Raw genomic sequence first — 72,089 nt, forward strand, 5'->3', positions numbered from 1 at the left:
TCTCGGGAGCTCTGAGGAGAGGAGAAAGTAGACTTTATGACACTCAGAAGCATCCGTCATCGGCAGGCTGGAGAAAACTCAAACACACGTAGTTTGCAGTATCGGTTTCATTAAATTCATAAAGAAACGTCCTCTGACCTTTTTTTTTTTCACTTGGGGAAAAGTCAGGTGGTAGAGCTAGTATTTGAACACGTCTACTGTGATCTAGTGGTGATGAGCCCTACTAAAACCCATCCACCTCCCAAAATAAATGGCTCCGTTATATAGGAGGTTGCCAAGGAGCTTCTACTTATATGAATTTTCCACTCCATGGATAATTTTGTATATCTGCCTATATTTAAATTTTACACTCATTACTTTCTTACCAGTTCTTGAAAAACTCTCTGTTCCAGTATTTCCCCTTCTGCCTCTGTTGCTGTGTTTGTGTTGAATTCTAATAGTTCTCTGCAGAGATGCATGGGACGAACGGCTGCTAAACAAATGACACTGGGCCATATTTGGTCACATTTGCTCATGGTGACTCATACCTTAATCTGCAAGTAGCTTTATTGATTTTAGTACCCACTATTTCTCCAAGAGCTGTCACTGCTTTGGTGGTGGTTCGTCACCACTTTTCATCTCTTATGGTTATGATACTGTAAAATGTCTGATCTCCTTCGAATATGTCTTCATCCTGCAAAGTTTTGACGTGGCAGTGTGTCTTGCTCCTTTTTTTAGTTTTCCTTGTATTTTACCTGATACCATGAGTGTTGCCTTCAGTGGTTTGGTGGCTGTCAGATGTCTGTGTCCAGCACAAGATGTTTTTTTAATGTGGTATTTGACGTAGGAATAGTCTCTCTCCAAGTTTGTCATTCTCAGCACCTCTCTGTTTGGATAACCATTTGATTTTCAGTACCATTCAATAATTTCCTACTTCAAATGGTCTGATGGTCCTCGCTATTTATTTTTAGTGGCCACTATCCACAGGCGTGTATGCTGGAGGATTATGTCTAGCATTTCATTAAGGTGAGGTGGCTGGATGCACACATTTGCCTTTGAACAGCAAGTCCTTTATTTATTTTCTTTATCACACCAATATTGTTGGGCTCTCAGAAATGCCCAAAGAAAATGCAGACAGGCTGCCATTTAGTAACCATACGTTGCTTCCTAAATACAGTGATGCACGATTGCCCTGCCATGAGAAGTTCTGGAAAGGTGGATGAATCCCGGGGGACTAATTTCCCTCAGAGCTCCAAGTCTTACTATGAATCGCTATAGTAAATCACCACTGAGCACTGTAAGATGTAGCTGCTAGACTTTTTTTTTAATCAGATACGCAAACAAAGAGAGCATCCATAAGATTCTGGGAGATCTAGTTCATTCCTCTAGCAAAAAATAGTCATGTCAAGTGCTGTAAACAGCATTTGTAAGAAACAGTACCTCTCAAAGTTGTTGAAAATCAGTAGGTTCCCTAGACCTGGGAAAGAGCACAAGGCAAAATACATATAGATAGACACTTTCACAGCTCCCTCCCCTTTGAGCTAACTTTAGATTGGGGCTAAGAAACTGGGCCTAGCAAAACCAGGCTTGTCAAAGTGGTCCTTAAAATGGAGATGATGGCTTTTGGGGCATGAAGAACTAGAAAGAACTGGGAAACACAGGACTGGCTTTGTAATCCTCATTGCCATTTGTGGTTGGTGAGTCCAGCTAGTGAGCGGGACCATAAAATACATGAAGATATGGGGGGGGAAAAAAAAAAAAAGAAGGTAATACTTGTATTCCTGGAAGTAAGAGTTTGAAACAAGTGTGGGTATTCCATGTTTCCTTCGTGTCTGGGTTCCCGAACATTTTTACACCTCGTTTCTGCGTCTCTCCCACCACATTGTTAGGAATACTAAAATGCCCTGGCAGGGAGATGTCAGGGGGCGTCCCACAGCGCCCGGGGCACGTGATGAGCAGTTTTGCGTGCAAACCGCTCGCCGGCTCCAGTGAATCCCTCCACCCACACGCCACCAAGGTGTCGTGCAGGGCAGGGCACCGACTGCTCCCATTGACTGGAAATATCTCTGAGACACAGTCTTGCAAAATTATAGCCAAGAAAACATAGCAACTGACATGGAGTTCATATAACAACTGCCCACCCATTTCATTATTTCACAAATGTGTGATTCGTGCTTGTGAGCTGTCACCGTTAACATTTCCATCTGTCTCAATATTGCTTCTATTCTTAGTCGGTATGTGATAGATGTAGGTGTTTGAAAAGGATTTTTCCCCCCTCCTCCCTGTGTCATGAAACAAAATAAATGGAAGCCACATACGTGTATCCACGCATTTCATGCAGGCTGCAAGAATACAGGCGCTTTCGTGGTGCTCCCATTACTAGAAGTAGAGGTGGAGTAAGAAGCATGTGCCTGTGGCCTCTCGGTGCTGCTAGAACATGTACTCAATGGGGAAAAACATAAATAAGTTAAAATCTAACCGCAAAAAGACAATATTGCTTTAATCTCCTTTTGAATGTGCAGTTTGAGAGACCTATTTTGCTAGTCATGTAAGTATGGGAGTAATGTTACTTATCACGTAATCCTAATTGGTCTTTTCCTGAGGCAATCTCAAAAGGCAAATAGCCGTGACGTGCTTCGGTGTTCAAAGGATCGGGTCCTCAGCTGTGGAGATATTTCCAAAGCTGGAGCTTTCAAGGTACTCATCACTTGGACAAATAGGAAAATCCTTGCATAACATAGGCAAAACCTGCATTTCTCAATACCTGAATGCCAAAACCGAATTCGATGGGATACCTGTAGATGTGAACAGACATTTCACAATAGCCTCCAGCAAAAGTGAAATCTGGCTCCAGTCGCTTTATTCCTGTTGTCATTTGAACTTCTTGGCAGAGCACAAACTCTTGTAGTCTCCTGATGAAAAATGTCTTTCAAAGTTGCTGATGGATGTGGCTGACTCTCACGCCTGGCACAGCTTGGTGCTTCCCAGGGAGGCCAGGATTAGCCAGGCCCGGTCTATGGCGTAAGCGGGGCTGCGGGGGTTGGCCCCTGCTCCTCCAGGCTAGCGGGAGCCTCCTGGACGGGCCATTTGCCACGGAGCCAACTCTGCTCTCGGTAAGTGGTTTCCCCACAGTCCCAGGCTGTTGTACGGTCTCCCACAGGGAATATTAGTGGTGGGACCGTAATGGACCAAGGTCTTGCCAGAAGTGGCCAAGTATATACTTTCTCTTCCCCCTACCTTTTTGTGGTCTGGTCTGTTTGTCTTTTTTTTTTTTTTTCTTTCCCAAAATAGCACACAAACCCCCAATTTAACAAGCGTAAACCGTACACTCTGGCCTCCAATTTATTTTGACATTTGGCAAGAATGATTACGCAACATGTTCATTAAGTCATAACATTTTCGCTACTTTCCCATTTCAGATCCTTATTGACTGTAGCACATGTGAAAATAATGAACTTATTTATTCTCCAAATGGACAGTAGACCTCAAATCTCCCAAGGAAACACATTGTTTATGGATGCAATGTATTCAGAGACTTTTAAAGCCCTGGGTCTCACCTGGCTGTAAAAAAAAAATATTCATTCCTGAAAGAGGTGAGGGGAGGTTTATAATCCACTAAAATGTTTATAGAGTTCTGCAGCTAAGGAGGTCTCATCAGACAAGTTGTTTCCTTTTTCTTGAACAGAGCCCCTTCCTCCTGACAAGCCTTAGTGGGACTTGGGAATAATACACTGAACAGTCACGGTAATAGATAATTAGATGGACGAGCTAAAAGCAATATGAAAGGGGGCTGGTAGCACCAGGATTACAGAAGGTGTGTGGGCATTTTGACATCCAGAAAACATTATAGATCTGGTCTCAGCTACCTCAGTCTCATGATGATAATTAAGAAATGTGGGTGTAGAAAAGCTCTTCGCATGGTGTGGTTGGATTATTGCTGCAGCTCAAAACACAATTGGCACAGACACCCACATTGGACATGATTGCCCTTTGATGAGGCAGATACTGACTTTTTAAAGCTGACATACTTAAAATTATGTCTAAAGTTTATGGGGCCACAAGCTTCTGACTAGACTCCATTATTATAACAAATGGTAAAATACAAGATGAAACAGTTTAAAAAAAAAAACCAACCAACTTGAGGCATGTTGAGGAGGAGGGGACCCTGGCAGTGGGAAGGCTTCAGGGTTAACCCTTCTTGCATCTATTTGGCAAGATTAGAAGCGCATGGGCAGCATCCACGGGGTTTGCTTTGTCTTCATGGCCATGCAGCCTCTTTAAAGACAGAGTGGAGGGAAGACCAGCGAGGTTGGTTCCTCGCCTGCTTCTATTAATAACCCACAGACTGTTGAGTCTAGTTCCTATACAGCTTTTGTGTTGTATGGCAGATCTTCCCAGTTCTTTTGCCTCTGTTTGTTCATCAGCAATACAGAGGTGTTACCAAACTTCCCTCTGAGCACTGAGTAAAGTGAAAAATAACATAGATTTTATATATACATTCAAGCTTCTTTATAAGTAGAATTTTTTTAAGAAACACTTGTGAATGGTAAGGGAAGGATAGACGCTGTCTAGCTGGAGACTGCTCATGCCTAAGACATAACAATACAGCTTAATGTACTCTTGCAGTGTGTTATTCTAATATTAGAGACACTAAACCTGTAGACATACGGAAGTGTCAAAGTACCGACTTCAGGCTTGATCCTGCATTCAAGTTTATTTATTCTTTTACATGTTTGACTCCTTAAAACAACAGCAGTGGCAGAAGGTTGTGTGGTGGCCCAGTGGTCATTCTATATTTATCACAGCTCATGTTCTCATTTTCCCTGAGTAACCAGAAGTGGCCACGTATTGATGAGGTAGACAGACTTGCAAAAGTATTTGACATTTCAACATCATCTTTTTTCCCAATATTTTCAACACAAACTCAGTTCTCTATTGTTTCACAGTGTTCAAAGAGGCTTTCGGTATTTCCCTCTAAAGCTATTGTCGAAAGTCTGACAATGACATTTGATGAAATATTCAGATTCAAAACAAAATATATCATGAAAAGACAATGGATTTCAGGGAAACAGGTGGTTACCAAAAGAAAAAGAGGAGGAAAAAAAAAAGGCAGATGATTTCTGATAGCAAATACCTTTTGAAACCTGACTAACTCTACCGAGAATGGGAGGCAGTGAGAGTCATGAGGGGTCAAGAGACTGGAGCTGCTTAGGCGCTTAATTGGGTCTGTCAAATACATGTTCATTCACATCTGCCAAAAGTTTATAAAACCATCTGAGAGGATATTTGGCTGAATTTTGTAAACAGATATCTGATAAAATATATTTGCCAGGAAAACAGAAAGCCCTAGGAAATTTTGAGTTCGGAATTTTCCAGTGGATGATGATGCATCTCAAATGTATTTTGCTTCCGTATATGTCACTTGCTGTAGCATGGAGTGTGATACCCCTTGTTCTATTGCTGAAAATGTATTGCATCAGAATAAAAAAAAATCTGTTGGTTATAGAAAGAGCCATCCATGCAAGGAGTGGATCTCACAGTATTTCCCATATGAATGTCTTTTTGCGTCCCAAATTTGGTTTATTGGCTAAGTTATTCTAAGTTCTTATGCCACAGTCATCATTCATCATGGTATTTGAACACCTTTCTAAGTGACATGACTAATATCTGTCACATGTTTTGCTCTCATCCTCTTCCGAGGGAACAAGCACTTGAAGTCTTGGGTTTTTCTTTTCTTTTTTTTCCTTTTTTTTTTTTTTCTTTTATTGTGAATAAGTCTTTCACAAAGGCCTTGGTGGTGCAAGCGATAAGAGTTTAATCATAGATTCACCTGATTCTTCTCTTTCTTTGTGGTATTCGCTCCTACATCAGCAGTCGGTCACTCTATCCACCATCTATTCCCCAGGCAGATCTGATTCTCCTGCTTTTTCCGCCCACCACCTGTTGTTTTCCTCTTCCCAAATCCTTCACCTAGACTCAGTCATCAGCTGCCCAAGTATGGTCATAGCCCAGGATACCCACTGCTTTTCTTGCTTCTTTTTTTTTGAGCTCATCAGAAACCCAAATGTGTCCAACTTCAAAGGGGCTTTTAATCCCCAGTCTACCACCTTTGTCACCAAGTAGTTATTTTTATCATCTACTTTCCCATCAAAGATTTCCTTCAGCATTCCTTAAAGAAAATTCTGCTGGCTCCCAAATTTTAAGCAAACCAAAATATCTGACAAGAAGGCTAAGCCCTTTTTAAGACAAAGCTAGCAAGTTCATTTGAAATGGCCGGAATTTCATATTTATTTATTGGTAAGGATTTTCCAGACAAAGCAGGGAGGAAACTCAGACTAACGCGAGGCATACACTTCAGGGCAGGAGGAAAGCCAAAGATGATGGACCTTTCGAAACTGTTCTTTTGGGTCTGTACCACCCCCTGGCACGTCAACTGGTCCAAGAGCAATAGGTGAAGACCAAAGCAATGTGCTGACTCGCCTCCTTGAGCACCAGAGGCCATTTCACCAGCTGCTGCTTGTGTGTGACAGCTGCCTGGGGCTTCTGCAGCAGCAGAACTTCCCGGCTCGCCTCTGCCAGGGCTGTAAACACAATGATGATGAGGATGATGATGATGATGATGATGGGCGTTATGCCAGTTCCCTCTCAGAAATGGAGACTCGGGCAGACTTCAGTGCCTCGACCCCCAGGACGTACTGGGGATGATGCAGCCACAGAGCCAAGTCTGATTTGGATCGGTTTGTCTTTTTATCTCTCTCAGTTTGGGTTTCCAATATGACTTTTTCAGCCTGGGGTAATCCCCAAGATCCCATGCATGGGATCGGCCATCCCCACAAAGCCAAGAATTGCCTTCAGCTCGTGGAGCTAATTACAGGTGGACATTAATACCTCCCTGGACAGCAATAACCTCCCGCTCGCCCTCGCTGCCGACCTGTACTGGTAATGAACCTCGTGCTGTTCCCACAGCCGGAGAAATGGAGATAAGAGAACTGGGGGACTGTGCAAGAAGGTGGTTTGGAAGGTGCAGAGCCCCTGATCTGAGCAACCATGCAGAAAAAGTGGGGAAGACATCGAGAGACCCTGGAAGAGGAGGTGGGTTGTGTGGTGTGAGGGAAGTAGCCCAAAGGAGGGGTCTCTGGTGGGGGAGATGAACGGGTAGATGTCCCATCCCTGGAGACATTCAAGGTCAGGCTGGACAGGGCTCTGAGCAACCTGATTCAGTTGAAGATGTCCCTGCTCATGGCAGGGGGGTTGGACTAGATGAGCTTTGAAGGTCCCTTCCAACCCAAACTATTCTGTGATTCTATTCCCTGCACCCCCAAGTACGGCTTCCACAGTGACAGCCCAGTTGTACCCTTGGAAGGGAGGCCCCTGGGCTGTGGCTGAGTTAATTTTCCTTTGTCCATTCTCATAGGCAGTGGCACTGCTTGCCAAGACAGAGACCAGATGGAGATGTGGTAACATAGGTAGGCAAGTGACAGGGAAGGGGAATTATAGGATTATATGGTTCTACCATGTACAGAAGGGATGTGCGTTAGGTGCCTGAGAATACTCCTAAAGCCCTATTTATTATACCAATGCAGAAAAATGTGATGGAAGGCCGTTAGCATTTATCTGAGGTTATTTTTAAAGGTTTATTTTTAAAGATTAATTTTAACATACTTCTCTCTTTGGGAAATGGGGAGAGACAGAAAGCAGTAGACCAGAAAGCAGCCCAGCTCAGGACCCTACGATGTGCTTATACAGACACTTTAAACCAGCGTAAACACCCATCCCTGACCCTGCGGGGTTAGCCCTGACCTGGAGCACCGAGCTCACCAGTTGCGTGGCTGGAGTGGACCCCGCAGAGCTCCAGGGATCCACAACAGACCCTCTGCCAGCGAGGAGGTGTGGGATCCCCGGGAGATGATGGGCGATCAAGAAATGATGGATGGCATTGGAGCCCCAGGCTGGCCCACGCCGGGGGAGCAAACAGATAGCAGTGCCTGTCACCTGGCGTGGGGGAACACGGGATGAAAGGTCCATCTTCCCGGCAAGCAATCTCTCGTCCGTCTGCGTGCGTGTCCCGCCTGGCTGTGTCCGAAAGCTTGATGGGGGAAGCTGTCCGCCTCCTTCTGAGTCCGTGCTTTTTGTGGGATGTTAGTAAAGATCAATGGTTAGCTAAGAATCAATCGGCTAAATTCAGACAGAGGTCTGGGACTAGTTTGTCAAACAGACAGCGAGAATGTGTTTTTTGGGCTCTTGTCTTTCGTTTGTTAGTGCTCGGACTCAGGCTTTTTTTTCCTGAGTCTCTCTAAGCCCATCAGTACATGGAATTAACACAGTGTTAATTTACAGGGGGATGAGGGCCTGACAAAAGCACAGCAAACCTCAAACTGCAAAATAAATTATGTTATCAGTTACTGGTAACTGGTACAATTTTCTGGCAGTTAACAGGGCCTAAATTAAGAAAGTAATCAGAAATAAGCCTCTAAATTATACCGGTTCTTATTTACTTTCTTTTATCTTGAAACAACTTCTTAAAAGAATATTTTTAACAGATCTTTTAAACATTTCTAGTAAGAGGCAATAGACAAAATGTCATAATTTCCATATGAAGGAGTTTCTCTCAGTGCAATTCCTATTTAAAAAGCCACTTTACCCTAATATGGTCCCAGAGTCTAAGTAACGTATGCTGTCGCAATGACTTTTGCATCAAAACAATTTTTCTGTTTCATATCTGAGAAAAAATGTTGAATATTTAAATTCCATATCCTTTTTGATCTTAATTCCCATCACAGAAGAGCTCTTCAGGCCTCATCAATGTGCTCTAGGTGCAATATCAGAGTGTATTTTTTCACATTATGGGATCTAACCCAAATTAAGAAACCAAAGGAGAAGAAACTATACATGCCTGGAAGGGAAAGAGATTCTGCTTGGAGCACATAGCAGGGTAAAGCATCAAACAGAAACGTAATGGAAGTCTAAAATAATGGTTTAAACACTTAGCAGCAGAGTCCTTGCTGAAAATCTAGCACTCAACTCTCTTCTGATTTAAATACTTTGCATTCCTGTTGACTTCAGTGGTGTTTATATTCAAATTAAGTAAAGGCACTACTAGGCCATATGGTACAACTGTGGGCCGCAATAAATTGTAGCAGATTAAACAGGGCAACTAATGAAATACAAAGAGGTGTTTAAGCCACCACTCCCTTGCAAGCATTTATGTTTCAGCTGTGTAAACTACATGAAAAATAAACAGTGTCCAGGAAATTAATGTAGATAATGTTGTTTATGAACTTATACTCCAATGGCACGAGTCCTGAACCACCAAGACCTCACTGAATGTCTCACAAAAGCCAGGGGTGGATTTTACTTTAGTAGTATTTGAGTCGCATCCAACCCTAAAAATAGAGGGACTTTGGGCACATTGGGTAGAAGGAAAAGAGGGGAGCCAGCACCCCATTCCTTGCACAGGATGGCTTCTTCCTACGACAGAGAAATCAATATGTTTTCCCATTTGAGAAATGGTGTAGGACTTGAGGAAAGTTATTTTAAAATATCTTAAAATTTGTATTGATTTTCTGAATCAATATTTCAGGATTTTTGAATTCCAGAGTAGCCATACATCCTCCTTATGTTTCGTTCCCGTCTCTCCGCATCTATAAATGATAGTCCGAGCAGGTCACGTGCTGCAGAGAGAGAACTGGCTGGACAGCCAATTACTCCCCTACTGTACTTGCAAGGAGGAAGATAATATTTTAATAGGAGTACCACAAATAGATACACTGGTACCAGTTACTATTTAAAGCAATTCTGCACTGCAGGTCAATTAAATCATTTCATCTGGCCAATGCAGAGAAAGAAAGGTCCCTGTGCAAATCTCGCTCCCTGGAGCTGGGCTGGGTGTTACGGTGGAAGGAAAGAAGGAGCAGGGACAGCACCCTCTTTGTTGGGGTTTCTTGTGGTGCATTAATGCACCACTGGGACTGGGTGAGCACATAACATGATGGTGGCCCAAATCTTGACACTTTTGCTCGCACACTGCCCGGGCGCTACTCTGCTGTGGATAAACAGACCATCCCTTTTATCCGGACAAGTGAAAACTGCCGGACTGACACATGGCTGCCTATTAATCTCCAAAGTGGAATGTAGTAACGTTTATACACAACGTGGTTCCAGTCGTTAAATTAGCGGAAGATTAACAATCCCAAGACTTCAATAAACAGAAAAGACAGCAAACAAATGAAATGTGTTAGTCAAGGGGAATTTTTGCTTTAATGCGACTAATCCAGTACTTGTTTCTTGAGCCACAAGTCACAGTAACTGTGGGAGGAGAATATAAAGTGGTCTGGGTTTCATTTTGAGGACTCTATTTAATTTTTATTGCCGCACTGATAACTTTACTTTGCAATTAACAAAAATATCTACTGTTCCTCAGATACTTCTCTTTTTAACACTTTAGGTGGTTAAGATGGAAAATGTTTTGAACTCTAGAGTTGCTTCTTAGGTAGAATAGCTCGATACCCTATTAAAAAAGATATATTGAATTTGTCTTTAAACACATCAGTCTGTTAAAAGTATTGACGTGGCTGTACTTTAAAGAGGGACGAAGCCAAAGCACTTCAGCCTCTTTGGGATGATGAAGATAGCTATCGAAGTGCAGCGAAAGATGCCTTAATATGAAAGTAGTGCAGGGCAAGAGAGCTAGAAGAACTATTTCATGTTTACACATGCTTTTCATTCCCAAGGATCTCCACGTACCCGGGGAGGATCCCTCCTGCCAGCTCCAGGCCAGAGCGATGGGCACCACAGCACCGAGCACCCGTCCTCCATCTCCCCTCCCCGACTGTTTGCTTTAGATCTCTTATCACCCATCACTCTCTGGGCAATATCTGAGCAGCCCACACCTGGCGAATGGAGTGCTTGAGCTTGATGTCAGAGGAGGTTTTAATTGCTTAAATGGAAATAAACTACAAAGGAGCATTCGCAGGGCTGCAAACCTGGGGGTTTAGGGGCTTGCTTATTTTTAGGACATGCCCAGAATAAACTCTCCATGGTTATGCACTGAGGAGGATTTGGTTAGGCACCTACCTACCGTCAGCTTGGACAAGATGCCTGGCTAAGTTTATTAAACCCCTGTAATCTGATCCCTTTAAATATTAAAAATAATCCACTGTATTGCATCTAATTGAAACCCACTGAATACTTAGAGGAAAGGAGAGATGAGTCAATCCCAACACCTTTCACCCACAAGTGCACCAACAGTTTTCTGATCTTCTTTAATCATAGAGCTCCAATGGCTGGATTCATCACAGGAGTGCATCTCCAGCCATCTAATCTCTCCGCACTAGGCTCGGGTTTCCCCCATCCCGAGGAATCACACACAACCTCTCTGGGGGAGAGGGGATTTTCTTTTCCCTTCCCACGTCTGCGACTCACTTGGAACCTGCTTTTTTTGTTGTTGTTTCATGCTCTCCTTTGTCGGCTGCGATGGCTGTGCCTTTGTTAGGGGGGAGGTCGGGGACAAGCGGGGAAGGGCTTGGGCACCGCACACCAGACACCCGGTACACTGGATACTCTCAGGCACAACCCAGATACTTTGCTCTTTGCCCAGGCGCCGGGTGTTTAATGCCTCCAAAACGACAGCAGTAATGCAGAGACACTTGTGAGATGAATTCCCAGGTTTAGTGAGTGTCAGAGCATCAGGGAATGATAAACCCGACTTTTAATTTTGCTGCTGGGTCAGACTTATTCTTTCTTTTTTGTGGTTCTTGCCCTTTCAGCTGTGCTGCCGTCCTCGGTAGCTGCCCTCCACCCCACAGTGGGTGAATTATCTCCTGGCTACTCCCAGCCCTTCCACACAGGAATTCCATGCCTGGTTTGGGAGTTGTCCTGTCCAAGCAGCATGTGAGATTCCTGCAAAACCTTAGAAAGGGAACCCTAGATATTTGGGGGAAGGCTGTCAAACCCTGCCTTGCACCAGCCAGGGCCAAAACCCATAACTGCTGTTCCCTAGAGCGTTCGGTCCCTTCTCAGCAGCCCTTGCAGGGCTCACACATACATCCCAGCATCATCTGCAGCTACTTTGCGCCTGTACCTGTCTCCTTGCTCATCACCTGTGTTCTCCACCAGCACATGCATGGTGTTGGTTAGCTGTCACATGTGGTGACATAGCCTGGGTAAGTGCTCACACGCATTTGGATGGGCAGCAGTGTGTGTGTTCATCACTTGATGTATGTGGTAATTGTCACGTATGACTCATTTTCCATTTCTATGACAGTTGATGCCAGTAGAGACAACTACATGAGCGGTGGCAAGGAACAAACACAGAAGGGACATGCTCACTAAACAAGTACGTTCATGAGCAGCTTAATAAATTTACATGTAATAGACACATGCATTTCCTCGTTTGCAAAAGGCTAATTGCACCTACCACAGAGCTCTGTTATAGAAGCGGTTTCATGCACGTAAATTGCGCTGAAATCCCTGACTAGAAGCCATGGGACAAGGTCCAGGGTACAGATCCCCCCATGTGATGGAAAGCTGGCATACCCCTAGCAGACATGAGAAGAGACCAATTATTGTAATTGTTTGTTGGAGTTTAAAATTCATTTTTGCTGTAGCTGCAGGGTGACGATTCTGGGCTATCAGGTGAGATTTTCTTCAGCAAAATCATTGTGGTTTTGGTGCCTGTGATTGGAAGGGTAGGTTTCGCTGTTTTATCCTGTATGCATGCACCCTAGAGACTATGTCTACCGGAAAGATCTCTGGGTTTGTATTCCCATCTTCGCTGTTTCATATAATACTGTCCCTGCTAAAATGAGGCTGAAAGGCCTCTCGGCAGACATTGTTCACTGAAGGTGAGATCATGCTGGATATTAAGAGCAAGTACTGTGCTATTTAAGGCACGGGGTATAGTCTGGCCACCCAGCAAGCTCCTTGCAGAGCAGAACCACAGCAACTCCGTGCGCTGGACACAAGTTAAACCTCGATGCTGTGAGATCCAAGTGGTACCAACCCCAGGGCATTAACACACAATGCAGACGCCCAGGAGAGATTTGGGTTTGCTCCTTGAAGATGCTGAGGGCTTTCTAGTCCCGTTGATGTTAGTGTGGAGCACCAATGGCTCTGCTGTGTGTGCTGCCATCGCTGAATCATTGGAGAGTGGCGTCACAGCCCAGTCATCTTCTTACAAATGTGATGTGCCGCTGCAATCTCCAGTTGTGTTTATAATCCATTGCAATTTTTAGCATTACTTGAGTTGGAAAAGTTTATTTCCATGAACTTTCCAGCCCTTTAATGTGAAAAAATAGCAGAGATAGGTAACTAGGAAACACGAATAAACATAATTAAACATAAAATGCTTGTAGCGATATAAGAACTGACCTCAGCCAATTAAAATTATTAATAGAAAAAATACTCTAGTGTCAAAACCTGAGTACATCAACAGCATTCTCATTTGTGTAATCAGGATTAGTTTATATTTCCTGACAACCAAGTGAGAGGCAGTCCAAATTATAGCTTCTTGACCTTTTTCTCATTCAAAACCAGGTTGAGATACTATGTGAATAAAATGTGGAGTGTAACGATACATTTGTGGGGGGAGACTGGATCACCAGTTCTGTATTGACTAACTATGGACCTTTTAAGAATGTTACTCTTTTCAAATATTGACTTTTTATTGCTTCTCTTACAATAGCAATGGGGGAATTTAAGAGCCCTACAAACTACTTTATCATATAATTAGTTTATCAGTAAATTTGGACCTCGCACATCAATCACTATAATGCATAACCTCCACTGAGACAGAAACCAGATGTGCGTGCTTCTGCTTTGTTCTTTGTAGTATCTACAGCATCGTTAGTGCCTATGCTACAGTTTAAATTGAATTCAGCAAAAAGCAATGGTCTTACCCCCCTGCAAGCAATCTGATATTACTGCAGGGATGAATCAACATTATGTTGATTGACAACTTATGCTCGAACTCTTTCGTACTCCTTCCCTGCCACTGTATGGAAAAGGGTGAAGCATGATTTGCATATGCAAAAAAAAGAGTTTTAACTAGCTAAGTACCAGAAAAAGATACTCGGTTTCAAGGTGAATGCTGTGAGGCGGGCATCTGCCTGGGAATCTGATGGGATCATTGTGTCCTACCTATCTCACAAATTTCGAAGGCGAGGGTACTTGTGTCCCTCCAAACTTACAGTACGTCTTGCGGACAAAGGAGTAGAACTCTGACCAGGACAGGGTCCCCATGTGATTTCTGTCAGTTGCTTCACAAACTAATACTTTGTGGGTCCAATTGTTTGGTGCTCATTCATACAAAATTCTCCTTGAAGTCAGGGTCTGATTGAAAAATAAGGAGCTCAGCTTGTATGTGCATTAAAAATCAAAACGGATCATTATTTACACTACTTTTTCATTTTCCCAGTAATCAAGCACTGGTTGGTAATAATCCCCAAAAGGCTGATTATACTGGCAAGATAGAGCAGCTTTCTGACCATACATCTTCTCCGGGAAAATCTCTACACCGGGGCAAAAGGCAGTGTGTCTGCAGCACAGCAAAATAGGAATTTCCGCACATGCTTGTCTGGAATTGATGGTTCTCACATTCTTAGCAGAGCTGAGCTGAAAGTGCGTACCACAGACTGAGGACTTGTCAGGCAGTCCGTAACATGCTTCCTTTCCAAAATTAAAAAACTTGCTCTGATTGCAAGCAGCTTTTTTTTCAGAATATCTGCCTTCTCCTTCACTCCTGAGAACAAGCCGGCAGATGCTTAGGTGTCTCTAAAGCACGATACTTCCTGCTGCTCATCTGCATGTCTAGAGTACCAGGAGAAGAGTCCTTCCTCCAGGAATAACATGTGTGTAATGTATCACGTTACAGCTAATTAAAGTAGCCTCTGCTGCTGCTGTTAAACTTGACTGATAGATCATCCAAATATTTGCAGGCATCGTCTTATGGACACAGAATATTAAAAATGTGCTCTCTTATCACTATGCAAAAGAGCTGCTGAAGACATGCTGCTGGAATCAGGCACCCACACTAATGCAGTCATACCTGGAAAGCTGAGTGGTATCGTGGAGAGAAGTCCAAAATGGCAAAATAAAATGCACACATTAACTTAGCAAGTTCCAGTTACAATCCCTGTGTTTGAAATCACACTCAAACATGCACCTGGCAGTATCGCTGAGCGACATAAGGTTATGCCAGTATATTAGAGTGGGAAAAGAAATGGCTGATGCATTCCTAATGGCGGAATTTGAATAATACAGAAATAGCCAAACAGGAGCTGGCCTGAAGAGCTACCTTTGTTAGCGACTATATCAGCCAGCAAGACCTGGGCAGGATTCCTCAGGCCTAGGCTATTAACAAGGACTTTGAAAAACTGCCTCCTTTCTTGTTAATTGAGTAGACTTAGATTGGAAATCACTGGGACAAAAGAGGTGGAACTGTCTTCACAGCTCAGTGATACTTTTCATTCAGACACACAAAACCAAACCCCCAAGTGCAAGAAGGATGGTAATGTGGTACTTGAACATGGTTTTTAAAGAAGTTCTTAAAGCTGCAAAGGATATTAACCACCAGGATTGTTTCCCTTAATATATATTAAAAGCTGTTTTATATGGAAGGCCTTAGGTGTACTCAAATTTCAAACGCCTGGGATATTTTATTACTTTACTGATCTAATAAATGCAGGTGTTTCATAGCAAAAGCACACAGGCAATCAGACTGTCTGAAGGCAGCAATGAGTTGCACACATTTCTTCTAGTATAAATAAATGGCCACGAGCGCACCGAAGCGGATGGGCCTTTGGCGTTAATTGTAATTAGATGGCAGTCGGGTTTTAAGGTGTAGAAAAGATACTTGTTTTAACTGATTCATAAAAGAGATGGGGTACCTTCTGAAAGTCGACTGCCTCCAACTTTACCAGGGAGGGGACGGGCAGGGTGGAGGTGAGATCGTGACAGCCCATGCCGGGTTGGGGACAAAGCGAGTGCCTCTCCCACGCTGGGTCTTGCCGTGGGACATGGTTCAAAGCACCATCACCCACAGGCACACGCGTGAGCTCCCACTCGGCGCAGCCAGCCCGGCCGAGGACCGTGCCACGCCATCTCTCTGTCTTTACCAAGATCAAATGGAGCCACTCAATCAGGAGATGCCATTATTGCCTCCACCATGCAATTTCCACTATCAATAATTTACTGTATTTGCTGCGCAAACAGAAGGGGAAAAGGCAAGACAGATTTTTGACAGGGGGGAAGGAAAAACCAAGCCGGCGGGCAGGCGGGCAGAGCCGAGCGGGGCGTTTCGCCCGGGATCCCGTGGGCACCGCGGCCGCCCCTGAGTTCGCCGGCGGGCGCTGGCACGACGGGCGGCTCCGGCGGTCGGTCCCGGTCCCCTTCCCGGTCCCCGGCCGGGCGGAGCCGCCTCCGGGCCGCCGGGTCTGAGCAGCCGCGGCCGCTGCGCGCCTCCAGAAAGTCACCGGTGTAACGTTACCTGGGGCGCTCATTAATAAGCAATGCCTGTTATTATCTTGATTGCATTCTCAATAGGCAAACTACGGAGAGGTCAACGCGGGAGCGATATTTAAATGGATCGGGCTTGCTTAATACCCGCCGGAGTAAACCAATATCCCGCGGCGGGCGGGCGGACCGAGCCCCCCCGCCCTGCTCCGCTCCCCGCCCGGCCCGGCCCCTCCGCGCCCTGCCCGCCGCTCGGGGGGCGCCGGGGGAGCGGGGGCCGGGCCGGGCGGGCGGGGCGGGGGCGGTGGCGGGGCCGGGGAGGCGGCGCGGAGGCTTTAAGCGGGGCAGCGCGGGGCGGCGCGGTGCCTGCGGCCGCGGCAGCCGCTGGCCGGAGGCGCACGGGAGGAGGACGAAGCCGCTCCACGGGGAGGCGGCGGGGCCGGGCCGGGAGGCTCCCGTTGGGCGGCGGGGGTGGGGGATCCGGCTCCGCTGCCCTCCCGCCCCTCATAAAGCTTTGATGAGACACTTGAGCCGCCGCCTGTGTTGCCGGGGCGGCGGGAGGCGGCCGGTGGGACTGGGCGCCCGGGAGAGGATGTGACTTCCCGGAGGGGACCCGGACAGGCTTTGTGTGGACGACGAGGTACGCGGCGCCCCGCCGGGAAACTTGAGGGGCCGGGGGAAGGGGTGGGCGGGCGGTCGCGGGCCGGTACGAAGCGTCCGGTGAGCGGGAAGGGCGGCGGCGGCGGGGCAGGGAGGGCCGGGGCAGCCCCGCTCCCCTTTGTTCCCGCACCTGTCGGTCCGGCCGGTGCCCGGCGGGGGTTTTGTTGGGGCCGGTCCCGGCGGGGGCGCTCCCCGCTCGGCGGGAGGGGGAGCGCGGGGCCGTTGGGCACCGGCGGCCGTTGGGCGACCGGCGGCCGCTTCTCCGACGGCGGCGCGGGACGAGGCGGGGCCGGGCGCGGGCCGCGCCGTCCGCGCGGGGGCGCTCTGCGCGGGGCGCGGCGGGCGGAGCCCGTGGGCAGCGGGCGGCGCCCCCTGGCGGCGGGCGCGCGGCGGGGCGGCGGCCCCGGCCCCTTCCCGCGGCGCCGGGGGCTCCGGGGCGGGCGGCAGCGCAGAGCGCCGGGCTGCGGCGGCTGCGAGGGGAGCGGTGGGCGGGGAGGGAGGTGTCCGGCCGGGCGGCCGAGGCGCCGTCAGGGAGGGGAGCGGCGCACTTGTTGAAGCGCGGCCGTCGCTGGAACGCGCAGCACGCCGGGCACCCTCAGCGGATTCCCGGTGCCGTGGGGGCTTTGGCCGCCGCCTCTCCTGATTTCCACCGTGCGCGGGGAGTCCTGCGTGGGGCGACATGAGCGGCTCCAGGCGTGTGCGTGCGGTCGCGGGGAGAGGCCGGTTACTCCAAACCCATTTGTTGATGTCATATTGGTGTGGAAAGCGCTGATCCTCCAGCCAGAAATGAATTGGTGTTAGACAGTGAACTTGGTTGGCAAGGGTTTAATTAATACTTTGGAAACCTTGCACTGTCCCACTTGATTTTTTTTTTTTTTTCCTTTTGTAGGATTAAAAGCATAAGGTATTACAACTGTGAGCCACACTTTGCTTGTTTATGTCTGCGAGGTACTATTGGTATTTTGGTTTGTACATTACGGTTAAAATATGTACTTTTCCTTTCAGTTTATTGCAGTTTGCTGTTCTGAGGTTATGACTATTGCGAGATCAATAGTCATTACTTATTTATGTTTCTAGTAACACAGTTCTAATGAATGCAAAGAATCTATCCTGGCGTTGCATTTTTCTTCAGCAAGTATTTCTGTAATCTTTAATTCATGGTGTGATAAGTACATAAAATGAATTTCCTTGATTGCCTTTAGATAGGAGCAAAGGGCCACGCAATGAGCCGCTTGCTCAGGGACAGGAGCAGCTCTCGCGTCACAAAGTTTGGCCGAGTGGCTGTTGGCAGGAGCGAAGGGGTCGCTCTGTTTGCTCACGGTCGGCTGTCCCAAGCGAGAAGGTCGTCATATCGTCATGCTTGCTTGTGTCAGGTAGTACCTTGGTGCAAATCAATGATTCCTCTAGCACGGCAGGAGTGCTGCCTGTGAGCGCTTGAGTGAAAACTGGACCCCAGTGATGGCCCGTAGTTACTCTTCGTGTGGAAGAACATCAGCAAAAGGGGATGCTCTTGGCTCTGTCCAGGTTGCGAATCCTGCTGTTGGGCACACGAGAGAAGGCAGCGGCTGTCAGGGATGCTACAGCTCCCTTTGGGCAATGGCTGTGTAAACAAACCCAGAGCGAAGGAAAAGGAGAAGGCAAACTGTGACATTCCCTTGCAGCAGGATGGAGTCATCCCTCACCTGCATCTCCAGTCAAAGCAATGGCTACATTTCAATTCTAAAACACCTTGACAGAGCTGGTAGATATTGCAGCTCTTTACGAGATATGGGAGCCTTACTACAAGGTTCTGTAACTCGCAACAATTTTCTGCTGTAGTACTATCACTTAATGTTCAGCTTCACTGAACCTCGGCTGGGAAAACCCATTTGTAAGTAGCACGCCTTCTGTTCACACTGCCAGTGCTCTCTGCTTGCCGGAGCTGCAGGGTAGATCCTGTTGTTATGTGGCTGTGAAATCAGGGTAAATCGGGTCAGAAGGATAAGAACTATTTATCTCAATAATCCAGATGCAACAGGGGAGGAAAATGGGGTAGGACTTTTATCTTGGAGTGAGTTAAGGCTAGACTGAAAAAAAGTTTAATTTCAAGCGGCGTGCTTTTAAACACAAAGGCGTTAGGTTGTAGTGTAGTGCTATGGGAGTACTACAATATGCTGGAATACTATGAAACGTAGTGCACAGATGCGAAGGATTTTAAAGACTCATTAAAATGTGAAAGAACATAGTGGAAAATAAGGATCCGTGCTTTTGCTTAAAAGCTTTGCATATAGTGACAATGCTGAGCTGAAAATAGCTGCAGTTAAAAGTCCTTGCAGTACCTGTAGCACTTTCTGGAACTGTTACTCTGCTGTTACAGTGAGGAAAACACAAGAAGCCGCAAGAAGCTGCATGTCTAGCTCAGATAATAGTTCTCTGCCTGGGTGCAGGTATAAAAAACAGGTTACAAGAAGCTTTGCAAGTAGGAGACCCTCTCATCTCTTCAATGGGTAAGCCTGCATGAAGATGAGAATCAACTCGAAGTAAATTGTGTAATGTGTGGTCCTATTAAACAAACAAACAAAAAACATACTTCCCCTGTCTGCCTTCCTGGTTTGTGTAAAAGGCTGAAATGTCATTCTAAGAATGTGCCCTATGCCTATGTCTTGGTTTTGGTTTTTTTTTTTTTTACACTAGAAATCTCACATTAGGCATTGTGTGAATTGGTGGAGGCTCCACCAGAAGAGGATATATGCTTATAATAGGTTAATTGCCAACTTGTCTTGACCTGTTTTCAAGCATATGTTGTGAGCGCTTGGTTCCTCCTAAATAGCTAAAACGCTGCTTAATTAGGAAACTCTCAATCATTTCTCAGATCAGTTCATATACTGGTGTTCTTGGTAATGCTTAGCTGTGAACACCCTTTAAGAGGAAGCTTTTAAAAGCACCAAAGCTCAGCTATTTTGGTGTATTGCCGAAATGAAGTGTGGTAACTCAATAACCTACTGCCTGAAGTTCCCACTGGGAAGGCGCTGGGTGTAACAACTCCCTCATTCCCTGTGATGCACCATTAGGAAGATGTACAGGTGTGTGCTGAGCAAGCTGCCTGATGCACAAGCCAGGACGGGGCTGTGCCCCCTGGCTGTCAGCTCACAAACCTGTTTCCCTTCCTTATCCATAACTATTACTCAGTCTTAGCTTTGACTGTAAGTTGTTTGGGGCAGAGATCATCTTGCCTGTTTTTCTGTTCCTGATACCTGACAAGGACTCCTCAGTGCCTTTGTGATACCAACAATAAATAACAGATTTTGCTATGCAGTGTGCACTGGCAACTTTGCTACAGTGCCTTAAACTTAAGTTTTTTTCAACATAAATCCTTATGCTACTTGATTTGGAAACACTAGAATATACACAACCAGAAGAGTAAAATACTTTAATTTTGGAGATAACATGTTTGAGTTAATTGGGTAGCCATTACACTGTGGCCTGTGTCCTCTGATGTAATCTTTTGTTGGCTGTGTTGCTTACAAGTTCTAGGCTCTGAGCAGTCCAATAAGGAGCACTGCTTGCAGGAGTTGTCCACGCAGAAGAGGACAAACAGTCACATTTATAAAATGCAGGTGATCTGCAGGGTCAGACTCATATTTTTCTCCTTTTCAACATCCAAGACCTAATTATCAGGCAGCTATATAGACTGGTGGAGTTCAACTACTAAACCCAAAAGTAACAGTCAACATGGAACAGTCTGAAATATTGAAGATGCTGTGGACTTGACTGAATAGGGAACAGTCTTACCAAAAAAAAACAACCTCATCTCAGGTGCAATTTCTACCCTTTATAAATTGTGAACAGAGGGTTGGCTGGGATGATGCTGATTTGACGTGATTGTAATCCTTTAGTAACACTGATACTGGTGGTAGCAGAACGTCCCATTACTGCATAATTTAGGCATCACGAATGGATCCAGCTGTCTGAAGACGAGTACCATGGACAACTGGAGAAAGCAAAAGGAAACTTCATTTAGTGAATTTTCATGCCCCGGTGACAGCTGCCATAAGGCTGTAGCAGTTGTATACTTTCCTCGGTAAGAATATTGTATCTTTCAGAGAAGTCATTTTTTGAAACCAGTTAATTAGGACAGTTATTTCTGGCCGTGGCATTTGTACAGAACAGAAGGCATGATTGTTCTTATGTTTGTTTCTCTGAGTCCTTTGATCGACTAGAAGCTCTCAGTGCTTTACGCTATAAATTACCTCAATACTTTGGCAGTTCATTTCTTTTTCTTGTGTACTTGGTTAGGAAAACGCAGAAATCCTTGTGACTCAGCTTCAGACTACTATAAATTATGAAGAAATGGGGGAGGGGGTCACATTTCAAATTAGGAAAGGCAATTCTAGGAGGATGGGAGGAATACTGGTCGCTAAATTTGAGATAAGCGTCTACTAGTATCTCAAAATCTGAGCAGCTACTGCCACCTAGAGATGTACGACCCAAACACGCTGCTGTGCCTGGCTCTGGCAAGTGGGGCCGGACAATTAAACTAAGCAAGGCTGCTAATCCAGATCGTTCTTACTCAACAGCATTAAGTTTAGTGTATGCATGTGGGCTTTATTTAACCCTGTAACTGAGGTGGTACCTGTGAATCCTTTTCTAGCCATGCAGGTAACTAATCTTTATCGAGTTGTCCTTGTGAGGCTCAAATAGTTGAACAAGAAGGATTGCTTTCAGGAAATTGTGTGCTGACTGAACTTTAGACGACACCCAAAGAAGTATTTGCAAGTCAAATTTATCCTGGCTTGTTACAGCTGTAGGTGAGACTTGGTAAGTGTGTCCAAAAGCTTGCACCAAAACAATGCAATGTAGAACTGGTCCCTCAAGGATTTCGATTGGGTTGGGGGCTGGTGTTCTCCCACCCTAGTATTGAAGACTGCTGGGTAGGGAATGTCCTTTAGTAGATATTTGGTGGATTAGAAAATAAATTTTGATTTTCATAATGTATCAACTCAGCTTGGCTTCACTAAATCCAGGATTTTTCCCAATTTCAAAATCAAGTATCAAAGTTAAAGTGGATATGTGGGTATTTGTTACCTCAAAGCTAACAACATGGGATATGCTTTTTATATCACCCCTTCATTCTTAGGACATAGTTTCCTGTTTTGTTTTGAGCTCACAGCTTCAGATTTGTATGTTTTGTATGTTAGTCTTTGGCTGTAGCAGGTTCTTCCTCTTCATTTAAGAGAGGAGAATAAGCACAGTTCCCTATTTAATTTGTGAGGAACTGTGTATAAAGAGAAACAATGTGCTTTTTTTACCCACTGGACTCAATCTCATGGGCAATTATTTCTGTTTGACTCTTACAGACACAGTAAGTATCAGGGGGTTTTATGATAACTTCTAGCTTATGGCTATCAAATGCACAGTGGAATAAAAAAAACCCAACACATATAAACTTCAGTTGGAGCTGAGAACCTCATTCTTGCAGAACCTTGAAAATGCAAGCCACTAATTGATGGCATGTAGTGCATATCTGTCCAGGTTATGGTTTTGATAATTTATTAAAATACTATAAATCTGCCGGTGTAACGTATACTGGGATAAGTGCTTAACGTGTAGGTTCTGAGGGAACAGAGTTTTCCTGGGGGAAACTGAGGAGCTGTGATAGAGACATTTGCTGTTCAAGTCAGGAGGCAACTGCAGACATTCTGTACCATGTGCAGGTGTATGAGGAGAGAGCCATTGGACCAAATTAGTGTTTGGAAAACTACCCTTGGCCCCACTGGAGTTCCACATCCAACTTCTGCCTCTCCAGTACATGCACTGGGTGACAGGTAGGCTTGTAGTCCCTTGCATGCATGTAGCTTAGCAGGAGGAGCCTGGAAAAACATTGAACTAGGTGAAGTCTTGAGCAAAATGCTGTTATATGTTCTTTATTAACTCAGCAGGCAAAAGACTTAGAGCATGTTGCAGCAGTTAAGGCTGTAACGATAAGAACAGGACTAGAGTATTTTTTTCAGAATCCTGTAGTATGTATCTTATAAAAGAGAGTTAAGCATAATCTTGTGCCAATTCTAGCACGTTATGCCTTATCTAACATGATCAAAACACTGCTTTCTTTAAATGTAACAGTTCCTGGAGAAATGGGGTTTTGTCTAGATCAAGGAATTAAAGGTTATGATCTCTGGATTCCTTAGTCTGTTATGCCATTTACTTTCTGAGCTTGGTGCAATATCTAGTATCCATATGGTTTGGTTTACCCTTCTTTACAGTGGCCATGGCTCTCAGTGAGTGTTCAGCACTTGATATATTGAGATGAAAAAGAAATGAAATCTAAACTTTATTCAAGGGCTGGATTAGTAAACCAGCCTCCCTTTAGTCATTACTGTCGCCACACTACAGAAGCATATGGGCACTCTTGAGATGAGCGACAGGACTTGTTTTGCGGTATTTCTAGATAATTGTGCCTGCTGGCTGCCTGCATTAAGACTTGGATCTTCACTTGCTATTTACATTCCTTTTGAGTTGATAATCCGGTTTGACTGAGCCATAAATGCCAAGAGAGAAATGCTATTTGATAGAATTTGCACTGAAAGCCAGTGAGTCCAAGGGAGAAGCAAAGCCACTAACAAGTTCAAGCTGGCAAGGGTAACTTAACCGGAACCCATGCCAGGAAACTGTGGTGAAGTATGAATTTGCTGCTGAACATCATGACCGGCCTTTATCTTTATAATAGGTCAAACCAAAACTGGAAATAAACACATCTGAAGTTCTCCATTTTTGCTTTTCCAGATTAAACATTACAGTTTATGTCAATGTCAGGATTAATTTTTTTTTGTTGGCAGCTGATGTCCTGCAGACTGGTGAAGAAGGATTGGTTTTATTTTACGGGAGGCAAGGAAGGATGTTTCACATCTCGTTATGACAACAGGGTACTCACTCGTATGGCATTGGCAAGTTGCTGCCGATGGAGTGGTGGAAAGGGTTCTTCTTTACATCTTCTCACAGAAATACAAATGTTGTGTAATGACTAGCAAATGAATGTCTGAAAATGAGTTTTCACCTTAAAAAGCTAATGATTGGCATCTGAACTTAAAGAACAAAGCTGCCTTCCTTGGAAGACTTACTTTCAAGTCCTTTTCTCTCTCTGTTTTGCACTAATGATTCATATCTGCTGCCCCCAGTGCAAAACTTTTCTGCAATTGTAACTGCAAAAGTAGCAGGAATGTTAATGACGAGCAAGGATGTTGCAAAAGGATAAGTGAGTCAATGTCACATGCTTCCATTAAAAGAAAAAGGAGGGGGGGCAGAAATAAGACTTAAGAAGAAACTACTTAGAGGTCTAAACCTTCAAAGAAGTTTACCTCTGAGTTTGAAAAACTTGGATGGGACATCTTGAATTCCACAATCCTCAAGATTGAAGTCATATCACCTGGTTCTTAATCAGTTTTGTTCAACATATGATATTGTTGTATATTTTTTTGCTTGCTCTGACTCCTATACCTGTTATGAAAACTACAGAATCTTATGCTTGGAAATACCTGAAATAATTTCCTCTGCCTCTAGCTAACAGAAGGACAGCTATGTGATGAGAACTAGAAAACACAATAAATAAGTTCCAGGTCTGCTCTAAATCAAACACTTTGGAGCAAGTCTTCAGTTGCAAAGCAGCACCAGACCTGTTAGTATTCCAGTTGTACTCACTAGAAAATGACTGCAGGGGAACTGCAGATACTCTGCATATCTTGTAATTCAAGTTCAGACGTACTTCAGAATGTGACCTGTAGTTTTGCTGAGGACAGTCCTGAGTGATTTTTATTTTTCACAAAAAGATGCATCTGTGGAGATGTACTGGGGAAAAAAAAAAACAATGACTGGAACCCAGTCATCTTCTTTCCTTTCGTGGTTTTGATGGGGATGGTGCTGCTACACTGGCTTCATCTCCTATAAGGGCTCAGCGTCTGTATTATGAGTAGGCATAGCCTTGCTCATCTTTGTTTTATACAAAGTAAAGCTGACCTTTGGCCGGCTGCTTGGTCTGTTTGTAGGGCTGGTAAATAACTATTTGTGCAGTAGTAGTTCACTGTGGGAATAGGTCTTTCTTGAATTTCATAGCAAATTTGCTGTGTAGAATTTGCTGGGTAAAAGCATTCTCTGGATGAGATGGGAAGTGGTTTTGCATTTCAAATCAAACCTCTTAGAGCTTTTAATGGTGAAGAATGTTTCTATTTTAACACTGATTTTGCCTTTCTTGTTGTTCTTTGTTATATAATGGTGGAGCCCACAAATTAGAAGCATGAAGCTAAAAGCTGAAGAATGAAGGAAGAAACAAAAAGCCATATGGCAATAGCAGGAGGTCCTGCCACCCCACCTTAGGCTGGTGACAACATGCCCTACATTTAACCTACAGTCAGGAACTAATTAACGACACAGATGGAAGTGAGCTAGCATATGTATTCAAAATAATACCCCTAAGGTTTTAATCAGCTGCCCTGCCTCTTTTCTGGGTTAGACATCTAAGTTACCACAGAGAGATCTGCAAAATACGTGAATGATACATATGGTTCAGGCAGGTTTGGATTGGGAGCAGGGGCTCCCCTCTGCTCCTGGGGTTCAGCAGCGACTTGCTGTGCCGTCTGGGTAAGTTGTTCATACACGTCCTTGTGGGCTTCAGCCTACCCAGAAGGAAAATAGGATTTCTGATGTGGTTCCGCCTCACCTAAGGATGTTGAGATTAAGTGTTTGCAAAGCGCGTTGGAAGCTTTAATAGTGTGTTCTCCAAGAAATGTTGCACAGGTGGGGAGTCACAGCAGCATAAGTACCAGGTCTCTCTGCTCTTGCAACTTCTCAGTGTTTTTTCCTCTCTAGAACTACTAATTATCTCTGATAAGACAGCTCTGCTTTTGATTTTGAATAGGATAATCTACAGTGTTGTGTCGAGATTTGAGAGAGGGAGAACACTTGGCTGTTTTCAACAGGCTAATTGGGTAATTTAATGTTTCTCGCTTTAACTTTCTCTTTCCCACCCCCAGCTCTCTGAAGAGAGGCTCTCCTTCCCTGCGGGGCAGGAGGATCTGCTTATGTAAAGGGACAGGTATTGAAGTTTTTCTAGAGAAGTGTTTATTTAATGACTGAAATCCCGTATACAAATGTACCCTTTGGAGCTCAAGGGCTCTTACAGGGAGAACAGTACACTGGCAGCAAAGCCACTTATATTCAGCTGGGGGGTGTGTGCCTGAAACAAGACACCCAAGCGTGGAAAGGAGGAAATTTAGGTGGTGTTGGGCTGGATTTTGCATACTTCTGTTTATAGGCACGTCTGGGCTATTTATGTGCTTATGTTGGTGGGGGAAGGGAGGAGCTAGTCTGCACACCTAGAAAGCTTTTTTTTCTTCCTCTTTAAAGTGTAATTATTACCAAATACGCATGTATCCCTCCAGAGTCCTGAGTGTCAGGAAGCTGCTTTGCTGCAGCAGGTCACATTTTGTGCTGATACAGCTATTGGCTATAGTTAAGGTGTTGGCCCCATGGGATTTTATGACTACTTAAGTACTGGGCCGCCTTCATGGCTGGGATAAATCTGTGAATAGACCACTGTGGATTTATACCAGGTAGTGACTGTGTCTACACAAATTGGGTCCACTGGAACCTACTGCTTCAATGAACCCCAACAGTTTTTAGGAAAATGGTTTTCCATTATGCCACAATCTATTGTTACGTTGGCAGACAAGTATAGAAAGTTATGAGGCAGGTAAACTATTTTGGAGTAGAGGAAGGACCCAGTGTCCATGTAATTCACAGGAATCACAGTGTAATACTCCTCTGAAGGAAATTACATCATTATACAACTGGGAGAAGGCAGGAGCTTGATAAATTACTTTTTTTCCTGCAAGGCTGTAGGTTTTTCTTTATGTTCCACTAAACATTTGTACCTTGAGCAGCACAGCTAATGAAGCTTGTTTTCAGACACTTGCATCTTGCGAGATGTACCTCCTCACCCCTTCTAGTAATTCCAAACCTTCTTTGTCAGTGGAGCTTGTGAAATGAAAGCAACGATACACAGTGTTGTAAGTCTGTAAGTAGGTAAGCACATACGCTGGTGTTTGCCTGACTAAGGATGGAGGAGGGGGTGAGCTTATTTGGGTGGGTCGCGGCTACTTGCGTGCTAGTTACAGCATGTGACTGGGGAAAGACTGTTGTCTGTAAAACTTTTATCCCTCTATTGAATCCAGTCAAAGTCGACCCCCGAATTTTTAAGATAGATCAGGGATAGAGAAGCAGGCATAGCAATTGCAAAAGTCTTGTTGCAACATGAAGCCACTTAGAAAGGTGGAAAACAAAGCTGAAAACTATAATGCTTTAAAATATATGGTGCGCTGCATTGTCATAGTAAAATATCAATGGTGAAAGAGCACTTCTTGCCCGAGTGTTTTCAAGATAGTTAATATATTAACATAGTTTTCCAACAGTGTTATTTCCAAAGATAAAGCCACTGTCAGAACAGGGCACATGCAGGGCTGCCCGCCCAGTGAGATGGGTTAGATTCCTGTAGAGTACATCCTTGTTAAATACAAATTCCTCATTATTCTAGTAAGGTGGATTGAGGTGGCTTTGCAAACTTAAAAATTTCTGCTCCTGGTCTGGTTGTTCCCATGTAACTTTGGACTTGAATACTCCCAGAAGCTGGTCTGGTACCTCAGTGTAAGCTTTTATCCCTTGCCCCATCTATGGAAAGTATTTCCATGGAGATGCCATGCTAACAACTGGACTGAGCATGTGTTGAGAGAAATCTGCACTCAGGGGCGGGCAGCCAAAAGATGACTGATAACACCACTAGCAAATGCAGGCATATTGTTAATACCTGTCAGGTATTCTGACAACAGGCATTTCCAGTTTCTGGTTCATGCACATCACAACGTACAGATTTGCTTCATTTCAAGGGACCGACGATGGCTAAAAGCAAGGCATTCACGTACAGCAATGCCACACACAGTCAGGGTCTCAGCAAAGGTAAGAGTTTTGCAATAAATGGGTACAGCCTTTGCTCTCCTCCCTTCCTCTAGAGAAAGCACTGCCTACCCAAACCATGGGTGACTGCTCCATCTGATGCTTGTGCTTTTTAACCGTTGATTTGCCTTGGCTAAGCTTCACTTACGTTCCTATCGAGTGCATAATGTTCTATAGGTCCTAGGAAGCTTGCCACTTGCAGCAGAACCGATGGGCGCGTGGGATGTTTTACATGCCGTTCAATAGTTTACAGGCACTCGTAAGATCCAGGCTCAACAGGTACAGCAGCTTCTGGGTTGTTGCAGGGCTGCTGGACACATGTCACAGCACAAGGGATCCAAGTCACGCTAGTTTGCACACAACATGCTCCGTTCTGTTCCTGCTCTCGGGTGCCAATTATCCTTGACTTCAGTGGGATCTTCATGTGTGTACTTGGCAGAATCGCTTAGTCCTGTGACGATTCAGCACAGTATTTCATATCAAAGAGCCCTAGTGAAGTGGAAGACAAACCACAGATGCTGCTCAAAGGTCTGAGGTTCTGACCTGACATTCTTCCACGCACAGGTTGAATTAGCATTACATAAAGCTCTCGTGGCTAACAAAGCAGATTATTTCAGAGAACTGTAATTATCTGCTCCCATGGAGGAACCAGATAGTGTCTTGGCATGGAGTAGTTGTTTCATGAAATGGTTTTGTGGTTGTTTTTCTTGTTTTGTGGGGAGTTTTAGGTAGCCGATTCTACAGGTGAACTTTCCTTTTGCAGAGGTTGCATAATATTAGTTCTGAATGAACACAGCAATTGCATGAATGTATCTTGACAAGTACTCTAAACCAGATTAATGATGTTTTCTAAGCTTGAAGTCAATTTTCAAATTGGAATTTGCCAATACTTGGAAGTCGTGTCACTAATGTACAGTATTGCTGGCGTGGCAAGAGGTGGATGGCCTATTACCCTACCCACGATACTCCTGATGAGCAAAAATACACTTGCTAGTAGTGCTTTTATTCGAGGAGGACTTTCGTTGCATACCTAGGTATTTCAATGTGAAATTTTGGCAAAAATGATGTTTTGCTAAAGCATATTGTCCTTGAAATATGTAGTGGCATGCACACAAGCACCCTTTTGGAGCCAAGTTTGTTTACAGGAGGGATTGCAACCCCCTGCGTGCGGGATGCTGCACAAACAGCTGGAAAGGCAGGTTGTGTGCCACTGGCTCAACAATCGGTTCCCAAGGGTAAAGTGTAAAAATAGTGCACATCTGTTCTCTTCTGTGGGTGTTGTCTCCCTGAAAGCTCCGATACCATCTGTGAGACTGGCCCACGATTCCTTCAGTGCGCGTACTGCCAAAATTCATCCTGCCCGTTCCCTGGTATGGGCAGAATGGGTCTGAGATCCATCCCACAGAAATCCTACTGGGAACTCCTTGCAGCCCTGCGCTTGGCCAATTTAAGTAAAAGCATGCTTGTAATGAGGAGACTGTCTGGTCTGCGCCCATTAGAGCGGCTGAATTCTCTTTCTTGGAGCTTTGAAGCCAGTGTGCCCTTTGCATGGCTGTTTGAGTGTCCAGAAAGGTATGATGAAAGTTTGTAGGAAACTCTGATACATAACTCTGTGAAAGATCAGGGGGTGTAATGTCATGGCATTATTATTTCACTGTTGTTTTCTTTGGGTTCTTTCCCTCCTCTGGTTGACAGGAGTTGTGTTTTGTTGGGTTTTTTGGTTTGTTTGGGTTTTTTTTTTTTTTGCATGCCTTGGGGAGAGAGTCCAATAAAACCTTGGAACCCCTAAAAACCCCGTGTAGTGCTTTAAACAGATGCATACTTCTCCAGAGCCAATATAGGCATTCCTGGAGTTTCTTAGCTCTCAGAAGCTGTACCATAGGCAATATTTAGTAACATAAGATGAAAGCAAATTTCTCGTGTTAGAAGTTGTAGTTTACAAACTACCTATTTATCTTAGTCTTCAAAATGGTTCTTAGTCTCTGCCATCTCTGGCATTATGGCTAAACAGATTTTATTACCTCAGGGAAAACTAACATGAGAATAAAAATAAAATGGCTTTTTTCTTCCTGACATGAAGGACCAGCTTATAAGAATACAAATTGGGTGTGGGTGTGCATGTGTGTGTATTGGGGGGAGGGCGCTTTATTTTCAGTAATAACAAGTAATTATATAGTTTGCTGCATAAATAGCCGCAAGGGTAACCAGAGTGCGTCAGACATCCAGTTATGCATGTGTTAAAGGTTAATACTATTTGTTCTCAGTACATTTAGTCTTTGCAAATCATGTGCTGACATGCATCCTATTTTGGTGTCTGTTCACACACACTCCGGTAATGATGTGTAGAGCAGGAACTCATGCCTGTGCCATTCAGTAGTATTTAGTAAATTGAACTTTTGTATAAAGGTCCTAGAAAATGGCAAGGCAGAAAATGAATGTCTTCTTGCTGCTAATTTTATCTTCCACCTCACATTCCTTTCTGGAGATTAAAGCATTATGAATCTATTCACTGCTGAAAGTTATTTCAACTTTCATGGCACATATCAGGATGCAGAAAAGCAAGTATGTGGTCACAGCTGTTCCTCGGGTCTCTCTGCTGGAAACACGACCTGTTAAGTTGCTAGATTTCTGCTTAAAATAACAAAATAATGAAATAAAATAATTAACTGGTGAATCCTCATTAAATACAAATACTGAAATAAATAGTAGAGCTAGGTAATTGACTGCATATGTAAACTAGCTGTTGATAATTGACATGACCTTCATTTAATGAGCCTCCTTCCCATTAGTGGAGACGACTGCCACAATTATGTGCCCTTATTCTAGCTGTAATTGTATGGACTTCAATAAAGTACAAACTAGGTCACGTCTTCCTGAGATCTGGTCCATGGTGGGTGACCTCTTTTCATTGCTTCAGCTTTGCTGTGCTGCATGAGAGAAGGAAGGATGTTCTTGCAGCCCTGAGAATGGATGACATTCGGGAAGCTGGTCTCAAATGTAATTTCTGATAGACGTCTCGTGTGAGCAGAGGGAGTAGTTTAAGGCCAGGTCTCAAGGAGGCTGGGCCAGGTCTGAAGGAGACTAGCGTATATCTACGTTATACAAGTTAATGGGTGTATACAACAGCCTATGGGACAGCATTTGAACCGAGATTCCCGTTTCTAGAGAAGTCTTTGCTCTTTTATGCCCAGTGTTGTAGCTGAACGGGAGGAGTGGGAAAGGACTGTGGCTTTTAGTTCTTGTTTCTAGAAGGTGTGGAGCAGTGACCTGAGCAGTTTGAGGCTGTATCATGAGGGGTTTTTTTATTTTGTATTTTTCTAGCTGCATGTCTGACTAAAAGTGACCGTTGCTACTCTGCTTTTTCTGGCACTCTTGTCCTGATGCTCTCAGAACACACAGTATCAGCTGGGTTGTTCCACTTAAGAAATACTCAGCACAGATGAGCATCAATGAGAAACAGTTGTTTAGTCTACCAGGGGTAGCATCAGGCATGGGTGTTCACAGAAATGCTGGGGCATCTCCATGCAAGGCCTCATAGTGGTGGATGTGCCCAGCATGGAAAGGGTCAGGACCTTGCTTGGTAATCGGATGCTGGCAAAACAGCAAAATGCAACTTTTTTCCCTGCGTTCCCACCCCGGTTCTGCTTCCACGTGGGGTGACATGGTCACTGCTGTGTAATCGGAAGGGTGTTCGTAATCTGTTAGTGTTTGGGGTTTACAAGGCACGTATTGTAACAGGACAGGCAGTATCTTTAATCTTTGCAGCATAATGAAGGTTTGATATTTGGGGAGCAGAGGAAAAGGGCTGGAAGCTGCCATCCAAAGTGTTTCCAATGACCTTTTTGGTGCTACATTGGGATATTAGTCCCACTTCACTAAGTAAGAGATGAACTGTGCATTCATGAGTCAGTTCGACAGTAGCAGAAAGGTTGCGTGTTTCTACCCGTGGAATGAGATTTAAATCTTATGTTGCTATAGCATGTTAAACTAGTAGATTTTGAGCAGCTGCTACTAGAAATTGCTATGGCCTCTAAAATGAAGACATTTCCTAGGTGTTAAAATATTACTTCCTCATATTAAATCACTTGATATCATTTTGCTGCCAAAGACAAGGACTGTGTATATTGCTCAAGTCACTGTCAAGATAGAAGAATCTTTTCACATCCTGCTTGCAGAGCTCGGCTCAGTGTGGGGCTCATTTACAAACAAGTAGATGTTTGGTCTGTATCTGCTTGCTAACGATATTTCATGGGTCTACACTGCTAAAGCTTACTGTGACATACTCTTCTACTGTTATAAATGGGAAGAGGAGGGGTGGCTTTTAGGCAGACACATTTTCTTGTGTATTATCGGTCTGTTATGTGGATAATGGCTGTCTTAAAGTTGTTGGTTTTCAGAGTCTGCTTGTACATTGTTTCTTGCTACCCCAGATAATAGCAGTGGTTGTATGTCATTGGATGGGATGTAAATTGATCAAGCCTGACAGTAGTTTCCTTCCTAAATGGAAAGCAAAATTGATTAAGGAAGGATTAATTGCACGAGAGATATACAGTACTGTTAGATCTGGTGGCCAACCAGCCGTTGGTGGATGCTGAGGGCTTATGGAAGTCAAGTGGTGAGGTTTCTCTACACCTCTGTCCTCTGTCTTCTTCCTTGTAAGAAAAATGTCCATGTGAATGAAGTTGCGCAGCACCATTCTGTTCATTTCACATCTCTCCAAGTTCATTGCTACTGTGAGAGGTAAACAGCCCCAATGACATAGGGGAGGATGTGGCCTGGCCCAGGAATCCTCCTATCCCTCTGTTCACCTGTATAACCTGAAAATAAATGTTCGGCCTCCACCTGGTGCACTTAGCTGATGGGTGCAACCTTCTCTTTGTGTTGTGTCCTCCCTCTCTGACCCTGGAAGGCCCTTTGGGGTACTGTGTGCTCAGAGTCTGTCCCCCAGAGCTGAGCTTTTGGCTGGGACCTCTGGGTACTGCTCTAATAAGAATAACAGGAACTTGATTAGAAGCCAGAAGATCTGTGTTCTGTTCACTGTTCTGGTGGTCACAAAGTGTGATGTGGGTGTTTGGGATTTTGGTTTTTTCCTTTTAAGTTTTATATAAAACAACTCTCAGAAGAGAGGGAGTGTATGAGCATTATTTTTTCTGTTGCTTGTTCCACTAGCTCTGTGTTTGTATGCTAGCTGAACCACCTCTTCTCCCTCTTGTCTCCTTGTTTGATAGAGGAAGACTGATAACCTCCTTGTGTTGTAAATCATCTCTGTAGTGTCTCTCTTCCTCCCCTTTGAGGAAGAAATCTGATATTACTCCCTCTAGAATGTTTTTAAAATCTTAGGATGAAAAAATCTGCAAAATATTAATGTCCTGCATGGTTAGAGCAAACACTATGTTCCTGTGAGTCACGGATGTCAGGTTTGTTTAATCTTAATAAATCTATGCCACAATAACACTTCTAAACAGGAAGAGAGATGGAGGGTTGAAGGAAGAGTTGTGATGGGTTAGAGAGGATTCTTAGCCAAAATTTTATTTAGCAGGGGACCGGGAGTGAGGAGAGCGTGGACATAAACCCAAACACTTCCCACCCCCCCACTTCATTAAGTAAACTTTGAGACCTGCAGTTTGGGCACTGCCTTTCCAGTACATATTTCATTTTCTTTGTATGTTTTATGATAGATTGTCTTTCCATGTTCAAGTCTTAAGAGTACTAGTTTCCCACAGCGTATTTGCAGGAGATGAAGTAAGGCTTTTTGCATAGCACCCTGTTGGCAAACAGAAATAACATTTACTCCAATGAGAGCTGCCAAGTATGAGGTACTTCCGAATGAACTTCAAAAGCTCTGAAACAAGCATTAGCTGCTTCTTCAAAAATGTGAACAATGCCATTGCTTTCTAGCAAGCAGAGCTGGTGAGAGCAGGGATCGGAAGGAGGAAAAAATAACAACGGGACGTGATGGATGTTGTAGTAGCACTTGGGATCAGACAGAAAGTATAGCTCTCTGTCACTGCGGGATTTGGGGGGTCTTGTTGTAATAGTACCTAAAGTGTGTACTCTGTGCTTGAGGGGGAAACAATCATAAAATCACAGAATGGTTTGGGTTGGAAGGACCTTCAAAGCTCATCCAGTGCCCCCCCTGCCATTGGCAGGGACATCTTCACCTGCTCAGGTTGCTCAGAGCCCCGTCCAGCCTGGCCTGGGATGTCTCCAGGGATGGGGCATCCACCACCTCTCTGGCCAACCTGGGCCACTATTTTACCACCCTCATGGCAAAAAATTTCTTCCTCACGTCCAGCTTGAATCTCCTCTCCTTTAGTTTAAAACCATGAGCCCTTGTCGTACTGCAATAGGTCCTGCTAAAAAGTCTGTCCTGATCTTTCTTACAGGCCCCTTTTAAGAACTGAAAGGCCGCAATGAAGTCTCCCTGGAGCCCTCTCTTCTCCAGGCTGAACAACCCCAACTCTTTCAGCTTGTCCTCAGAGCAGAGCTGTTCCAGCCCTCTGATCATATTGGTGGCCTCCTGTGGTCCATGTCTGTCCTGTACTGAGGGCTCTAGAGTTGGATGCAGGACTCCAGGTGGGGTCTCACCAGAGCAGAGGGGCAGAATCACCTCCCTCAACCTGCCCTGAGGAACGTACTATCTACGGAGACTTAGCAAAGTGCTTTGGAAGGAGCAGTCCAGGCTGTTGGGAGTGCTGGTGGGAATGGGATGTGCTGGTTACAAGCCAGTTGAGAAGTTTTCTTACTGGCACGTGTTCCTGGTGCTACCCCTTCTCACTCCATCAAGACAGAGCCAAGCATACACATAAACCTCAAAACCTGGGACAGAACTTGAGGCAGAATGTGGGAAACAGGCAGTTTCAGTATGTCCACAGGGCTGGTTGCTCTCATGGTTTTCATGCTGGGCTCTGGGCTTTAACGTTGTTTAAATAGATGCTTTGTGTGCTGGAGAACAGGCGATATGGGGCTCTGGGAAAATACAGTACAGTGGTTCTGGTACTGTCATGTCAGTACAGCTCTTACCAGCTCTGTAATCCATCAGGTCCCTTCCATCACACTCACATGATGCAAGCAATATGTCCAGCTCAAATTTAGTGTGGCAGCAAGCATACTGTCCTGGGCCATTTTCTTGTTCTGTATTTATACATACATGCCTTCTACTTTTAGATGAGGAATTGGCCTGCCGAGACCTCAGAATTTGTATAGCCTTTTCCTGTGTTTTGAAGGTTGCTTTCAAAATATGAATGCAATTTATCCTGGTGCTGTTCAGTTTCTTGGGGATAGAAAGATGAAATATTTTTGGCATAGAGAGATCTTAAAAATTAAATATTTGCATTTGCACTTGAAATGGAAGTCTTGCCTTTCACACTTGTGAAGCAGCCTTTTACTGCTGAAATGTTGCATCGCTAAACAGCAGTTTTGCTTTTGCTGTTACTTGAAATGGGTGTAATCTGTCAATAAAGAGTCTGCATAGTATCTAATACTTGCTACAGAAAGATTTGGGCATGTAAGAACTCTGGCTTGCTGATATCAACGTTGCCTAAGCTTTGGCATCTGCTGCATCTGAAATTCTAAATCAAAGGACACCTTTGTGTGCTGTATCACCAGTAATGAGTTGCGGCTGCATGCAGCAGATCTCTGCACAAAATGCATAATGTCTCAAGACAACTCAGATGAATTTTTATTACTCCATCCCTTGTAAGTTAATTTTTTTTTTCTTGTTCTCATCCTTAACAGTTCCACCAAGTGAGAAGAGTGATGACCATCCTTTTCCTTACTATGGTTATCTCATACTTCAGTTGCATGAAAGCTGCCCCGATGAAGGAAGCTAGTGTAAGAGGACAAGGCAGCTTGGCTTACCCAGGTCTGCGGACCCACGGGACTCTTGAGAGCCTAAATGGGCCCAATGCTGGTTCAAGAGGATTGACATCGCTGGCGGACACTTTTGAACATGTCATAGAGGAGCTTCTGGACGAGGACCAGGACATCCAGCCCAGCGAGGAAAACAAGGATGCAGACTTGTACACATCCCGCGTCATGCTAAGCAGTCAAGTGCCTTTGGAACCCCCGCTGCTCTTTCTGCTCGAGGAATACAAAAACTACTTGGATGCTGCAAACATGTCCATGAGGGTCCGGCGCCACTCCGACCCAGCTCGCCGCGGGGAACTGAGCGTATGTGACAGCACGAGCGAGTGGGTGACAGCGGCAGAGAAAAAGACTGCAGTGGACATGTCCGGGGCCACCGTCACCGTCCTGGAAAAAGTCCCGGTACCCAAAGGCCAACTGAAGCAATACTTCTACGAGACCAAATGCAACCCCAAGGGGTACACGAAGGAGGGCTGCAGGGGCATAGACAAGAGGCACTGGAACTCCCAGTGCCGAACTACCCAGTCTTACGTGAGAGCTCTCACCATGGATAATAAAAAGAGAGTCGGCTGGCGCTTTATAAGGATAGACACTTCCTGTGTATGTACATTAACCATTAAAAGGGGAAGATAGTGGATTTGTGTTGTATAGATTATATTGAGACAAAATTATCTATTTGTATATATACATAACAGGGTAAATTATTCAGTAAAAAAAAATAATTTTATGGACTGCATGTATAACTGAAGTTTATACAGTACAGTGGTTCCACAATCTATTTATTGAACATATCCATGACCCGAAAGGGAATGAAAGTCATTTGCGCACAAGTCTAAAAAAAAAAAAAAAAAATTGAAAAAAAAAAAAAGGAAAAACAAGCAAACAAAAAAGTCTGCATTACATTCCTCGATAACATTGTGGTTTGTCGCCGTTGCCAAGAATTGAAAATATAAAAAGTTTTAAAAAAAAAAAGAATAGAATTGCATGCTGCTTCAATTGTGAATTGATGATAAAATGTCCTCTTTCAGAAAAATAAATTGAACCAAAACATTCTGTTTACATTTTAGACAGTAAGTATCTTTATTCCTGTTAGTATTATATCTGTTTACTGCTTTTAACTTCTGATAGCGTTGGAATTAAAACAATGTCAAGGTGCTGTTGTCATAGTTTTACTGTTTCTCTTTTACTTTTGAACTCCCATCAGATTGAAAAAGAAAAAAAAAATCATTACCTTATTCTGGATTAAAAACAAATTTGTTTTTTTGTATGTTGTGAAGGTGTTTGCAATAGCAGTCCAACTACTGACTAAAAAAAAAATAAAAAAAAAGAGGCAACTGAAAAAGAATGGTGATGTTCCACTTCACATTGTTGAACTTCAGGCTTAAAGACAGCACTTATTTAACTGTATGGCAACGTGCCATGGGTTATTTTCTTCTTTTTTTTTTTTTTAATTTGCTGTCTTTTGAGACCTGCATTTGCTTATACCATGTTTGTTTGTGTTTAGATTTTTTTTTTTTTTTTTTTGCCTTTCCTCCCTCTGGAAAAATGTTGGTTGTGATCTCTAAAGCTTCTCACCATACAACTGGAGCTTGTCATAGAGAAAATGTTCTATAGCGTGTTGAGAGCAATGATTTTCATGTAATAAAAGACTCTGCGCTTGGCTCAAACGTCTTGGTGAAGCACAAGAATGTCACTAGAAAAGGGGCTAGAGAGAGATGATGGTGGATCTGAAATCAGGTTGGTCATGGGACTGAATAGCTCAGCCAGTTCAGGGAGGAATAGCGGTGTTTTGGGTTGATGGAGCCTCTCCAGGTCGCAGTCAGTGCTGGCTGCGCTGGTCCTGCGCCCCCTTGGAGTTGCCTTGGCCAGGGATGCAGGGAGCACAGCCTCATCCTCCAGGTCACGCTGTGCAAACCGCGCTGGCATCCCTGCCCGAAGGGAGTGATGCAGAGAGAGGCCCTGCCTCTGCCTGAGAGCAATTCACGTTGATTTGTGTGTGGCTCTACCTCTGCTGTCAGCCTTATTTTATGAAACAAATATTGTCATTAAAAAAAAAATACTCTTAAAGGAAGTGACGAGTGAGTGCTGGAGGAGTTGGCTTAACATTGCTTATGTTCTGATAGCTGTGCTACCCCTCTAACTCTCCCGACAGAAGTTCTAACAAGGCAGGTTGTAAGCCCAAGAGCACTGACTCCAGCAGGCAGAGAGGCAGAAATAGCTCATTAGCGAGCTCACTGAAGGCAGCCGCTGTATTTGTAATTCCCGTAGATGAAGAAAAGTAGCTGAACAAAAAGGAAAATACTGCAGAAACTGCATTAGTCTGCCTTGTTGTTGAAGTTAATTAAAAACCTCGACTGGGCCAAGCTTATTTGAAATATGATCCCCACAATAATTCTCTTTGCAGAGTATATTTAATGCCGAGTTTGTCGTAACTAGTAGAAACCCATGCTGAAAGCTAACAGAGAAACCTTCAAAATCAGTGATTTCTTCTACTTGGGGTAGAAGGGCTTCCCTTTCTGTGAAATAACTGTCTGGCAAAGGAGAACAATCCCAACCGTAAAATGAAAACCTGTTGGCATTGGCCATGTGTGCGCTGGACCGTCAATGAGAGGAGAGGGTTGTGTGACCCACTTGAACTTCAGACTTCAGCCTTCCCCATCAGTTGCAGATATTCAGACTCCTGAAATCAGAGATGTAAATCAAACCTACTGAAGTATCTCAAAATTTCAAATTAAGTATTCTTCATGCAAATTGAGCATCAGTGTAACGGAGAATTGCATTTCACTTTGGCCAGTACCTATATGTATATTATAATTCTTTGCATTTAATAACCCAAATGTGACTCAGGACCTATTCTCAGCAGTATTCCTAAACTACAGCAGAAAGATGGTGTAATGGTGGCTCCCGTCAGAACCAGGGTTGGTTGCTTAGCAAGGGGAAAGTATGATGCTAATGACTGAATAACAAACAGATCACTTGTCTAGAATGGGGGAAAAAAAAAAATAAAAGATAGCTAGGACATGACAGTAATCTAATTCAGAAACAGGAATAAAATAATACCCAGTTCAAATAAATTGAATTTCCAAAAGAGAAGTGTTAATGCATAAATCATGCTTGAAATAAAGTTCCTCATTTCCCAAAGTCATTTATGGCAATATCCTTAAGTCAGAAGTCCTCACCTGGCACAGGGAAGGGTGGCACTGGTGTGGCAGAATAAAAGCAGTGGGGTGGCAGGTTCAGAGGGTTGAAGGGCAGCCCGTGCAGGTGGGGGACTGAGGATGGAGCTGAGAACCATGTCCTGGAGCTACATCTAGAGCGATATTCCCCATAAAACACCAATTCTACGCCAATTGATGTAACACGCAACTGGCAGTTAAACTGCAGTCCCATTGCTCTCACCTGCCTGACCTGATACATCCCTCATCACAGGCTTGGCAGTTTTAATTAAAACAGAGATGGGGGGGGAGCGGTTGTTTTTTTTTAATGTCACTTAATTAAACTCTTGCTGTGGTCTGTTTGTGACAAAGGTATATCATGCATGTCAGCAGGCCTAGTGCTGTGTTAAAGTAAAGACTCTTGCAACTGTAAGTTAATGTCTGTGGCCTTGTTCTCTATTATTCACCTTGTGTAACATAAATATTTATTGTATATTTATATAATTTTATGGTTTTTTGGGACAAACTGAAATTGGCATTAAAATTTAAAAGCAACTGCGTCATATTGTAAATATAATTAAGCTATATTTAAGTGTACTGATTAACATAATATATGTTTAACTATAGAGTTTTTTATGTTTTTAAATATATTTTCAATATATATATATATAAAAAACTTGGGGTTTTTTGGGGGACCATGTGACTCTTTTCTCTAATTGTAAAACAAACTTGAGTTTTACTATAAAGATGTGTGTTCTTTGTTTTAAAACAATTTTTACTTTATTTTAGCAATAAAATCTCACTCAGAGGGCAGATAGCCCTGTTTCATAGCTGGACAGTTAGCATTGGGAGGGGAGGGGTGGTAAGAATTTACTTTCCATAAAAGTTTGGGATACTTGCAGAATGATGCATTTCCATTTAATTCTAGCTCATAAGACCTCCTGAGACTACAAACCCATGAATTACACATATATATGATTTTATTCAGCTGTAAAATAATGAGCGTAATGGACGTTAGAGGGAGGGGTTACTAACCTTAGTAACTAAGGGATAAGTGAAACATAAACTCAATAGCTATAGTCCAGTCATGTACCTGATTTTTAAATGGTGTCATGTATATTTATATCCCCTGTGCTGAACTTATTTATGACCCCACAGAGTACTAGGAGTGGAATTCCTTGGATTTAACATATTGTTAGCATTTCTAAAAGAATATGCTCCCCTATAACTGCCAAGCCTTTGTATATTTAATTATCCCATATCCCTAGAACAATCAGTAAAACCTTATGATGAACAGAAAACTTTCATATAACTTAAGGGGAAAAAAAAAAAAAAAGCACAACCCCAAACTCTTAAAAAATTCCATTGCTGCTGATTTCCCAAGAGCCCGGTGCCAGCAACGTCACCACAAGAACTGAGGAAATGGTGTTTCTGCAGATTATCATTTATATTAAACACACATGCTTGCACATTGCTCGCTTTATTGTTGTCTTAAAATGTAATAAGCCAACAGCAGCAGTGACAGGCACCCAGACCTTTGGTGGATGGAAGGACTGTGCCATGTGCCTGCTCCTGGCTGCGGGAGCCGGCTCCCCTCGGACCTGCCTCTTCCCCAAGAGAGGACAGAGGTGGGTGAGGCTGTTCTAGCTTATTTTACTGTTAAATACACGGCATAGGTACCTAGGGAATAAAATGGGCACCCTCAAAATATGTGAGCTGCAGAGGATGATACAGGAGCTGAGCATCCATCCACATGGTCTCCTGAATCCTAACTCTGTAGGGGGGGAAAAAAGTAAAGATTTTTTCCATAGCTTTTATCACTCGGAGGAGAAATAAAGGCATATAGCTAGACTTTTAAATTACTCAGCCAGAAAACAATAGCAAGCAGTAAAAGAAGGTTTTTGAAGAGAATTTCAAGGCTACACTGAAGTGCAATGAGAGGGGGAGGACGTTTATTTCAATTTGTCCCAGGTGGATCCAATACATTGCTTCCACAGGCTACTTCTCCTAATTAAGATCTCATTGAAAAGATGCCTTCTGGCAGGGCAGTTAAAGTGGAAAAGGAATAGATGTACTTGTTTGGAGTAAATATAAAGAGCATCAAGTCTTCACCTTTAAAGCATTTTTAAAGTTAGGAAGTTTCTGTAGGGGGGTGTTTTAGAAGAGGGTGTTTTTCTGAACCATTTTGAGGGGGTGTGGGGTTGGTTTTTTTTGTTGTTTTTGTTTCAGTTTTTTTAGCCACTTGCTACCATTTTGGGTAGTCAAAGACTGTGGTGGTGTAATAAATCGATAGAGTGAAACTGAAGAGCATTTTTGATGCCTGTGGGAGAAGAAGGCCTGGAGATAGCATAGGTGAGTCCAACTTTTCCAGCCAAGATTTGTATTCACCTGTGGAATTTGAGATGCTCCTGGAAATCGAGCCTTTTAAATCTTATCATGTTGGATGGTGGCAGCACTCGGAGGTAAGCTGCTCTTTGCTACACCAACCCTCTGTTGAGGGAAACAGCTGCTGGTTTTTGCTTTGCTATGCGAGGGTGAGTCTCTAAAACATGCCTGCAACCTGCTCAGTTCTCTCGGGGGTCCATACTGAAGTCACAAACACGTATATGTATTTATCTGGGTGTAAGATAGCTACTGGTACTGCTGGTTTGTTGATCGGGCCGGGGCTGCGTTGTTGACTCTAGATAGAATTGCAGCCGCCTCACCTGTCGCTGCGGATTCCAGCTCCATGGGAATAACCTGCAGAGGGAATGCAAGGGTGGAAATTCCCAGTAATTCCCGGTTCCTGGGATGCCCAGGCAGGCAGCAAGGGTTTCCCTGCTGCCAGGAGCCCTCGGCTTGCAGCACACATCGCTGATCTCATCAGTGCCAGTTTGCTCACGCAGGGACTTCAGGAGATGAGGAGGAGGATTTGGCACAGAGCTGCAAGGCTTCTTGTCTAAATCCCGCCTTTCTGCCTTTATCAGATGAGCAAAGCGCCCGTGTGGCAGCGGGAAGAGGCAGGGAGCTGCCTCTGCCCGTGATGATGTAGCAAGGGGATGCGGTGGTGGGATGTCCTGCCTGTCACCCTGGGAGTGGTACCACCACACAACTGTCGAAGGCTGGGACTGGGCTTGGAGGCCCTTTGAACAGGGCCAGGCAGACAGCTAGAGTAAAATGGGCTTGGGAAAACTGGGCTAAAATGTTTGGAGAAGGAAGTTGTTTGTATGTGCAGGGACCAGCGAGCAGAAACCTAAGTTCCCAGTATAGGTGTTGTTCTTACGCATTGGCAAAAGGTGAAATAATGTCGTCTTTATCTTCCTCTGAACCTGAATAAGCTCCCTTCCCATCACAGTAAAGCATGCCAGAGGTGGAACTTCAAAAGCATTGATTTATTTAATAGGAGTAATCTCTCAGGTGATATGCAAAGGAATGGGTTACTAGGAGGAAATACACCCTGCTAGGAGTTTTGTACTCTCAGAATGGCATCTCATGCATCTGCACTCCGAAAATGTTTCCCCTTGCTGAAGTAATCCTTTGCTTATAACATCCCCTCCTCCTCTTTATTAAAAAAAAGACCATGAGCAAACAATCTGGTCTAGTTTAAGCCTATAAAGTACTGCAACTTCCAAGTTAAAGCTGTAGCTCCTGTACGTAAACCAAACTATTTTCTCCTACTGTGTTATGTTGGTTGTAATAGCCCTTTAAACTACTCAGGCTTTAAGAAAGAGCGTAGGTACATACTGCACTAAATATTCCTTCAACTGGCATCTGCACTGAGGATTTTAAATTATCCTAATAAGGTTTCCAATTATAATTTTTTCTGACCTTTAACTAAAGACCACTCTGCTGGGAGACTCATTTTTGCTCCAACCGCAGCGTGGTCCTTCATGGAAGTCTCACTATATTTGGACTCCAGTCTTGAGAATCTGTTATTTAAAGACAATATAAAGTATGTGTGGCCATGTTTGTGTTACAAAAATAGTCAGTGCTGCCAACTTCATCATTTACATCCACGAAACAGCCCAATGAGGCCATTTCACTCCCGGTTCTATGCTTCCTCTTACTCAAACACACATAATATGTGCGTAGATTGGTACAGCTGTAGAATTGAATGGAAGGATGTAAGCAAAAAAGCTTTGGGAAAAAATAAAAAGAACAAATCTAGTAAGCTTTGTTGAAAGTGAAGTACAGATGATGTGTTGTGGGACAGTGGCATCTTATGTGCTGCTGCTGCCCCTTTTCGTAGCAGGATGGATATCTTCACCTTTGTCAGTCAACTCTCTTGTGGAGCAGGGATAAGAAACAACAAATGCATACCGAAAGACTTGTTCAGTTACAAGAAGGACATTTATTTGAACAAACAGCACACAGACAACTCTCTTTCTTGCTTAAACTGTTCGGCATCTTTTTTTTTCTTTTTTTTTTTTTTTTTTGTCCCTCCGACCTACTTTATTCTTGGGACAAACAAAGTCACCATTCTTGACTGTGTAGCACAACCCACCTGGGGAGCAACAACACTTGTCTCAGCAACAGTGGGAGTACTTTTTTTAAAAAAAAAAATAAAAAAAATAAAAAAAACAAAACCCACCACACTACTACAGCTTATAAATTAGGCCTTTCTGCCCCATTGGAGGTACTGTTCCAGCGGGCATGGTCAAAGGGATGTGATGCTGGGGAAGGTGCGGATCTCTCTGCTAACAGAAGGTGCCTGCCAGTGCTGGGATGCAGCGACAAGGCGACTTGTACTCGTTTCATCTAATGTTGAATCTCCTCCTAGCTGGTTACATATTTTGGCCACTATTCCCTTGGATTTGGTTGACATATTAGTCTTAGAGATGCCGCAGTCTGGCTGTTTAATTCTGAAGGGTACGCTTGAAAGTCTCACTCAGCTTCAGCTTATGTAGTCACAACAGCCTTATTATCTTATGCTTTTCTTCCTTTATATTTCCCCTCCTTGCTGCCAGCTGTGCTGGTGTGGAGTACTAACCTCCCCGTTTCAGGGGATATAGGTTCAGACATGCTCATCCAGCCTTGCTAATAGGTGCTGGTTCATAGCTCCGAGCCACGCGGGTCTGTGCCGAAGAGCTGAGAGAGGGAGAAGGGCCGGGGGGACGTGGCTTCAGAAACCAAAGGGCACCCTCTGCTTGGGAAGGCAGGGCAGCCCGCAGCAGCTCTCCTTGCCTTGCTGCACAATGCTTGAATCGAGATGTAGTAGGTATGAAACAGGAGTTCTTGTTAGCACGCTGCAAGGCACGGCGTAGGTGACCCCCTGCTTAAATTCTGACACCTCGTAGACTCCGCTTAGTGCTTCAGGAGGCATAAGCCACATTTGTGTTTTCAGAAGCCTTGTTGCGACTGAGCTGTCTACTGAAATGGAAATTCATCACCTGAAGTGCTAAAAAGCAGCTTTGTTTTCCAAGGGGAAACTAGGGCAAACACTCAGAAGAGGTTATTGCAGGGAAAGCATCAGTTTGCACGTTCCCTTAGAATATGCATTACCTTTGGTATCCCAATAAGCTAAAAATCTTCACGTGACTGTATGAATTAAGGCCTTGATAGTGTAGTATTTTATTCCGGGAAGCCTAGCGAGCACAGGGACCACAGGACCCTATTTGCCAGCATTTAAATTCAGCTTGCGTAGCAGGGGACACCGAGGAAAGGCAGATGAGCACATGAAATCTCGTCATAAATCTGTCAGGTAGGCATCCGCGTTAGCAGTAGCAGTGCTTGTCTTGCCCGAGCCTCCTGTAAATTAAACCAGAGATTCCAGGCATAACTCTGCATGTCCTTACGGCTTGATAATTGTTGCCCGCATAGCAACTCAAAGAAATAATGAGGATAAAGTAGTGCAAACAATAGCTATATAAGCTAATTAGCCCTGCCTGTCACTTAATTCGGTGGATGGGCTGATGATCTAAAGCCTTGCTTGAACTTTCAAGGCAGGAAGTTAGTTTGAGGAGATCCTGAAATAAAGCGTTTCTGTAGCCTGAGATGATTTTAGGGTTCTGCAATACATTACCCACTCAATGGTCAAATGACAAATTCCCCTTTGGGACCACAACACTCTGTTAGGTGCTTCATAACACAGTAGATAGCTACGGTTTCTAAGAATTGGTGCAACATCTCTAATAAAGTATGTGTCAGGTATTACGCAGGGCTATAACTACGGTATAATTTATAGTTTGGTGCCAGACTAATGAAATGACCACCTACGCAGTGATGTGTTGGAGCATTTCAGAACAAAGCTGCAAGCCCAGAAACCTCTGCAAGTCTTCTTTCTTGGAGCTTTTGTTTTTCTCTCCCTTAAATAGGACAATTTCTCCTTAATCACAGAGCCTAATTCTGCCTCTGAAAAGGACAGTGTCTACTGAATTTAGTGGGAGGATTGAAGAGCAACTCAATAAATCAATAGAGAGTAAACCTAGCAAAAGTCATTCTGCACAGTGTCAGTTTTACCTCAGGAGGTCCCTGGGTTGAGGATTAATGGAAGAGTGTTCCAAGAGGCAATTTTTGTGAAATTGCGCCATTTCTACCCCCATTCTGGGCATGAGCTGTTGGCCACCACTGGAGGTCAAGCATGAGGACGGCCAGACCCGTGGTGTCATTTGGTATGGGCTTTCTCAGAAATGCATTTCTGTGCTTGCAGAGTCATGTGAAAAAAAGCCACCGTGGCAGCGGGGCTGGCAGGAGGATCCTGACCCTCCCCAGCCCTGGGGACCACTGACCCCGAAGCAGGAGTGAGTGGGACCTCGCCTGGTCTGGGAGGTAGAGCCTCCTCCTGGGGGCTTGAAAACAACCACATATGTAACTTTTTTCCTGCTACTTTGGTCTTTACGCTCCTAAATTGTATGAGTTCAGCTTTCTGGTAAATTAAAGGCAGGCCAGGGGTCTGTTTCGGATTTACATACATGTATTTGAGATACGGCTAGCCCAGGGAATAGAGCAGGAATAAGAAACCCATCGTGCCTCGGAGGTGCCACAGACTTGACACATGGCCTCAGGCACTCTTGAGCTCTCCAGCTCTGCTTTCCCATCAGGTTTTTGTCTTTTGTTGTTGTTGTTGTTGCTGTGGATGTTGTTGATTATTTTTCAGCAGGTTGCTAGCCGCAGAGCCCTGCGCCCAGGCGTGGGCAGATGTCCTGCAGCTGTGTGGCTGGCCAGGAATTCCCATTTTGCTTTGAAGCAAATGAGCTTGTTCCCCCCAAGTGCTTTTAATTCCCCGCCATACAGAGCGCAGACCCTCTGCTCTGGCTCAGGGCTGTAGCTGCCATCTATTTCTGCCTCTTCATGTGCTATAGATCATACCCAGAGATTTCAGTCATTACTCAGGATGGGGTTTTGCTCTATCTACCCCTAAGCATCATGGAGTCCCTGTAAGGAGGCACTTCAGGGCTTGTCTTTAGGATCCTGCACTGTTTTGCGATGTGTCGGTGTTAGAGCAGCATAATTATTTCTGAGCTGGTGCACTGTTTGCTTTGCAGTAGGGGAGGCCGGTGTGTTTTTCAGCACCTGGCGTGTGAGTGCAGTTAAATCCCGTCGGGTGCTTCCCTTGCCCGGCAGCACCCTGATGGAAAGGCAGCGCCTGGCCCGCACCCACGCCATGGGCAGCACCCTTCCCTCCCCTCCCAACCCGCAGCCTGGGGAGCCCCAAAACTTACAGAAAACGAGCATGTTTTTGTGCTGGAGGAGAGCCACAGCCCGGCTCCTGGAGGGGGAGGACGGGCCACCCAGACCTTCTGAGTGATGGACCCCACAGGGACCCTTTTCCCCTCTGAGTCCATGCTGTTCAATGGCTACTGCAGATCTGCCTTCATGTGGAGAAGTTTCTAACACTGCCTTTTTTTTTTTTTTTTTTAATCCTATGTCATCAAACCCAGACAAGCTATCCTGAGCCCAGAAAGTGTGCATGGGAAGCCTCTGTGCACCATATGGCTGCAGAGCTCCTCTGGCATCCCACAGTGGGGTGGTGGGGAGGCACCCACATCTGTCAGGCTGGTGCGATTGTCCTGTGGACCTTGCCAAGCCTCATCCCAGCCTGCCCCAATGCCATGGCCCTCATGGATGTCAACCCCACCTCAGATCGACAGACTTTTAAGCAGGGCCTGTTGTGACAGGACAAAGGGTAACTAAAGGAGGGGAGATCCAGGCTAGACATGAGGAAAAGATTTTTTTACACTGAGGGTGGTTGCCCAGAGTAGATGCCCCGTCCCTGGAGACATCCAAGGCCAGACTGGACAGGGCTCTGAGCAACCTGATCTGGTTGAAGATGTCCCTGCTCATGGCAAGGGGATTGGACTGGATGAGTTTTGAAGGTCCCTTCCAACCCAAACTATTCTATGACGATTCTTTGTGCACCAAGAGGCAACTCTTTCAAAGTGCTGCATCCTCAGCAGCACAGCAAACCCCACGCTTCAGGATGGGGTGGCTGCTGCACATCTGGCTTTGTAGGCTCATTTCTTTGAGTGCATTTGTCCCGTTACTCAGTTCTTGGGACCATGAGTACCCAGCGAGCAGCCCCACATGGTGTTGGGGCTCATGGGGAGGCAGCCAGGCACATGCTGGGCACGTACTGGGCAGGAGGGTTGTGGGGAAGAGGGTGTTTCAGCACCTGCAAGCCAAATGACTGTGGGGAAGGTTTGGCATCCGATCCAAAACACTAGGCACTAATTGCAGTTCAAAGGATCAGGACTGAAAAACAGCGTCTGTCGGAGGCACTGGGAGCAGCCAGCGGGAAGCTGGATTTCCCAAGAAGTGCAGCATAAGCCGTATCATCAGGGAAGTGTTAATTGTCCATCCTTCTGAAGTCTTGGGGGGGAAAAAAAGAATCAGAATGACATTTTGGAGAACTTACTCCTTTCCAGTGTATACCAAATGTTTCAAAGCCATTTGCAGCTTTGCTTCCTTATAGGCAGAAACTCCTACGAGTTCAGATAACTGGTGCTGGGGAGTCTGCCCATGCAGATGGAACTGGACTCTGTCAAATGTGTATATTAAACAAAAAAAGCCTACTTCTTGGCAAAGCTGTGATCACTGTGAGTAGTAACTATGGAGCTGCAAGAACTTGTATTCAAAATGAGGCATTTGAGCTGCAGAGACAAAACTTCACCTCCTCTCCTCGGCAGGCACGCTGATCCCTCTTCATGGGCCAGCTTGGTCTCCAGAGCAGCCAATCTAGTGTTGTTCCTTAATAGATCTATTCTAGACATGAGTGTACCTGGGAGAAGAATTTGGCCCAATGAAACCATTTGAGCCAGGAAGTATAACAAGATTTGATGATGTGATTAGGCAAAGTGTTTCTTTCAACTGCTACCGCTGTACTTCTGACCTGCAGTTTTCTTTCTTTTGAGATGAGCGATATATGATGCCAAAAACTTTTTTTTTAGTTTTGAAGAACATATTTATGAAGACTTCAGCACGTCACTGGACGCAAAACTATGATTTCTATAAATACATACTGCGAAATATCTGTTCATTAATGCTAAAATATCTACAATATAAATATTTTGTAATATAAATACAACTCTGCATTAAATAACTAAACAAAACTCATGACAGGCTGTGTGAGTCACTAGTGCAGATATATGCTATATTGATTACCAATGCAAAGGTCCAGTTTGTAGGCTGATTTTTATTTATCAGAATACACGTACTGCTCCAAAACTGGAAATACTCCTACCCATAAAGTATTTAAAGGATACTCAAAATAAAATCCCCCTCTGCAAGTATAAAACTCTGTCAAAGACTGCAGACTCGTCAAGTACACTTCAGGCTTGACATGATGGAAAAATATGGTCCCCAGAGTTTGGTTTTTTATTTTTTTGGCCTGGCAAACAAATGCTGCGACATCTCCTGGTGAGGTCCCTGGATCCATCCCTGCCCTGCATGGAGCTGGGCATGTACCGCAGAATAGCTCTTGCGCTTGGCTTTTGGATGGGTCCAGCTCAGCTGGGGTCCAGCTCAGCTGGGATCCAGCTCTTGCTGTGCTCATTCCCCACAGATACTCTGCTCTAATCCAGAACTGGGTGTATCAACACCAGCCCCTTGAGATGGGTGTACACGAGGATCTGAGCGTCCGACTCCTATGAGCCTGGGTAATCAGGGACTGGGAAAAATACCAGGACCTGGCATTGCTCATGTGAAAATCCCCACGGGTAATTATCTAGCGTGGCTTTGTGATCACGCCATCGTTGGTCTCGGCCCCTCGGCCCCAATTCTCTCCTGTTGTTTCCCTAACTCCTCACTTGGAGGGGAGCCCAGAGTGAGGATGGGTGTCCTCCATGGCCAGGGCCACTGCACAAACGTGGCCCTGGGGATAAGCCGCCTTGGGGAAAAGCCACTCTCCCTCCGTGAAAGACCTCTGGAGAACCCATCCCCGTGGATGAAGTGGCTGTGGGACAGCTCACAGGACATTTACGGGGGGTGGCTGTGCAGGTCTGTACTTCAGAGAGCTTCCCAGGAACTAAAAAGAGAGGACGAAGCCATTTCTGGCAGAGGGGGCAGGGTTTGTCCCAGGAAGGGGTAGCTTGGGGGATCTGCACAGCCTGGGAAGAAGTGGATGGGAAGTTTCCTCTGTGGCTTCTCACAGAATCTGAGGAGAAAAGGCTGAGATGCAGCATGTGGAAGTGACCAGATGGAGCAACTGAAAAGTCAGAGAAGACGCTGGTAGCTGTGTGAACACCTTTGCAGGAAGGAGAAAAGAAATGGGGGAGATAGAGCTGGCTGGGGGGGGGGAGGGTGGGAAAAAAAAAAAAAAAAAAATCTCAAAATGCTAAACTGAGCTGCAGGCCAGCGGCTGCTGCAGAGCGCAGCATGTTGGCGAGAGGCTGGAGGTGCTGGGGCGGCCGAACGCAGGGGCTACAAGCTTGATGTGGGAATTTCGACGTGAGCAGCCTCTGCTCAGGGCTTGTTTGTGCTTGTGCGCTCTCGGTGTCTGAAATGGAGCAGCTTCGCTAATGAGCAGATGTTTTCTCCGTGCGGCTGTTACGACATCCTTGAGGGTTCCTGCTAGAGATGTGTAACCAATCCCTCCCCGCCCACGCTCCGGCTTTGGGTGCAAGCTGTAAGACACAGTTGTGCAAAACCATGCACTTCACACAGCTCCTGACAGTCTGAGGTACGTACAGAAACTGGAGCTTTGAAAATAAAAAGAATCCTGCTACTGCTATAAAAGACTCAGCATATCTGATCTTCAGATGCTCTGCAACCTGCCTCACCCAGAAACATGAATTTGGGATTCCCAATGTGCCAGTCACCTGCCCTGCCTGCTTTGCAGTTTCTTCTTACCTGGCTCTGGAGGTGCTCAGTAAGGTCACCCCAGGCCATACCCAAACAGAGTATAGGACACACAGGGTACCAGAGCTGCGGTTCCATCCGTCTCCTCCAAACTGGACAGCCGTTCAGCATTGCAGGGCAGCCAGCTCAGCTATGGGGATGCTCAGGGTGTAAAAAAACATCAGGGTAGCGTAGAGTAACAACTGAAACGTTACTCACGTAAGCCACAAGTGCTTGCTGCTTCTGTGAGAGCTTTAATGGGATATCAAAAACTTTTCCGAAAAAAACCCCCAGCCATCTGCATGCACCTAATCAATGCAGAAATCAATTAAGACCACTGGCAGAGACAGTGTACAAAGGACGTTGTTTATGCCACATCCAGCTGTAAAGCGAAAAACCAACCCTGTGGGTTTTAGACAGCACGTATGGTAATTAATGGCTTGATTATAACCTACCTGAGGCATAAGGCTGATCTCTTCCATTTCTCTGGGAAAGTCTTGTTCAGTTTCTCATTTATCATGTGAGAATTAACGTCTCGCACAGATGCTACAGAAGGTGGACGAGTAAGTATCACCTCAGCGCTAAAAACATTTTCATGAAAATGGAACAAATAATAATAATAATAAGTGCTTGTTTGTTTTTCCTAATGGGTTACCTGGCCTTTTAAAATAAATTTCTTCACTAATCATCTTTAAATATGCAGTTGCGTCGTTCTCGTGTTTCACTCTGTGTTTGAGTAGTATTTCTGAAGCTCCCTAATTGCTGCTGTTATTTGTGCCTGAGTGGGGTGAGGAGTAAAACTCTGCTTTGATTTAAGCAGAAGTGTTTGCATATTGCCTAGGTTACCATTTGCATCGAGGGGAAAAAGATCACAGCCACGGCACCCTCTGCCTTTCCTGGCGGAACCATGGCTTGTGGAAGACACTAAATGCTGAAGAAATCATCAATAAATCATAAACTCTTCCCTGTTTGGGCAGTTTATCCTGGAGAATCTGAAACTGCAGTTATTTTCAGAATACCACTGTGAGGTCCGTGGGTGTTTTATGGTCAGGTGAACTCAGCACAGAGTGTTTAAGGGATTCGCTCAGGATGTCGCAGCAAAGTAATGGCAGAATCACCAGGTCCCCTTTCTTTGCCAAATTGGCCTATCACCTTTCATTCGAAAGAAAATGAAAAAACCCTTGTGTCTCCCTTCCCCGCATTGCAATGGGGAAATAGAGCGTTTTCAAGAGAAGGGACTCGTTTGTGGTGCGAAGGCACTTGGTGTTGTGGTCGGGAAGAGATGAAGGCTGTGCAGGCAGCCTGGCCGAGGAGGGCTGAGGTTGAGCCCTCTGGGGACACCACTGTGGGGGACAGGGCAATGGTGGCACTGCCTGGGGACCTGCTGGTACCCCAGGGGCTGCCAGCGTCCATCCACCTTCCTCCTTTCCACTCCCCTTGCGTTTGCCCCGTTGGAAGTCCCCGTGGCCATCGGTGGGGAGCAGGCAGCCTTGGGGTGCAAGAGGCAACGGGAAGGACCAGCGGGTAACGGCAGAGCCGATGCTGGGGCGGCTCTACTCCACTGTGTAGCTTCTGCACCGTACAGAACCATGTGTTTGTAACTCAGATTGCAAGTGTGACACGTGGCACCCGATGTGCGTGCGCTCTGCTGCTTGGGGTGCCTTTGCAGTCATCTTTCTCCTGATGCCGAATTAAGGTTCCCACGCAAAACGTTCAACAAAGATTATCTTTTATGCAAAGCAACAGTATCCTGTTTGCAAAGCTTGCCTCTGCCGTGATTGCTGTTGACATTATCTTTCAAGCAGCTAAAGTTCAAATGAGAAACAAACTGTCTTGGGAACAGGGTGGGGGAGGATCAGGGCAGTGATAAACGGTGGTGATGAGGGCAAGGAGGGATGCCAGCATCTTCTAGCAAGGTTACAGTCTTGCCTGAAATGTTGGGATTAAAAGGCACCCAGCTGCACAAATAAGCCGTTGCAGTTATATTAATCCCAGCTCAACAGAGCTGAATCTCTTCCACTGAATGGCATTAAAGCCTGGCTGTGTAATGACACCTGGAGATGGGCATCCCCAGCTTTGGGGCATCCCAAACCGTGGCTGCTCAGGCAAAGCGGGGGTTAGCTGCACCCTTTTCCCCCGCTCTGTGTATAGTTTTCCCACACAGCTACGCCGTCTGTAATGCTCGTGCTTCTGGCTGCCCAAAATGTAGAGCTGAAGCTCTATTACTGTTTTTTTTAACCGTAGATGCTCAGGTACCTCTCATTTGCTTCAGGAGCCTTTGGAATTTACATTTTCTCTGTAGCCATCAGGGCTGGAAACCTTTATTCCTCTAATAAATCTGAGATTTTCACATAATAACATGATTCTGGTAACGAGAGCTTTAAGAAAAAGGTCAGATAATGTGACACTTGCAATAAAAGCTCAAGATTGGACAAAGCTGTATTTAGTGCAGTTCCCAGCTGAATGGGGAATTGCCATTATACATTCAGTTTAAAGTACACTTACGTTTATTCCAGGAAAGCTCTAATGCAACCTTTTCCTATTAGCTAAATAAAAGATTAAGTTAATGCTGCCACTTATTTTAAAATTTACTGAAAGTATTGGGGAGGAGGGGGATAAAAAGGTGAAGACTTTTGTAGATGAGTCACTATAGAAATACACAATGTTGCTAAAACTTTGCTCAGCCTCATTCATTAATATTCAATGGTAGATTTCACTAATTATAGTCTGGAGCAACACTTCCTTGTTTTGTTTTTAACTTTTTGGTCATTTGACTGAATTTCTGGGGTAGTTTTATTAGTCAGTGTGTATGGGTCTCTTCTTGAAAGCAGGAGAAGGAGTTTTGGGGCACAAACTGCTCGGAAGGGGGTTGGATGGGGACATCTAGGGGCAGGTGCTCTTGGTCTTTATCCTGCTGGGGGTTTGATACGGGGACAGGACTCTTGTGGAAATTCAGCATCCTCCCTCCTTTCACATGGAACAACAATTGCTTTACGTGGGACACCTGGCATCACGTTTTATCCTTCCAGCACTTCCGGCATAAGTGCGTAAAAAAACAAGACTACGAATAACATGAACACAAATCTGGGCAAGTTAACTTACCTTTTCTTTCCAGCGTTGCCCAGCTCAGATTAGGAGAAGATTTTTTTTTTTTCCCCCCCATAATTTTTAATGGATGGCAGGCTTTTGCGTCCACAGCACAGAGGGCTCAGGGGGCATATAGGTTAAAATATCTGAGAAATAATCTTTTTTCTTTTTAAGCTAAACCATAACCTCTGCCCCAAAAGACTTTGCAAAGGTACCTATGACTCTTTATCTAATGAAAAAGATTCCACTACATGCTTTTTTTTTTCTTCTTTTATTTTTTTTTTTTTGAAAAGCAAGAAATATGTCAAAATTGCTGAAAAATAAACTGTGAAAATAACATTCAGTATTGTAAATGGGAACACGAAACTATTTGTGGTCGAATTTGTATGTTTATATTCATAAAGATTCCTCTAGAAAGGAAGTTTTATTCCATTTTCCCTTATTTTACTACTTAGCAACAAGATGTAATTGTTTCTCATATATCCATGCTTGCTTTTTACCAGCACTGTTGATGAATAATGTGATTTCACATATTCTTGTCACTGTTTACCAAAACATCTTTAAATTATTGAATCTGGTCCTGTATTAACCTTTCACCATGGGCTTCTTTGGGTAGGCAGAGCACAGGATCTGGTTCTTAGCCGTGCTCCTTCCTTTTCGTTTGATAATTAACCAGTTTCATACCATTGATCAACTTTTTATGGCTAAAGACTGTTTTCCTGTATACTGAAAATACACAAAGAACCGTTGCTGTAAAGGTCTGACGTTCAGGGAAGGAGAGATTGCTGGCTCCAGCGAGCATCTAGAGTAGAGTAGCATCTACTGGAAATTAAATGAAATGACAGCTCAGAAATGCAAAGTACAATAAAACCTTGGCAGGACAGAAGAGGTGGCTGCTTCCAATCCTGGGACGCAAACTTGCCACAGCCTGTGGGACAATGTGATTAGGAGAAGACCAGCCTGAATAAATCCACATAGCCAGGCTGTTTGGCACGTTCCTCAGGTTTTTTTGAGGTCTGGAGCATCTTTCTTATGAGAAGAGCCGGGTCTGTTCAGCCTGGGGAAAAGAAGGCTGAGAGGCATCTTAATTATGCTTATAAATATCTCAAGGGTGGATGTCAAGAGGATGGGACCAGACTCTTTTCAGTGGTGCCCAACAATAGGATGAGGGGTGACAGGAACAGAGTGACACACAGGAGATCTCATCTGAATATGAGGAAAACTTTGCTTTGAGGTGCCAGAGCCCTGGAACAGGCTGCCCAGAGAGGTTGTGGAGTCTCCTTCTCTGGAGACATTCAAACCCAGCTGGACACGTTCCTGTGTGATCTGCTCTGGTGACCCTGCTTTAGCAGGTGGGTTGGACTGGATGATCTCCAGAGGTCCCTTCCAAACCCAGCCATTCTGTGATTCAGTGAGGTTCTTAAACGGAGGAGAAGCCCTCACAGGGGACAAGCCAGTGCTTGGTCCCAGCTGCATACCTGTCTCCTCCTCTCTCCACAGGTTTGTGGGGACCAGCATCCCAAGAGCATCCCTGGGAGGGGAAGGGATGCTGGGGCACAGCCTCCCTGCTCCCCCACTTCTGTCGGCTAGTCCCTACGTTGTACTGCATCTGGGAACTGGTACCCTCCTGTCCCAGAGCAAGGCTTTGACCAAAGATCCTCCATGGGAAAGGAAGAGGGGTTTTGCCAGAGCTGAAAGTGAAATCCTTCAGGGTTTTTGCCTCGGATTTCTGTATGGGGCTTTACCCCCAGAGGTAACGCACAGCCAGCTTCTCTGTTTGCATTGCTGCACGTAGGTAGCTCGAACCATGTAACTGGAGCGAAAGAGAGAAGGTACTTTCACTAAGTGGGCTGCCATTGATTTTCATATGTTCATAGGTATTAGAGAGGAAAAAGACCTATTAAATCATCTAGTCAGTATAATCAGTGCAGAACTATTCCCTGCTGGACATTTACTGGTGGTTTGTCAACTCTAGTTCAGGAAATTGAGTTGTAGTGTTCAATATAATGGATTCTAAATTTCCATTTAATATCAGTTTTCTTTGGTTTCTGCTTTTACATTAATGCATTGATGTGCTCTATATTGATTGACTTTTCTTAGTGTAATGAGAACAAAACGCCACTTATCATTTAAGTCATTTAACTCAAACTAGCAAGATATCAAACTAGCTCCTCCCAGGGGAAAATTGTAATGGCTACAGCAGAGAGTCATGTCAATACATAAGTGTTGGCAAGACAGATAATTCTACAAATGTTTTAATTTATTTCAAAACAATGCTAGAGAGTTATACAGCTGCATATACCATCAAAAACTACTCAAACAATGAATTAAATCCTCAGCGCTAATCTTGCCAGTCCTACTTGTCTTCCAGCCTCCTAGCAGTTTCATACATTTTATGCGCTCAGCTGCCTTTGCAAAAATAGAGGAAACTCTTCAAAATCATGTGAAACAGAGCAAACGGAGCATTAAACTTCGAGCCAAATCCCAGCTCTGCTGTGAGTGCTATGCCGTGGAGATCTGCTTGAGAAGGACTGAAGGAATATGAGTAGACCCATTGCATTCCCCCACCTCAACTAATAAAACACGATGCTGCTAGCAGAGGATTATTCATAGATTTCCATGTAGCAGCAGGCCTAGCGTGAGAATAGGTGACAGAAGGAGGTTTTGATCCTTATAAATAGGTTGCTGAAAAGATGCTGTGATTACTGTCATATATATCATTACTTAATATGAAAAATATCATACCCTCTAGTTCGTACCAGGCTCTTATAAACATGTTCTGAGTTTTAACACCCCAACTGTTTTGCAAATGGTGCCAAGCTGTTATCCGCTGGAAGAGAGCTCTGGGCTTAAACATCTGTAGAGCGCAGATGCAGTGCAGTGTGATGTGTAATCTAAAACTGCCGGAAAGCAATTAAAGTCTTACTGTTCTTAGTAACACATCACTGGAATTATTTACAGAGTTAATTCTGAATATCGGGTAACAGCCTACCCTATATGTTGGGAAAGAAATGATCAAACTGAAGATGTTGTACTCCCGTGACATGTTCCTTGCACCAGATTTTTATGAATTTTTAATAAGTTTGGGGTAAAGAAATAAGGCAGATGATACAACATTTTCTCTTTTACAGAATGATGCAGTTGTTTTTAATCACAAATTCATAAGAAGGTATAAGGAGGAAAAAACACCCCAATCCTTTTTTTTTTTCTTTCCCCTTCTCTTTCTTGTGTTCTCTACCATCATATTTACTGTGTCGTGGTGGTCTACATCTTGACTAGAGCATGCAATTACTTGCAGGAGTTCAGTTTTTACCCAGTATTTCTCTGAGGTGTTCCTATCCAGCCTGAAAATATAAAAGCCTTATGACCACTTCTGACTGTCAGCAGATCTGTTCTCATTCCCTGCCAAAGAAAAGTTAATTACAAATAAACTATTTCAAGAGGATCTGAAGTGCACTTAGACCGAGCAGACTGCTGTCAGTGATTTTTTGCAGAAGGTGAAGAATCAGAAAATTTCCCATGACTCCAGGCTGTCTCCCTGGAAAGGTGTCAAAGACTGAACCGAGGAGAAGGTGGTTGGGAGCACAGCTAAGTCACACTCCTCATTTCCAGAATTAATTATAGTAGTTACATGTGGCTGCTCTCCAAGGAAAACAAATCTATTCATGCTTTCTCCATCCATCTTACTTCATTCCAGAAGCTGCTTTTGATTCATGCTCCGCAATTTTGTAAGTGAAGTCGGAGGGGAACAAAAGGGCAGGCAGGCTGAAGGTCCCTGCAGCCCAGTAGCCTATTTCCAACAATGGTACGAACAGGCTATGGAGAAATAAGAACAGAGCCAGTAAGTACCATCCTTCCCTTAACGGTTTCCTTGAAAATGTCTTTTTGCAGATGAGGGAACTTCTTGAGCTGATACTTGCTGAGCCCACACAATGCTCCCACAGACATTTTTCATCCTTGGGCAGGCAGTGCCGGGGACATGCTGTGAAGGACCATGTCTACCTGCCTTTTTTGGCTCTGGCTCCTCCTGGATCCCTCAAATTCTTCCCACTGCTTGTAGTAGAAGGTGTGTTGTGAACACCTGATCCTGCTCTGCTCCCATGACTTGAGACCTCTGGCTTCTCTCCTCAGTCACCCTCTCTCCAGATGGAAAAGTCTTAGCCTAACAACTTGTTCCTCACAGGGAAGTTTTTGATATGTGGTCGTGCTTGTTGACCCCTTTGGACTTCCCTCTCCTCACCCCGCCAATTCTGTTATAGCTGTTTGAGACCAGCGCTGCATGCGTACTGAGAACATCCAATCCATACTATCAGAGTAAGCTTATAGAAGCAACACTGAGCTCAGAACTGAGTTAAAACCTGATTTTTCACTTCCTGTGCTTTGTAAAGTGGAGACACCAGACGCAAAATGGGAAGCAGCAGCTGGAGCTGTGTGCAGCCAAGAAGCAATCATAACATGTAGCCCTGCCTGTCCATCCACTGGGCTCCTTCTTAAAAGAAAAAGGATTTTCTGCTCCCTTTCTCCTGCTCTTCATTCCCATTACTGTTAAGAACCTTTCTCACAACTTTGTTCCTCTTTTTGGGTTAGAAACACTTTGTTTTTCCCCATTCATTTTTGGTCTGAATTCATTCATACTGATACAAATTCTCTTGTTCTTGTTGTTATGGGTTTTTCTTTGGCTTACAGATATTTTTAATATCCCCTCTCAGGTATAGTTTAGCTAAGGCAAGTGAAACAGGCTCTTCTAACAAATGTCCTTCTGGGACAGTTCAAGATAAATCACTAAAACCAAGTGTCTCTCCACTAATCAAGAGACCTTTGGCTCAAGCAACTGTCCTATAGGTACAGTTTTTAATCAAACAGAAACACTAATAGCATTCAGCATTCAACATTTAAATGGTACAAAATCTCAAACACGTATTAGAAGAGCTAGAACTAAACTAATGGAGTCCCTTGGCCCCTTCGTGTCATGTGGGCCTGGAAGTCTTTCCCAAAACATCCAGTTTCACTTTGTGCAACAGTGGTGAATCCTTCAGCTGTGGTCGTTGTGGCTGTGGTATGGATTTGATCAGACTTACTTCACTTGTCATATTGATTATCACCAGTGGACCTTACTGTGTGACATTATTAGACAAGCAATGCAATAGCTCTGATATAAGCAATCACTCACTTATCTTTTATATTGTCATGCAAGGCTGTCTTAGAAGAATGAGGACATATCTTGGAAAAATTCATTGCAAAGAAATATATTTGTTTTGTTCCAGAGGCCAATTTTTTTCCTCTTCGGATATGTGTTTTCCTGTTTGACTTGTCCTATATCATAACCACATATATAATGCCTCAGTAATGTTTCTTACTCTGCCAAAACTTCTTAATCTGTTGCCTTTAGTCAGGCTGGTATGTTGAATGCAGCTCTGGATTTTGTTCTGCTGGCTGGTCAAATCCTTAGAAAGTGTGTCTGCAGTCATGAAAGTGCTTATAATGTCTGTACAATTTGCACGTGGCTGTATCTTTGGTTCTGGGGATCTTTCGAGATGTGTCAAGTGCTATTTTTCCAATGGCAGTAACATTGCTCTCAGCTATGGTGATCTTCTCAAAAGGTGATATTAAACTTCTTATGCCTGTGAGCAAAACCCAAAGTTGCCTCCTCTGAACATACTTGCATTTAATATTTGTAGTACCCAAAATCTGCTGCCCTATGGTTTAGGTGGTACCACTGTTCCTCCAGTAATCCTCTTGAACCTGTCTGTGAGGAACCTGAATTCTGCCTCTAATCAGAGATGGTCAGAGGGCATCAGGAGTGGGGCCACACCAGTTAATTTAATAGAAAATAATTGACTTATTAAGATTTGCGTTACATGAGAAATAGCTACTGTTTTCCTAGTGTCTGTGTTTTGCTACCTTAGGTCTTCATTCACTACAGCAAGGGAGGTTTGCCCCATGGGGTGAGCCCTTCACCACCACCATCTCCTCCATGAGCTCAGTGCTTCCTCCAGGCCAACTGACTTCCACCAGATTTTGGGGTTTAAGTGTTCACTGTCCCTCCGTGCTCAGAGATGATGGTGTCCATAGACATGGTCTGGTGCCAGCGCTGGGACCTGCTGGGGCGGGGGCAGGCGTGCTGTCACCTATGGCCATGCAGGAGGCACGTCACCCTGCTCACAAGCTCATTTTCATAGACAATTCTCCCTTTTCCAGCCACCGGCATGGCATGTGCGGTATTTGAGGTAGCTTGTTGCTTCTGACAGCTGCTTGGTTAAATGGCATTTGTTATACTGCATCGATGGTCTCCGTGAAGCAACATCTGAGGCGCAAATCCTGCAGCTGTGCCTTGCATAAAATACAGGTGAAGCCCTTGAGAGGCGGAATGTAACAAGAAAAATAAAGAGAGACAACTTCCAAGCTAAAAACCTTAACCACCTCAGAAAAATCCAATAAGAGTTTGTGCTCTCTCCTTCTAAGCAATTCAATCTGCTTATTTTAAACCTAGATTTAGTATGGACATGTCCTGTAGAGCCATAAATCAGAGCAGTCTATCTCTTTGCCAGCACAAGACTGATGCCTGCTTCGTGCTAATGACTATTCGAACTCTACTCAGGCTCCGAAAAGCAGGGTGGAAGCGCGGGGCTGTCCAGGCATGGTGCTGAGCCCGTATCATCTGCTTCTCTTCATCCCACGGAGCAGGAATATACCAGCAGCTGCCTCGGCCGCCTGGCCCCGCAGAGGCTCCCGGGCTGCTCCGGCGCAGCTCCAGAGCTCGTTTCGTGCCTCTTGTCGAGCATCTGCTCGTTACTCACCCACTAACTGTCCCTCAGTGCCTTCCCTCCAATTATCTCAATTTCCTGGATCCCGTACGATTGCTCGCATAAATGTTACTTTCTTTACGTGCGTAGCCGGGGCAATTTCTGCGGCTCCCCCCTGCAACTGGTGTGCCCCCCGCTTCTCTGGTGAGCATTGTGGGTGGGTTTTTATTGCCATGAGGCTGGCGCACAGCTGCCGGAGGACAGCAAAGAGCCCAGGCAAACAGGAGTGTAACCAGCTTTTCCCAAAACTGAGCCTGTACTGATATGCCAGGTATGAGAGTGAAACTTTTCCTGGCACCGTGAGAGTTCCCTGGATAAAATCCTGCATAACGTGCTGAAGAACAACGTGGGGCAGGCTCGTTCCTCGCCCCGTGAAACGATATTAGTGGAGGTTTCACAAGGTATAAAATAACAGAGAAAATACGCCAGTGGGTGGTAGGGTATGGTGCTTAGTCACTGGATATTAAGCCTGGATTACAGATTCTTTGGGGATGCCACATCAATAACCATTCGGAGGCGAGTGGGAGTCCTGGCCTGACACATGTGGGGACAGGTGTCTGTCTCTGCAGTTGTCCTCTGCCCCAGGGCAGGGAGGCAAGAAAGCAGAGCTCCCCAAAGCCAAAATGGCTCAATGCATCTCAGCAGGGTCTTGTTACTCAGCTGGGGAAGGTGATAGGAGAAGAATAGAAAAGTTTATCTTAAAACAGAGCTAGAAAGGCAGCTGTTAATTCCAAGAAATCGTGATTTTAAAATTTTTTTATTGTAATTTCTTAAGTAAAGACATCATTTATTCAGTAAAAAATGATATCGCCCCGATTTCCATCACTGTAGAAATTATTTGGTTTTCAAAACTTGATAATGGAAACTTCATTGCTAAATTTCAGCTCAGGCATTTAAACACAATCTTTAGTATAATTTCAGCTGCGTATTTTATTTTTTTATGTTCCCTTCTGAAATACTAATATATTCAGGCAGGAACAGAGGACATCCTTAGATGTCCTCATCAGAAAACATTAAATGCTAAAGGTATATGGTAATTAACTTGTGCTTAGAGAACTTCCTATGAAGGTGTTGCATAAATCCAAAATTATAGCAGCCAGAATTACTCCAGAATTTATTTCATTACATAAATATGCATCACCAGATCCTGACATTTTACTCCTGAGGACAGAAATAGAGTTTTAGCTAATATTTCTTACCTGTGGTTTTGGAATAGCATAAGGTTATAGATGCTAGAAATAAAATAGAGTCCTTAGTTTTTGCAGAGGCCATGTAGCAAAGAGGCTTGAGGGGGAAAAAAAAACTCCTACATATTCTGAGAAATTACCAGTGTCAGACTTGCTAACTGTTGGGCTTATGTGGAGAAAAGCACCAAGAAGGCTTCTGTAAATAAGTTAGTGACAATTTTAGTACAGATTTATTCAAGCTCGCACAGCCAGGCTCTGGGCTGTGGAAGAAATTGCAGCTGGCTGTGCTCAGTGGGAAACAGCACGTGCAGAGAAAACAGCCATGCAATACCCATTGGAAGATACAAAGGTTTATTGAGGCATATGAGGGACTCTACTGTTGCTCTAAATTCAAGTGCAATTGGATTAGGAAAACCCTCTCTGAAAACAAAACGCAGCCTTCCAACATCAGGGCACAGCAGCATTTCCAGGCCCTTAAAACATTGAGTTAAAACGTGGCCTCGCTTTGTAGCTCTGGATTTTTGGGTGCCCTGCTCCTGGGGAACACCCATGTGTGAGATGGCATCATGCCTCACCTGAACCCATGAGCAACTCAGCTCCACATGTACCACCCTCAGTTTTCAAAGATTTGGAAAAGAAATGTTGTGGTGGGTTGGCCCAGGCTGGATGCCTGAATCACTCCTTAGCTGGACAAGTGAGAGAAAATATAACGAAAGGCTCATGGGTCGAGATAAGGACAAGGGAGATCACTCACCCAACACTTTCTCAGAATGGTCTTTTTGCCGCAATTTAACTCTTCTGCTTTTTAGCAGTACCCCACACACAACTGGACTCTTTCCTCTGCTTCTGCCTGTTTTGGTTTTGTACCTTTGCATGCAGCTGGTCTGTTTTAACTCACTGGGTTACTGAATTTATTTTTCCTTTAAAACATAAATAGTTTGGAAAACACTTTAGTAGGCACACCTGTTGGGTCTAGCCAGAAATGGTAGATCAACTATTTAATGTAAATAAAAAAAGAATAAGTGCGTTATCGACCAAATTTGGAGTAGGCTCCTTAGAAATACGTTTACCACTAAGTTGCTGGGCTCAAGCAAGAATTTCTAGTCGAAACAAGAGGTATAAGAAAGCGGGGAAAAGATGAAGCAGTTCCAGAACAAGCAATATCTTTGTGATTACTTTATTCACCTGGCAAGAGGTAGCTTAGGATCCTAATTTGGAACTAGAACGTGGGGGCTAGAGGTATTTATATGATTTCTATAAGTGATTATATACTTGCCTCTCTCTTTGAATAGAGCTATTTAATTTTTTATACATATGTCAATATACATTGAGCCAAAGACTGCAAATTACTCCACTATTTTCACAAAAAAAATGAAGAAATCTGTGATTCTTGTAGTTGTTTAGGATCTGCACTGTAACAAAAGCAAGCATTTAAAGGGGTAGGGAAAAATTTAAAAAAGCAATGGATGGTAGAAAAGCCTTAGAAAACACAGTAGCCCCATGGCTAGTGAGCTGACCTCAGATGTGGCACATGTGGGTTTGACTCCCTGCCTTGCACTCCATCTCCTGTCCACAAAATGCCTGGATATTCTGGAGTCTCTCTCATTCTGGCTTATCTTTAAACATTTTAAGTATCTTGGTTTCGTCTTGATGCAAATGAAATTAAGTTCCAAGCCTTGTTGTTGTTGTTTTTATTTAAATTAGATACCATTTTTTCCGACCAAGCCCGCTCCTTCACATTCACTTCTAAACACATCAGACTCTTGCTTGAGTGCCAGGTCTGGTTTTTCTGGTTTTTCCTCTTCTAGAAAATTCTTTACAGTTGAAGCACCACAAACCTTTTAATCCTTCTCCTGCTGTTTGAGATGTCTTATGTAACCTTGAATAGAACCACGGCTATAGAAATTTGCTTAATATTGCCCCGACTTGTGGGTGATAGCTTGGACTAGGATTTGTTGCGGTTCTCAGCTACCAGCACATTGTATAAGTGAGGAGGAGTATCTTGGACTTTGGGCTCTGGTAGGGTGTTTTTCACAGTTCTCTGAGTAAAAGGAATTTCTTTTGGGAACAAAAGGATGCAAAACAAGATAAAGTCTATCACTGAGTATGTTGGAGCTGAGTCAGGCTCCGTACTGCCCTCCCGCACACCAGAGGGTTGGTAAATCCAGCCCCGATGGACACTTGTTCCTCTCAGAGTTATCCATCATCCACCCCATAATAAACTTGTGTTGTTAATGCGTAGGAATACTCTTTCACCCTGAGAGCATCACCAAGTCACATATAGTAACCTGTTTAGGATGATGATTTTGTGGGTCATTACACCCGCAGAGATGGGACGTTTCACTCTGTTAGAGCTTTGTATAAGTTTTAGCATGTGGTGAGTTTTAATGATAAAAGTACGTGCTGACTTTTAAAAGCGCCGATTTTCACTATGAGAACAAAGATAAAACAATAAATCTCACCATTATGATTTGCTTAATATTAAAATTTCTTTCCTCTTCCAGCTAACTCACCTTTTCAATTTTCTAAAGCCAGAATCTCCATAGCGTCAAGACATCTAAGCCATAATCCAAAGTACGATGCTACTGAACATCACTGAAATATTTTTAATTAAACTTCTGCTTCTGAGAAGTTCTCAGGAGGAGATATGCTTTTGGGGGAGATCTCTTTGGGCGCTGCCAGCACCTTGCAGAAAAGCAGGACTGCTCACATCCATTCCACCGGTGTCCCTGGGAGCTTCCTAAGCACCTTCTGACCAGCAGAACACAAATAGGAACCAAACTCTTGTCTTTGTGAGATTCCCACCTGGGAAATGGAGGAAAATTCAATGGTTAAATAAAATGCGTCTGAATTCAAAGATTCTTGCCAATTTGGCAAGATGGTTCATTGGCCAGGTTGTGACTAGGTTGTATTATAAAACCAGACAAACTGAACGAGTTTAGATATATACTGCCTTCAGCTGAGTGTTGTCATTTAAAAAACACTTGTGCTTTAAAATCTATGCTGTCCTTTAGTTGCACGCGTTATCTTTAATGACGCAGTTCTTTTAGCTGTGGAGGAATACCAGCGGCAATCGGACCAGCTTAGCAGGCCTCAGATTTTAGTGTTCTCTATTTGTCTTGTGTGGCTCAGTGCAAAATCGTTTTTTATTTCTTGCTAACAAGAAATGGCAGAGCGTGAAGAAGAGGCGGCGTGTTTGCACTCCAGAGGACAGGAGCTTGCTCTGCTCCTTTTGGACTGCCATAAACTCCTGGGAGCACAGGAAAGAGATAAAAGATACTTATAGTTCTCACTGCATAATGGAGAGATGTTTCTGTTGTGTTGTATTTTATTTTATTTATTAGGGGTCCCAGATTTGTCATCACAAAACTCACAGCACCTGAGTGGGGGGGAATAAAGCCTGGATCTCATCAGGGTTTCTATATGTAAAATCAGGGTTTCTGTGTGTGTTTTCTAACACAATCTTAGGGGTGTCTGCAGATCCAAGATCCATCCACAGTTCCAGGTCAGTTCACTTGCTGGTTTTGTTTCATTTTTATTTTCCTTTGTGTTTTTATATGAAAGCATTTTACTATTACTTGCCTCCTGACTTTCTAAGCATATTTACTCAATATACAAGGAGTTTTTAGATATTTTCGTAAAGTTTACTTTCTAACTGTGTGAACCAACAACAGGAAATATGAAAAAAACCCTGCAGGACTCAACTGCCTTAAAAAGGGACAGTCGTCTTGCACTCGGGCCGGGAAATCTCATCTCTTGGTGTTTCAGAACCATGTTGTAACTCCTTACAGCAACAGACTGATCTTCCTTCTAAAGGCTTTTTTTTTTTTTTGGGAGGTGGTTACCAGTTTCAGCCGAAAAGCTTCTTCAGAATCAGATTTCATTAGCGGCAGGCAGCTTGTTGATATTTCCTGACTTTACTACTGGCTAACAAATATCCATTTGTTGTCATCTCTCTGTCACCCTCCCTCCCCAGCATATAATCCCCAGTACACTCAAAGAAAGTAATCCTCTCCTCACCCTTCCTTGTAAATTGGGCTCTCCCTTCACCTAATCATCCCAGCAGCTTTTCTTCCCATCTGTTACAAATCACTGGTTTGAACATGTTTGACAGGAGCAAGAGACCGTAGAGGTCTTTTTTTTTCTTTTTTTTTTTTAACGAAGGTTGGAAGAATCTATTTTTCTTGCTGTTACAGGAAATCGTGTCTCAACTTCTGGTATTAGAATCTGATTTTGAAGCTTTTTTTCACGCTGGGACTCTTCAAATGGGTGTTCCTCAGCAAGCCAGGGATGTCATGCGGAAATATTTTCACTGAATTGCAAAGCTAAAACATATAGGGTGTGCATCCCTGAAACCACAGAACAAATAGGACCAAGAGAACACAATCCCAGTCTGTAAACACTAATGCACTGCTCTGATTAAAGTATTTATGTTCAGAGGTGCATAAATCCATATTAAAATGTTTCAGAAGTGCCGAAGTTGCCCAGTCTCACTGTCTCGCAGCTGGGCTTAGGTTCTTCCATCATTTATTTGCTTTTGGTCTTACCTGGAGTTCTAAATTTCATTAATTTACAAGCTGCCATGGAAATTCACTTTGTCTTAGGCTGAAAATAAGTAGCAGTTGCATGTGCTCATAAACCCCTTTTATTGCCTTCCTACACAAATTTAATTTCAGTCCTTTGGCTGAAATGTAAAACACAAGGAAGCACACTTTAAGAAAGCTAAAACCCCATGTTTCCCAAATGTGCAAATGCAAGCGAACGTGTTTCAGATTTCATTCTGTACTGATCACTACAATACAGCTTGACAAATCATATTATGAATTGAATTGCTTCTTCCATATTTTAGCCAAAAAAAAATTTAAAATGTCAAATCAGTTGCAATCCTTTATTCTTTGAGCACAGAGAACACTTTTACCACAAAACTACCAAATATTTTCCCATTTGCATCATGCTCCCCATATGTGTAACTACAAAAAGGATCAGAAGAAAACAGGAAAAGATTAAATTGGACAAATAGGAGTTATTTCTCCCTTCAAAATATAATCCTAAATGCAGAATCTAGAATAATTAGCAGCCTTTTACACTCAGAAACAATTTTAATATAAATGATATTGTAACCTGGGACCCAAGCCTGCAAACATTAAAGAATATGAGGTTATTTTATGCATGTGAGTAATTCCTCTTGAGAATATTTGCAAGATTAGAAACCAGAGTAAAGTGATAAAATAGTATGGAAGGAGATTGTATTACATCTGTACAGACTGTACCCATTCAATACCACTTAATGTAGTCTATTTAATATTAGTCAAACTCACTGGCTTTGTAAAGATGACAAGATCAGATATTTCAACGCAACAAAATTAATCTATCTCTAGAACTATCAGGTGGGCACCTCCGATGGGGAGAGGAAAGTCTAGATAAAGACTCGATTTTGGGAAATAATCACTATGTATTCTTCAATATAAGCAAGTTCTGAAAATCCTTATTGACGTGGAGAAAATGTATTAATGGTATATACTGCACCGTACACACGAACAGGTGGATACCTGCTTGTTACCTGTTTAGTGTGGTCCAGCCCTACCGCTATTGCAATCAACAGCAAAACTCCTGGGGCTGTAGGATCCAAACCCTGCCCATATAGTCACTGCAGCTATAAGATATCAGAGATTTAGAGATGTCAGGGTTGTGTGCGTCTGCATCAGCAAGAGATGCGGCCCTATGTGAGTCTGCAGGAAAATAATGGGGTTTTTTTATTATTCAAATATTTTAAAAGGAAATTTTACATAAACGCTTGAAAGTGCTTTTCTCTGCATTGTAAAAGTTCAGCAATGTGCCACAGAATGCTTCCGGAGATCATTAAACTTTTGTGATATTGCTAAAAACACAGTCAACGTCTTTGAAACGTACATTCCTTTCTGTAGGAGAGGACTTCATTATGTGGAGATGGAGAATCTGTTGGGGACCCTAAATGGTGGATGCATTTTTGTAAGCATAAACAGTTTGACAGTAACTCCACTTAAATGCTACATTAGCAATTTGTATCCATTTTGTTACAACCAGACCTTTGAGAAATGGTATTACAAATCATTTTTTGGCCAAAAACACTGAAGGGGAAAGAAAAAAAAAAAAAAAGTCTCGTTACTAAGCCAGAAATGTGTTACCCATCATACAGCCAAGCCCATCTGCTATTCAGTCCTAAATCCTAAACATGCAACTTAATTGTATTCAAATTTCCGTATTCACACCAGGAGAGCAAGAACCACCTTACTGAACTTGAACGGTCTTCTGGGGTTTAGTCCAACTCCCACTTAGGTCAATGGCATACATTTAATGACTTAAGCAGAGCTTAAACAGAACATTTTGAGATTTTAGAAGTCAAACCGGTGTTTTCGCGAGATTCTTCTGATCCCAGTGAGATTTCTCCTGAGCTAGCTCATCTAAAGGTACACAGGAAAATGTCTCATTGCAGGACTAGCTGAGGAACACTGGAGTCAGTGAAGACTCAAACACAGCCTGAGACAGCAGAGAAATTACCACAATGTCGGGGAAAAAAGCCAAAAGGTGAAATTAAATTCCAGTTCAAACACTCAGAAGATCCTGAAAAGCACAGATGCTCGTTCTGTACCATGACCCTCTCTGATCATCACAGCTCATCTGCTCGGGATAGCTATTCTCAAAAGATGTGAAATAGCAAACTTTGCGTTGCCTGATGAAGACATACAATGTAAGGTTTCATATAACTCTCATGAGTTTTCGTTCCTGCTCAGCTCTGTTCTTATGTAAAGAGGAAAATCTCTCATATGTACTGTAGAAGTAATATATGCAGTCTGGCTAACATGAAGTCTACTCTGTGTTATAAAACACCAAAGTCGTTACATATAGCCAGTGGTTACCTAATATGTAGCAAAAATATTTTCCTATGATTGTTTTTGTAAGTGTGATTTTCTGTGTGTGTAGTAATTGAGATCTGGAAAGCTTTCTGTATGTCTCCTTATGAAAGGCTTTGTGGATATTTGTATTAAATTTTAGGAGGAAAGATTCTCTCCTTATGAATTACTCCCTTAGACTGTAGTCTAAATTCAACACAAGCTGATCTTTGGAATTCACTGCTGACACCTCTGTTTGTGCAGGACACACACTGAATTTGCAGCTTCCACCCCTTTCCTACTCAGAAAGCCTTGCCAAGGTAAAGTGAGAAGATGAGCGCACTACAGAGTTTATTCTTTTGACCACCCTTCCCAGAGGCTGAGGCCACAGGTTGTTTCCAGTGACAAAAGCAGAGGGAAACTCAGGATGTTTATGTTCTTCTATTGAAAGGCTATTTTGGGTAGCTTTAGTTCAGCACTAGTTCTTCTTTAAATGTCAACCTTTAAGGGTTCAAATAAATTTCCATAAAGTAAAACGACCCAGCATCGTGCACTTGCAGCCCAGAAAGCCAACCGCATCCTGGGCTGCATCAAGAGAAGCGTGACCAGCAGGTCGAGGGAGGTGATTCTGCCCCTCTGCTCCTCTCTGCTGAGACCCCACCTGCAGTGCTGTGTCCTGCTCTGGGGTCCCCAGCATAAGAGGGACATGGACTTCTTGGAACAAGTCCAGAGAAGGGCCATGAAGATGATCAGAGGGCTGAAGCACCTCTCCTGTGAGGATAGGCTGAGAGAGTTGGGGTTGTTCAGCCTGGAGAAGGCTCCAGGGAGATGTTACAGCAGCCTTCCAGTACCTAAAGGGGACCTACAAGAAACCTAGAGAGGGACTTTTTACAAGGGCATGTAGTGACAGGACAAGGGATGATGGCTTTCGACTGAAAGAGGGGAGATTTGGATTAGATATGATGAAGAAATCATTTACCGTGAGGGTGGTGAGGCACTGGAACAGGCTGCCCAGAGAAGCTGTGGATGTCCCATACCTGGCAGTGTTCACGGTCAGGTTGGACCGGGCTTTGAGCAGACTGGTCTAGTGGAAGATGTCCCTGCCCGTGGCAGGAGGGTTGGAACGAGATGATCTTTAAGGTCCTTTCCAACCCAAGCCATTCTACAATTTAATGTTCCCATCTGTTTGCTCACTACTTTGTCTTGTAAGCTCCTTCAAAAGGATGTTAAGCAGAGCACATGAAAGGCAGGCAGATGTTGCTAATGCAATCTTATCTCTGTCACTGTACAGAAAGACACAACTTAATAGCAGCCTGTTCAAAAACATCCCTGTTCCCTTCAAGGTGAAATGGCTCATCCTGTGTTTTTTCTGAAATTCACTAGTAAATACAATCCCATTCTCTGAATTATTTCAATTGTGTACCAAGGAAAATGTGCTTACAGGCGAGAGCTGTGCCAGCTTAATTATTATATTATGACCACTTGCATATGGGAAGTGGTAAATTCTGTCAAATCAGTGTTTGAAAGGAGGTTTTGGTTCTGTATAGAACACTGTACTATACAATAATACTATTAATGTATATGTAAGTATACTATTAATATAATAACACTATTCTGTTTTGTTAGCAGAGGTTTGCTGTCCTTCAAAGCGTAATGGTGAAAGGGTTCCTGCAAAGCTGTAGTACAGAGTGTGTGCTTGTTACACCATACAGGAAGGTGAGCCCGTCTCATCTGTGTGAGGCCCTTTGTAGATATTTCACATTTCATTAAAACGGAGCATTTGCAAGATCAAATAGTTTCCTCTGAAGGAAAGGAAAAAAAAAAAAAAGGCAGATGCATTTAATTATTTCTAAGTATTCATCGTAATAAGCATTTAGATGCATCACTGACTTTCCAGTTTGACTTTGCTTCCTCTGTCAGCCTTGTCATCAGTAAACAGCATTTTCATCTATAGAAAAGGCCAGGGGGAGATGATAATGACAAGATTTCCCCCAAAAAACCAGCAATGGGCAGGGCTTTCTATATGTCTGTTACATGCTTCCACATTTACCAGGAGTGACCAGAAAATTTCAGAGACAGCTCACATAGTCAAATTTTATGTGGAAAAAATCATTGGCATGGAGATTAGGTGGCACATACCAAAACACTGGACTCTTTCTACACGCTAATCAACCAGATTAATCGAAATGCATATTCTGTAACTTGTAACAAAGCAAAAATCTCTTCTGTCATATGAAGTCAGAAAAAATTGCTAGTACGTGCATTATCAAAAAGGTACCAAGTTCTTCAGTGGGTACAGAGGCCTGGACTTTGACAGGGACAAGAGCAATCAGAGTGTGTGGCAGACCATGAAACTCACTCTGGACTAGGCCAGTGAATCGAGGTATTGCTGAAATTGCAAATTCTAATGCAACGGCCAAAGATTTAAAGTGATTAAATTCAGTGGTATTAAAGCGATAAGATTCTACCAGCATGGTAGTCCTGAGGCAAAGGGATGTCTTAATAACCTAAAAATTAAATTTGCACTCTCTTCTCTGCCTTGAATCATAAATAAAAGTCCTATCGTGGTTAATTTGGTGTTTCAGGTTTCCCAGGCAGACATTGTTTTTTGTGGACAGCAAAGATTCCTCTGCAATTTTTATAAGCATATATTGTGTTTTGATACCCATTACTAGCCTATTTTTTTTTCCTTTACATTGCTGTACTATGTTACACAATTGCCATTTCCTCCTTAAAGGTAACTGGACACATATATACCTCTACAGCAATTAGCTGGGTAATTGTTTAAGTAAAATTCCTTTCTGTTTGGACTTAACATTTGCCTAATAATGTTAAAAGCACTTTGAGGTCATTCTTGACCATATGCATGTGAAAACACATACGTAAACGCATGTTGTGGGTGTGATTTCTACTATCTGTGCATTAAAATAATGCACTAACTAGCACTGTTACACTTCTAAAGATGCTATTGGGTTGATGAAATTTTAGAACACTGTGTTCCAATGTTTTCTATAGCATCTAAAGAATCTTAAGAGTCCCTCTTCGTGACTAAATCATGTCAGCTAGATGTGAAGAAAAATATTACCTTGTTACAAGACCTCTATGGACTGCTCCTGTTAACACAGGAACACCTATACACATGTATAGGTCCACGCACAGGGAAAGTAATTTTCCAAGAGAATTAAGACATAAATTTACACTCTGATAGAATTGTATGGACACAATGCTCGCCACAATCCACGTGCATTTTCTTATTCTTCTGATGGCTTTTTGGGTTTAGCATGTCCAGTAACAAAGTGTTTAAGCTAAACCAAATCCAGCTATTCTTATTAAAAAAAAAAAAAAATCCATGTGAGAGAGGTTCATGGGAATGATTGCTCGCACAGTTGTAAAGTGTCCCTTTGTCATGAGGAGCTTGAGCCCAGACGTCACACCCGAGTAGAAGCCCAAAGGAAAGTGAACAAAGTTTATTAAAAAACTCGTCTTCCTGCATTTTGCCCAGATAATCAGTCTCTATCCTGTTGTATTTGCATTCCCTCCACCTGTGTCTAATATCTAGGATTAAAGGGCCCACATTTGGCTGTCTGGTAAGATACTACCATATAAATATTAAGACCATATGAATTAATTTATAAAGCAAGCTCATAATTTTACTCAGTTATAGATTAACTTTTGACACACTAAGTCTTCTCACCAAAAACAAAGTGTGCTCTCATTTAAAATTACCTTACACTAGAGACTGGCTTCCATTTTCTCTTGGACCGGTAACGCAACTATTTTGCAATGAAGACACAGGCTATATCA

At 43.8% G+C, this 72,089-nt stretch overlaps 1 protein-coding gene across 2 annotated transcripts; it reads left to right on the forward strand.

The window, feature by feature from the left end:
• The first annotated feature begins 16,984 nt into the window (after positions 1-16,984).
• Positions 16,985-36,564, forward strand: BDNF (brain derived neurotrophic factor). Of its 2 annotated transcripts, none has more exons than XM_065636285.1 (2): positions 16,985-17,068; positions 35,803-36,564. In XM_065636285.1, the coding sequence occupies exon 2, from the start codon at positions 35,824-35,826 to the stop codon at positions 36,562-36,564; it is 741 nt and encodes a 246-aa protein (XP_065492357.1). In that variant the 5' UTR covers positions 16,985-17,068; positions 35,803-35,823. The 2 variants fall into 2 exon arrangements, with proteins under 2 accessions (XP_065492357.1, XP_065492356.1); XM_065636284.1 differs by lacking the exon at positions 16,985-17,068 and adding an exon at positions 28,039-28,068.
• Positions 36,565-72,089: the final 35,525 nt, after the last annotated feature.

This window comes from Caloenas nicobarica, chromosome 5 (assembly GCF_036013445.1).
Source record: "Caloenas nicobarica isolate bCalNic1 chromosome 5, bCalNic1.hap1, whole genome shotgun sequence".
Lineage (NCBI taxonomy): Eukaryota > Metazoa > Chordata > Aves > Columbiformes > Columbidae > Caloenas > Caloenas nicobarica.

Excerpts from the sequence above, each read along its gene's own strand:
- BDNF (XM_065636284.1), top strand. The coding sequence starts at position 28,039 with ATGCCACACACAGTCAGGGTCTCAGCAAAG. Across the intron at positions 28,069-35,802 it reads CAGTCAGGGTCTCAGCAAAG|TTCCACCAAGTGAGAAGAGT; the intron begins GTAAGAGTTTTG and ends CATCCTTAACAG.